Source organism: Adiantum capillus-veneris, chromosome 10, assembly GCF_014529385.1.
Source record: "Adiantum capillus-veneris isolate H3 chromosome 10, ASM1452938v2, whole genome shotgun sequence".
NCBI lineage: Eukaryota > Viridiplantae > Streptophyta > Polypodiopsida > Polypodiales > Pteridaceae > Adiantum > Adiantum capillus-veneris.
The window spans coordinates 149,363,692-149,435,780 of record NC_140940.1 but is presented as its reverse complement, the minus strand read 5'-3'; the positions used below and the strand labels follow the sequence as shown (position 1 = coordinate 149,435,780).

Here is a 72,089-nt window from a genome sequence, read left to right as displayed (position 1 = left end):
TTTGTGCGGCAAAATGAAAAAAAAAGAAGAGAAATAGACCTTTTGGCCTTCCCAAATCGTAAAAGAAAAAGGGGGGGGGGGGGGGGGGGGCAAGTGGATGATGGGGACACACTCTCCCGTCCCACCCCACCCCACCCCACCCCACCCCATCCTTTATTTTTTTCTCTATGATTTGGAAAGAGCCAATGGACAGCAGACTATGATGACACACAATGGCAGATGACACGACAACATACCCAACGATGATGGACGACGGCAAGGCGACGCAAGGAGTGAAGAAAGAGAGGGAGAGAAGAAGACATAGATGTGTGTGTCTGATAAAGAGTTGATCCTCCCAAAATAGTAGCTCCTCTACACTTCATGTTGTTATAAAGCTAAAACCCTAAATTCACACTATGAATGACCAAAAAATAATTGTTTGACCTACAAAAAACTATACAATATATAATATATAATATATACTTCAACGATATATATTATATATAATACTACAATATATACTACGCTATATAGTATGTACTTAAATACTATATATATATATATATATATATATATATATATATGCATATATATATTATCACAAAGTTAATATATTATATCTACTTTAAATTGTATATATAATACATTATCATATATTAAGAATATAAATGATACTAACTACATAACTTAATTATATAACATAATATTATGTATAATCTACTATAGCTTAACATATTAAATAATATTTTACTATAATATAAAATATATGCATATACATATATAAATATGGATTAGCTACTTCTATAGTATAGTTCATTCAGAACATAAAATATTTAACATTCATAGTAATGTATATTATATACGTTGTATATTACATTGTAATATATATACACATAGAAATATACAACGTTCTATATTATCTTGAAATATGTTATAAATAATCTAATAAAATACATGTATATAATTTTTTTTTGAAGAGATTGTAATTCGATTATAACTTCCTTATTATGACTTTACATATCCTAAAGAATGAATATAGAATATCCATTTAGTATAGTTTTCAATGAATGCATTAACTCCTTGGGGCTATATTCTTTTGCACTTCCTTTGTGTCTTATAGACACTCTATGTCATCTCTTTTTGCCACTCTCTCTCCCTCAACCTTTCCCCCTCCATCTCTGTTTCGAACATGAAAACTATAGCCATACTTTCATGGGTGATAAATGGTGCTCCTATAGAATATAGTGTTTTATTGCTTCTCTTTAGTGAATATTTTTTCAAAGCTTGTTACCTCCTTATGTAAAATTTGAAGGGTTACAAGCAATCGTTCAGGCAGGGAGCTATGTGTCCAAGATTAATGTGTTGCCAAGATGGGACTACGAAGATCAAAAGCATTAACTCCTTGATCGTATTTTGTCCTCTGCTTACCACATTCTACATTTGAATGACTTTGTTTATGTGTCTATAGCTTAGAAACAATGTAAGATGTTGGTGATGATTCTATATATGCTACTCCATCTAGCAAAAGTTCAACTCCATTAAATTTGGGAGGGGTATCACGGAAAAAAATTCCAGATCTAAAATCTACAAGGAGAAAAATGATTTTCAAAATAGTGTTGTTGTGCACACACAATTTTTAGGGCACCTTCACCTATACACTATCTTCCACACTCTCTTTTGAGCTTCCACAAGAGCATACATCACTCTTAATTGATCTCACAAGCGGCCACTGTGTTCTCACAAAGCTTCCAAGATTTCTTGATCTCTCCACCACCGACAACAAGCAAGCTATCACATCGGACCTCTCAACGCTGCCATGCTCCTCACCATTGTCGTGTAGTTGAAGGGTGAACGAATGTGGTGAATGTGCAGAGAGGGAGAAGGGGAGTGAGAGAACATAGGATGTGAGTGGAGCAACTCACCACAATAATCTATGAGAGATCCCCTTATTCTTATATCTAGTAAAGAATAAGGTGTGTACAAATGATGGGGTGGTCGAATGCCTCTGGCGCATTTGGTTGAGGTAAGAGAGACACCGCCTTTATCCCAACACAGCAGCTATCATATGTCTTGATCTTCATTATTGACTTGAGTCCAGATGCATTATTGGCTCTTCATGAGTGTTATGTGCATTATTGACTCAAGTGGTGCCAATTTCCATGTTACCCCCCATAGGGAATGGTTCTCTAGGTATGCTCCTATGCATGGTTCGGTTAAGCTAGGTGATTCGTATCAACTTGACATTTGTGGCATTGGAGATGTGAAGCTATGTGTGCATAAAGGTACTGAGTTTATGCTTTGAGGTGTTAGACATGGGCCAAAGTTGACTAAGAGCTTAGTGTCAGCCAAGATTAGTTTCATGATTTGGGCTATACTATAGCTTTTGGCAATGGTTCTTCATTATTTTGAAGGTCCAAAATTTTGGCTCATTGTACTCTTTGTATGTCTCCTCTGTGAAAGAGAATTCCATTTATGTTGTTTAGATGCCTTCAACTAAGGTGTGGCATATCAGACTTGGTCATATGAGTAAGAAAGGAATGAAACAACTTCAGTGTTTGGGCTACTTACCTATCTTAAGCTATTCTAATTTTAGCTCGTGTAAGCATTGCATTTATGAAAAACGGACTAGGATTACCTCTTCTTCATTGAATAGAGACTTCAAGAATCCTCTAGGCTTAGTGCATAGTGATGTATGTGGACCTATGCCACATAATTCTCTAGGGGGGGCATTATATTTTCTAACATTCATAAATGACTTTACTAGGAAGGTGTGGGCCTACCTTTTGAAAGGGAAAGACAAACTTTTAATTGAGCCAACGTCAATGAACAAAATTTGCTAAAGTCCCAAGCCTTATGAATGCACATCAAAGATGTATACAAAGAAGCAGTAAAGATCCGAGTTACACATTTTTCACATTTTCCCAAAATGGCCATGTATTGTAAATTCACGATTTATTTCAAGCCATTGTAATATTTGTAATGTGTTACGGGATTAATGAGAGTTCCAAGTTGTAAATAATAGGTGAGCTAGTGTGCCTAGATTGCAGATTCAGTAAGTGTGGACCCCTAAAGACCTTGGGCACCGGGACAATGCATATTTTTACCCTAGGTATATAAGGTAGTGTGTAATGGAATCAGGGTTCCTAGCCTCATTTGTTGAGACCACTCTTAGTGAGAGATCATGACGTGTGTGTTTATGGAGTCCTTGAGCTTCTCCTTACTCATGTGACTTGATTAACATTGATCAATGATTAATTCTCTTTCAACATGCTTCTTTCATTCTCTCTTTTGATTGTTAATGATGCTTGATTAGCTTGATCTTAACTGATTAGTGGTTAATCCCACTCTTATCTTGTGTGGTTGCCCTCTATTCTTTGTGTGTACATGTAGGTTTTATTGTAGTACGGATGCTCAATAGATATATGTGTCTGCACTTGTAATTAGTGTGTTGCATGATGAGATGAGAACTAGTCAAACACGAAGCTAAAGGCTTTGCGCACTAACAAACGGGGGAGAGTACATCTCCACTGAGTTCAAGAATTTTTGTAGCAAAAGAGGTCTAAGATGATGGTTTACTATGCCATACACACCTGCAGAGAATGGCATTGTTGAGCATGTGAACATGACAATTCAAAGAGAGTCACAACCATGTTGTCTATGGTGAATTTACCTCTAAATTTTTGGGGAGAGGTTGTTATGATAGTAGTTTACATCATCAATCAATGGCATAGTACGCCATTGAACTATAAGATCCCCAGGAGATGTAGATTGGAAAGAAGCCAAATTACAACAAATTGCATATATTTGGGTGTGAGGCATTTTCACATGTCCCTAAAGATCTACGCAAGAAGCTAGACCCCCAAATCACACAAACTCATCTTCATAGGATATGGTGTAGATGAAGAGATGGGCTATCATATCTGGCACTCGGGTTCTAGAAAAGTCATTCCTAGGTCAGAAGCTATCTTCAATGAGTCAAAGATACACAAACAATTTGTCAAAGAGGTTATAACAAGGTCAGATTCGAGGATGTAGCCTCAAGTGAGATCAAACAAACATCTCAGTCTACTAGTGACGTTCCTACCATTAGTAGTGCTCCAAAGATAGCAGAGTCTAGTAGTCAATATGAGGAGGTCTACGTGAGTCTTTTGCACCCCATAGTATTTTTAGCTAGGGTCAGACTATTTATTGATCATTGATTGTGGAGAACCTACCTGCTACCAAGAGGCTGTTCAGATGGAAGGTAACGTGAAGTGGAAGCAAGCAATGTAATTAGAGTATAACTCGATGATTGCAAATGAGACTTGGGAGATGATAGAGTTGCCGGAGGACAAACAAGGTTGCTAAGGGATTTAAGCAAAAGAAGGGCATGTACTTTGATGTTATTCTCTCTTGAGTAGTCAAGATGACTACATTGCATCTTGTGCTTGGACTAGTAGACATTGAGGACATGGAACTCATTCAGATGGATGTGAAGACACATTTCTTCACATGGATCAAGAAGAAATCTACATGAAACAACCAGAGGGTTTTGAAGTTAAACCTGAGAAGCCCACGAGGATAGAGTTGGTGTGTAGACTATGTAAGGGATAGTATGGCTTAAAGCAAGGCTCAAGGCAGTGGTACCAGAAATTTGACAAGTACCCATGTAGTCCCAACGTTATGTATGGAGCCAAGAAGATCACTGCTTGTATACCCAAAAGTTAAATGATGGTTCACTTATCATCTTGATGCTTTATGCCGATGATATGCTCATTGGTGTTGGGAAGTATAAAGACAAGATTTTCATCTTGAAGAAGTCACTTAACACTCAATTTTTTATGAAGGATTTGGGAGATGCAAGTCAATTTCTTGGTATGTGTATCAAGAGGAATAGAAAACATGGAATATTGGAGTTATCCCACAAAACCTATATCCATAAGGTCTTGCAACATTTTAATATGTAGGGGGGGACATTGAGTACCCCATGCTCCCAAATCTGATGTTGAGAAACCAAAAATGGACAAGGTACCATATTCTTTAGCAGTAGACAGTCTTATGTACGCCACCGTAGCCACCAGACTAGATATTGCATTTGCAGTGGGAGTGGTTAGCAAATTAATGGAAAATCCCAAAAGGAAGCACCGAGAATCAATGAAGCACATTCTAAAATGCCTTAAGGGTACAACAAGTAGGTGCTTATGCTTTGAGAATAGTGGTGCATCCATAGTGGGTTACATGGATGCGTACTATGCAAGTTGTATGGATAGTCATTTGAGATCCACATATAGCTATGTATTCCTATGTGTTGGAGCAGCCGTTTCATGGAGATCATGAAACGGCTGGAGCTATGTATTCCTATGTGTTGAAGCAGCCGTTTCATGGAGATCATGTCTCCACAATTGCACTTTGTCTTTTGCCACATAGGCAGAGTACATTGCAATTTTTAATGCTAGCAAGGAATCTATATGGTTAGATCATCTAGTGGGACACCTTGGCATTTATCAGACTCTACTGTTGCATTGTGATAGTCAGAGTGCTATTGCATTAGCAAAGAACCCCGTGTTTCACTCCAAGTCAAAACACATAGAGGTCATGTAATGATGTGATACGAGACATATTGGGTCAAGGCTCATATGGATGACAATCTTGCAGATGCTCTCATGAAGAGTCTAGATTCAAAGCGATTTATACGTTTCATTTAAGATGATGGGTCTCAAGTGAAGCCTATGGAATGCTTCGTGGTTGTACAGGTTGTACATACATAGGCCACTTGGGCCACGTTGGCTTTCAAGTGGGATATTGTTGGGGTTTAGGCCAAGTGGCCGGACGCCCGTGACTAACCCATCATTACTAACTCACTTAATCTTTACTTGATATAGAATAAGAAGTGTGAGAGGATAACACACTCTCTGTGCTTTACCCACTCCGTGCTCTCCATCCTCACACAACATTGCACTCACGCATTCATACACGTGCCATGAGTGCCATGAGGTTTACTTCATGTCACCCTTGGGATAGCTACATGACAAGTACACGAAGCATGCATTAGAGGTTTTCCATCACAAAGATGCCTCATTCTCATTCTTCATAGATAGAGCTCCCTCACTTATGCTGGGTGCTTCCTATGGAAAGCGAATAGATCCTTGAATTAACAAGTTGAGTTGTTAGTCCAATGTGTGTGGTTCCATTATTCTACAATCAATAACACACATAGATCTATCAATCTCTGTTGCTTCTTTTGGCTATGAAACTTTGCTATGAAAGGATATAGTTGGGAGGTCATGACATCCTTTGTTACTTTGTTCTTTAGATATAATGGGCTAATTGGGAACTATGCGCGCGCGCACGCGCGCGCACGCACACACACACACACCACTTGCCTTCTATAACATATCAAAAACCTCAACACCAAATATGATTGACAACACAACAAGCATGTTGAAGCTTTTTTCACCTTTTGATTAAAAGATTTTGGGATTTGAACATGGATTTAATAGACTCGAAAATATTATGTCAACATCTGTAGAGCATCATGACTCTATCAAATGGCTTTTATAAAGACTATGTTCACCAAGTTGTAAATTCCATAGAGCATCATGACTCTATCAAATGGCATTTATAAAGACTATGTTCACCAAGTTGTAAATTCCATAGAGCATCATGACTCTATCAAATGGCTTTTATAGAGACTATGTTCACCAAGTTGTAAATTTCATAGAGAAAATTGACTCCAAGTTTTGAAACCAAGTCTAGTCTATGAGGGGTTGTCACTCAATTTGTTCATATGCATGTCACGTATTATGAAGGAATGTTGAATGATTATATTTTGGTAGTGATGCTTATAAACACACTGAGTGCCACTAGGAACTTTTTTCCCTCACGAAGAAACCCCCCCCCCCCCAAAAAACCAAAACACTCTGTATATATGCCCATGATACTAAGACAAGCTTTTTGTTTGTACTTGCATGCAAAGTTATACCAAAATCTTGTTGTCTTCCCTTGAGCTCCTCCTTCCTCACAACCTTTCTGTGTGCATTCTTGCAATCCTAAATCCAACATTCGGTAATAGAGTAGGTTTTTCCTTCTTCATTGGTGTGGACAAGATGCTTTGATTATATATTTGAGATATAGGTAATCTTTTGTGCGTGCTTGGACATTGGCATACTTTGTTTATATGTAGAGTGTAGTGTCATCAAAATTTTCAATTCAAGCTCAGTTCAACCTTCTTTTCCACTATAGGTAGCACTGTGTATGAGATTTTTTCCTTTTGTGTAAGACTTTGGATAAAGGAGATGTATTCAAAAAACATGCATCTTATAATCATTAGTGGGCTACATTATGTAGCATGGGTTGCATTGGTCTTGTAAAATTTCTTCTATATGTGAGCAACACATACATTGCAAAATTGTTGCATAGATTTGGGCTTAAGGACTGTAGGCCTATTAATCCTCAGATGAAGATAGGATTGAAGCTTATACTTCTCGATGTTGGAGACTACTTTCATATCACTTTCTACCAACATGCCATTGGCTGCCTAGTTTATGTATGCATTATTAGGCTATACATACATTATGTAGTAATAAGTGTTACAAGTGAGCACATTTTAGTAAATTATTTTAGGCAATGGAGGATCATAAACGATAAAGGCCATAGCTAATGAGAGAGAGAGAGAGAGAGAGAGAGAGAGAGTAGAAAGAGAAAAGCTACAAGCTAAGAAAGGGCAAAACAAACACACCTTTTTACGTATGCGTGCATGCACTCTTGGGCCTTCAATGTCCTAGTGAAGGGACTATGCTTTTCGAGAGCATGTAAGTTAAAAATTGTAAGATTAAGACTCCAGTATTATCAAAACATAGCCTTAATCAACATTTGATTGATTGAACATTTAGGATAATACAAGGTCCAACGTGAAGAAAATGCCCATGCTGGGACTCTCAAAAACCAAAGAAGACAACATTAGTCTCTAACTCGTCTTAGATAAGTGTGTGAAAGCATAAGAACATTTGTTATCCACGAGTGAGACTAACTCCGCCTCCGACGAGTGGCCGCCTGTGGTGGCAGAAAGAAATCAAAGATAAGATATGGAGCTAATCCCTCATCGAGCATTGCATAATCACACATGCTTGAATAATCAAAAGCACATTAGAGCAACATGATAACTTTGTAAGAAACGTACCAAAGAAAATGAAATGAAATGAAATGTTATATTAAACATCTTCAAAAGGCTAAAATGACCTATGAGACCAAACTGATACAATCTTGGTGAATTTAGTACACTGTCTTGGTACAAAATAAAATGAAGTAAAGTAAAAACTAAAACGATGATGATGATGATCATCATCAATGTTTGAGGATGCCCGATATCGGGCGCTGTCCGAGAATGTATTGCATCGATCAAGAGCATCCTCAATGTACGGCTCTATAAATAATCATACTGGACGTCTTCCATGTCGTGCTAGAATAGTCCCGTTCCTTTGATGGAGCCTCCGTCGATGTTGTGGTCGCCCTCTTAGACGCCAAAGCTCAATGGCTCTCTCAGTTGATATACCTCTGGTATAGGTGGGTTTGCTGCGAAGCTTGCTCATTTGATTGGCGAGTCTGCTCTAACGAAGTCACTGATCTCCCTTTGTGGATGTCTCTCATTGTTCAAGTGACTCTCCCTTGTGTCTGCGCAGCTCTAGCCAAAACACCCCGAGGCATCTCTGATCCTCATCTCTCATGACTCTAGCAAATCGTCTAAAGCCACCTCTGAATCGATAGGGAAAGTGGCCTCGTATCTCAAAACGAGAGAGAGAGAGAGAGAGAGAGAGAGAGAGAGAGAGAGAGAGAGAGAGAAATAATTTTAAACGTTACCGAGAAAAATCAAAGAGATCTATGTGCCATTGTGTGTGTGTGTGTGTGTGTGTGTGTGTGTGTATGTGTGTGTGTGTGTGTGTGTGTGTGTGTGTGTGTGTGTGTGTGTGTGTGTGTGTGTGTGTGTGTGTGTGAGAGAGAGAGAGAGAGAGAGAGAGAGAGAGAGAGAGAGAGAGAAATAATTTTAAACGTTACCGAGAAAAATCAAAGAGATCTATGTGCCGTTGTGTGTGTGTGTGTGTTCGCGTGCGTGCGTGTGTGTGTGTGTGTGTATGTATGTGTGTGTGTATGTATGTATGTGTGTGTGTGTATGTATGTGTGTGTGTGTGAGAGAGAGAGAGAGAGAGGGAGAGAGAGAGAGAGAGAATAAGAAATGAAATGAAATGTTACATTATACGTCTTCAAAAGGCCAAAATGACCTATGAGGCAAACTCATACAATCTTCTTATACAATGTCTGGGTACAAAATAAAATGCACTGAAATAAAAGATGGAATGCCTGACGTCGGGCGCTGTCAGAGAGAATATCAGCTCGTCTTTACAACAGCTCGCCTTCTTCCTCTCCGGCTCAGACCCATTATGCTAGCTGGTCGTATCCTCCTTGGTCTCGATTGGTGCACGTACTCTCGGTGTCGTGCTCCAACCTGCCTTAATGTTCATCCCTATAGCACCACCCCTGGAGCTCCAGCACGCAGCAAGGCCGCAGATACCAGCTTGCTCATTTTGTCTAGCTCTGCACCTTGGTCGCTTCTCTTCCATAAAAGGGCCTTGCAGTGTCAAGCCGCTTCTCTGCCACAATAGGGACAAGGATCGAAGCTGGACGATATTGGCACTGCTGGCGAGCTTAGCACGCACGCGAGAGAGAGAGAGAGAGAGAGAGAGAGAGAGAGAGAGAGAGAGAGAGAGAGAATTTTGGACAGCTTACCATATAGTAATACTGCCAACATTTGATATATTTTCTAGATGCAAATGGCAAGTCTTGTCTTTGAGCGCAATCAAACTAGCAAATATGGTGGCCTTTTAGCTTAATTGCTAGATGGAAGTAGCAATGTTAACTCCCAAGCAATTGCTATATAGCAATTTTGTGTACTTGCCCAATAGAACTAGCTAAATCATACTTGCTTTGGAATTCCTATGTAGCAATTAGATGTTGTTGCTAATTAGAACTAGGAATATTGTTGTTCCTACTATGTGGTATTCATACCCTTAGTTATTCATATGAAGCCATTTTCCTATGTTGTACAAATATCTAATAAGTTCTAACGTTATTGCCACCTTCACTTACGGGTCCTATTTGATAAATTGTTTATGTGTGAAATAATTATATATTATGATAGCTTAAAAAAAATTTAAATGTATTACTTATTTTGAACTCTTGTCAAAAAAATTCATGCATTTTCACTAGCTCAAGGTGGCTATGGGCTGAGGCCGGAGGTGGTTATACAATAGTGTTAGCGAGAGGAGGTTTAGTGTTGGGGTGTAGGCCAGGTGGCCGTGGGAAACCATCCTTGTACACTTGATTTCTCCTAATCAATATAGGGAGAATAAAGAGAAGGGTCAAAACTCTCTCTTTGTTGTTGGGGTGTAGGCCAGGTGGCTGTGGGAAACCACCCTTGTACACTTGATTTCTCCTAATCAATATAGGGAGAAAAAGAGAGAGAGTTGACCCTTCTCTTTCTTCTCCACTAACCCAAACACAAACCCAAACACAGGCTGTCTGTGCATCATCCCCTTCCCCATTTTCTTCTTCCCCTCTCTTGCACACACTCCGTACACGCGTCCCACGCACAACATTTACTTCCAAAGCTTAGAAGCGGTGAGTGGAGATCGTACAATAGAAGATGATAGGGATAGATGGTGGGCATTAAGTGGATGAAGTGGGTGTTGCATGGGGTGTGGGGATTAGGTTGACGATGGTCACGACGTGCATGAGGTGACTTTGAACTTAGGGGGGCACAAAGCAAGGGGTAGAGTTGAGCCAAGGAGTACAAGCAACTCTGCCATGCTTAAGCAAGTCGAGAAGCGGGGAGAGATTGACAGCTTGGGTGCCAAAGCAATGCTAGAGTTTGAGCTCTAAGCTATGGCAAGCTGTCAACATATAGGAAATGCAAGGGAGAAAGAGGGTTTTGGTAAAAGGTGACTGGATGAAGTGGAGACTTAGTGGTAGGTGGAATGAGAAGGATTAAATTTCTAGAATATAGTCAATACGTTGGGATATTCCCATTCCCATCCACCCCCTTGTATCTTGCACAGTGGGAAGTTTGCCTCCTCGCTTCCCCCTCCTCTCACTCCCCCACTCATCCCACACAGGCCCCCTCCTCCACTTGCTTCTCCCACTCCTATAGTGGTTCCTTACCCAAGTTCATGTTGCCCTGCATATGGAGAGAATGTTTTCACTCACCAATGAGCCTATTGTCGGGCTCAGAGAGCTTGGCATGCAGTGATTATCTGAAGAACTCATTGCTACCATGGGATGCCATGTTTCTACAGTCCTCACCCGTTTTCACTACTTACGTGAAGACTAGATGCACCTTCCTCGTGCACTTGGAGGCTATGTCCTTGTGCTGCATTGTGGACATGCCTAGACAAGGGAGGTAGTACGGTTGCACACATTTCTTTTGCATGGGAATATAAGAAGATGCTAGTGAGAGGTTTAAGTAAAATGTAATGCAAATGAAAGGAAAAAGGGGAGGGGGGGGGGGGGGATGCACATGGCCAAAGGAGCATGATGGAATGCCACGTGTGATGGCCACACAAGAACGCAAGCAGAGAGTTGACGGGTGTAGCTTGCACGGGCAGCATGGACTTGCATTGACTTGCACATTCTACAACTAATTGCTCGCAACTTCGGGGCTTATGACAGATGACTCTATTTGACTAAAGACGTCATGAGCTCGACTAGCCACTAGGCTTTCCAGATTTTGGGCTTTAAAAGAAAGCCACCTTGACGAGGTGGAATCTCTATAGATTCCACCTAATGAACATGAAAGCTTGATCGTTGTGCTGTGATTACTTTGTGAAAGTGAATTTCTTTGTTTAGTGTACTGGAATCCACGGGTATGAACTCAGAGTGGAGCAAATCTCTTCAATAACAAGTCTTGAGTTCAACTCTCCTCATTGGATATTTTTTTAATGTCTCTTGGGATATTTTCCTATGACGTTGAACTTCTCTTCTTCTTCTTCTTCTTCTTCCTCTTCTTCCTCTCTCTCTCTCTCTCTCTCTCTCTCTCACACACACACACACACACACACACACACACTGTACGTGTGTGTGTGTGTGTGTCGCCTTATTGCACTGCTAGCAAGTAGTGTGACGTCTCTTTCTTGGAAGAAAAACCAGCAGGATAGGGATCAAGAGGGTGGTGTGACGTCTCTTTGCTGGCAACAAAACCAACGTTGCTAGAGATCGACAGGGTGGAGACACATGGACACAGAGAGGCGCCCATGGGGGCCGGGGGGGGGGGGGGGGGGGGGACTATCAACAAAAGAGCGTTGCAGCTCTCTGTGTGGTGGGTGAGAAGGACGCGATTAACAAGGTAAAAGAATGCGTATCTAAGCATTTGTGACACAGAGAGAAACACACACACACTCACACAGAGAGGAAAGAGGCAGGGGAGTGGGAGGGCATGAAGAAGAGAGGAGAAGGAGCTTTTGCGCAAGAGTGGGAAAATTTTTGTTAAGCATTTGTAATGAAGAGACAAGAGGAGAGGGTGATGATGAAGGTGAGAAGAAGCAGGTGTTAAGGGAGTTTCTATTCGTCATCAGGAGGCTATGCCTCTCTCTCTATTGTGCCCATTAAAGGAGCGCTCATTCGCAAGGCCGCCATCATGCAAAGAACAACAAGAAGGGGGAGGGCTCATCACGATCATGGCATGAATCTATAATTGTTTGGTAGGATCAATGTAATCTACTCACGATTGTGAGTTTTGCAAAACCTCAAATCTCACCCCAATCACTCCATTTGATTGCTTAAAGATTGTTCAAGGAGGGAGCTTATATTCCATGAGAGACCCCATGAATGCGAGGGATTCTTGTACAAGACCCACCAACCTTATACTATAGCCCTCGAATTGTAGCCCCAGCCTTAAATTTTAGACTTCTACATTCCCTACGGTCCATGATTGCAACGATTACGGAGCGATCTTTGCAACCTCAAACACATCTTGCCTGAGAGAGAGAGAGAGAAAGAGAGAGAGAGAGAGAAGATGACGAAGGGAATTTTTAACATCATAGGAAAAACTATCCCAAGAGACCTTAAAGATCTATTCGACGAGGAGAGTTGAACTCAAGACTTGTTGAGTGAGTGAGAGAGAGAGAGAGAGAGAGAGAGGAAAATTTCCATGCTTTTTTTCGGGGAATTTTGAAAATGTGGAGGACTCAGGCATAAGTGAGTGCAGTTCAAATTTCTAGAGCTAAACAGGAAAGGCCAAGAAAGAAAATCTTCAATCTGAGCCTCCCGCCACCTAAAAAGAGAGAGAGAGTGCTTAGCATCACCTGCACGAAGATTGCACGCGAGAGAGAGAGAGAGAGAGAGAGAGCGCAATATCATTGCTTGCTGTTGTTGGCCTAAGATTGTCGCTGATCTGAGCTACAGCTTCGGATTCGCACTCTGCAGGAGATCGTGGTCGTCCTGTCCTGCGCTGCCAGCTGTTGCACGCGTCGGCTGTATTCGTCGTCCTCCTGTCTTGCGCTGCCAGCTGTTGCACGCGTCGGCTGCTGCCCGATTGCGCCTCTGCCTCAGGACCTCAAGTCAATCTTTTAATCCCTTTAAAAAGGTCAATCTTTTAATCCTTCTTTAAAAGCTTTACCACCACCACCACCACCCCCGCCCCCGCCCCCCCCCAACCCACAGGGCGCCCGGAGAAAACAAAACAAAACAAAACCTTCTTTAATCATTCTTTAAAAGCTCCAAAGTGTTCGGCAAAAATGTGTCTTAGCTTAATATTATGCCGTTTTCTGCATGAGGGCAAAAGGAGTGTCAAAACCCCAAAAGTAAACCTAATGTCTTAAAATTTTCTCTTGGCAAATTCAAGGAAAGGAATTTTGTATGCTTGAAAAAATAATTTTTCACGAACACTGCTTAGCTTTGTGTTAAAGATGCTAAACTAGATTGGCTTTTGGTTTTTACACTAAATTTTGTTGGCCTCGAGTCCGTGGTCTTATTTTTTTAATCATCCTTTAAAAGCTGATCCTATAACCGACCCCCTCCTCCAAAAAAAAAAACTTCCATTTTTATAGCTTGGCAATGACAATATCAGCGTTCGGCAAAAATGTGTCTTTGCAAAACCTAGGTATAAGAACATTAGAGGTAAGTCTCAAAATTTGTAAGTGGGATTACACTAAACGGATTTTTTTGATTATGATTGACTTTGAAGGTTTCTACACTAAATTTTGTTAGCATAGATAAAAATCATTCTTATTCAAGAAGGAACTTACGCATCTTGTAGTCATGGACTCATTGTGGATTGATGTTATGAAGAGATAATGGTTTATGAACGTATGTATGATAAACTTTGTGTGTGTGTGTGTGTGTGTGTGTGAGAGAGAGAGAGAGAGAGAGAGAGAGAGAGAGAGAGAGAGACTTTGGTCCCCATAAACGAACATTTCCTTCCCCATGTTGGGACATATCAAATCTGCAGACTTGGTTACGTTGCGGTGATTGTTTGCCATGTGTTAAAGATGCTAATATTTTGATTGTTAAAGATGCTAATATTCTAAATCTGTACTATTCTTTTGATTATTCTTTGGTTGCTAGTTCCAAATGTCTCTTCAAAATCACTTGTCCATTGGGCTTCAAGAAGATGGAGAACGAGATTTCTTTTTACGAACATTTTCTCGTGAGCTGCGAGAAGATCTAGCATCACAATATTGCCAAGATCTTCTGCAACGCTTGGAGATAAAACTGTTATGGCTAGGAGTAAGATATAACTTATTTTCTAAGGGGAAAAATTTTTGAAATATACAAAAGATTTTCTTGACGATTTGGTTGATTGGGATGGAAATTTAAACTTAGTGTTGGCAAAAGAAAAGTTAGGCCTAATCAAATATCACAAAGTGACCCACTATGGAGGTGGAAACATTCCTTTATCATTGATGCACTATAGAATGTGTATGATAATCCGTCTCATTCCGGCAAAACGACTTTGTACTTATAAAAAGCCCTGGTAGATTCAAAATAAGTTAGATAGAAGAATGCTTTTATGAGATCATTTACTTCTTGTGAAGTTAAAGTAATTTATGTATTTTCATGTTTGTTTATTTCTCAGAGCATTGAAGTGCGTAACTTTGTAATGGAGAGAGAATTTGTGTTTGATGAATGGGCTAGTACCTCTTGGAAAGCCCTAGTTTATTTCTCTTAGACCATGTTGTGTCGTAGCTTAATGATAGTACAAACATGGCTAGTTATTTTTCTTTGACAGTTATGAAGAGAACACAGTTTTGGAAGTGTGATTGCAATTATCTTTGCAAGCATTCCAACAATGGTTGGTGCCTTGTAACCAAGCGTACCTTTTATCACCAAAAACAACAAGATGTTCTAGGAAATCTCCATCCTTCCATTAGCAAAAAACAAAAAATGGATTCAGAACAAAGACTAGATGTTGCCAATGACCTGAGTGATAGTAGAGAAATTAACCATCTAGCCAAACAAATTGATGGACCCGATAATGCAACACCTACCAGAGCCATGGGACAAAGCAAGAAGCCCAACAATTCTCAAAGAAATACATGGTGCACATGTAACATGTATTGTGCAGCAGGTGGTAGACAAGTTCATGCATCAACCTATCATCGCCATCAAGCTTTGGCACATAACTTTGAAAGCTTCAAAAATAGTTTTGGTTTATCTTCTCCACTAGATTCAAAAGGAAATATGGAAGAGAATGATGAACATCAGGCTCAAGTCTCTGAGGTTGATGGTGATGGCAATGACATCATTGATGAGCCAATGTCTATTAGTGAGAATGAGAAAATCAATCTTCTCCTCTATACTTGCAGCTAGTTGAGAGGATACTAGAGCTCCAAAATTTATGGGATGAACATAAACTACCAATAGGTGTGCAAGATAGAATGCTTTGCATCCTATTTGGAGATTTGGGGGGGGCTAGAGTGATTAAAAATGCTTCCAAGAGAAGCATGGCTAGGCTATTAATTCAACTTCCTCCTACATGGGAAGGTGACCTTGGAGGGATTCAAATTCTGGCTTGTTGGGATCAATTGCAAACCATGCTTAAAGCTCTTGGCATGGTTTCTTCCTTGCGCTATCGCATCTGCACAGGTAGTGATGTAGCCAAGCATCTACCCAAGCTTCTTCAACCAAGCAATGAGGACAACTTTACAGGAGAGGTTCTTAAGTGCACATGTGAAGGTGGATCATTGTCATCAAGGCTTAAATGTGATTGCTTGGAATGATGCGAGAAGTGTCCAGTTTGTGCCAAAGCAAGAAAATCAATGCTTTCCTTTGACTACATTCCCATTGGGCCTCAACTAAAGCTACTGACAAAGAGTAGCACTTATTGCCACAAGCTACTATGTTTATGGAGACACAAAGAGAAATGGCTCAAGGGAGATGCAATTAGCAACCAAAGAAGCATTGTTGATTTTTGGGATGGACAAAAATTCAAAGGAGTCAAGGACTTTTGGGATCCATCAGCATCTTATGAGCTACCGATTGTCTGCTCTAATCCTCTTTGCAAGAAGTCTTACACTACTTTCCTACCAGTAGACGTTATAAATCTCTTCAAAATGTCGTGAGAGAAGAGTACAACTTTGTCTGCATTGAGTGTAAAGAGGACATAGTGTGTAAAAAGAGCCTACAAAAGGTACATAGAACCATCACATTGTTGTTCTTTTTGAAAGATCTCATGATTTCAAACCAAACTTATTTTTTGGGTGGCCATGTGAATAGGGTGATCCTCGAAATGTAGCATTGCTGCTACATTGGGATGGATTTCAGACATCACAGACAACCCAAAAGAGTTGTGGGGTAGTAGAGGTCATGGTGTTGAATCCAAGAATCAAGTCTTCCATTGATATCTTGCCAGTTTTGTTTATCCCTCAAAGTTGCAAGAAAATTATGAAGGTTTCTGATGAAGTTTTTGGGGCATTTTTGGAACCTTTGCTAGATGAGCTGGAAAGCCTATACCTGAATGGTGTGGAGGTGTTGTATGACTATCCCATAGAGAAGATCTTTGGTGCCAATCAACAAGGTCTTTCAAAGCTATGTACGATACACACTATGGTCATGATGGTTATAGGAGACCATCCGACACAGTGAAAAATAGGTCTCTTCAAGAATGGAGGACAAGAGTTTTGTAGGCGTGAAAAACCTCAAGCAACTCTAGTACGACCTGGTATAGGATCAAAAGAGGGGCGATACATCTATAATGAAAATCGCCGACAAGCTAGATATCCACCTTCAAGAGGACCATTGAGGAGATGACAAAAGCTCTTGATGAAGCTAAACGGTGTTGCATAGACAAAGAAAAGGAAGCATCATGGAAAGAAGCTGGTCTCTCAGGAGAATCCATATTCTGGAGATTGTATGATCTATATGGATTTGACTCTCTAGATTTAGTCTACGACCCAATGTAAATCTTATCATTGAATGTATTCAAGAAAGATATCTCACATTTATTTGAAAGTGTTGAGGCTCGTCTAAAGAAAGAAATCGATGCTGGTGTGTGTGTTGTTAAAAAGGCATCACCTTCCTCCAGTCGATATGGACGTTGGCCTAACTCTCCAAGCATCTACTTTGCAAGCTTCAAGGCAAAGGAGAACCAAAAGTTCATCCAATGGTGTCTACCATATGTTTTGAGAGTTGTTAGTGGCATTCCTCCTGAAATGCATGTTTTGGGATTTTTGCTGATTGACATTGCACACAGCTTCTACAACCATAGTAGAGATCATGGATGGTCTGTGAAAGACATAAAAGTTGTGAAGGCATTGCTACAATCATGGAGATTTCGAAATGAAGAAATATTTGGTGCGAACTCATCACCTCTAGAACATGTATGTATATCTTGATTAGTTAACAATAAGTTTGATATATTTATTTAGGAGAGTAATCTCTTGATAACTTGTTTATAGGTAATCGTGAGATGCTTGATGATGTCTTGCACCATGGGTTGCATGACCGCTTTTGGTGTTACATATTTGAACGTCTTGTAAAGGCATACAGCTCCATCAAAACAAATAACATGGAGGCTGAAGCTTCTTTTGCAAAGTTCTATTTGAGAAGGTTCTTCATAAGAGCTTTTCAGGCTATCCGTGGTGATAGTGACAATCTCTTACCTTCTGAAAGGTTTTGGAAGGACCTACATTGTGCACTGATTCTTTCTCAAAGTAGCTCGCTATTAGCAGATGCTCCATCATGTGATTGCTCTCCGCCGTGACATATGGATGGGCTATTGGTTGTGTCTTCAATTGAAAAGGCTAAATCTATGTGGAGTGATCTATTAAAATATGGAAGTAATGCACCATGCACTAGAAATCTTCTTCTTAAGGGGATTGCAATATCAAAGAAGAGATGCACTTATAGAGATCCTACTAGTGAATACAAAACTTATCTAAAGAAGTTTTGGAACATTTTAGAGCAGTACTTCCAATGTCTGGAAGTAAAGACATACCAAAAGTTCCTCTTTAAAGGGGATATATTTAATGTGGGCACCAATGTCATAGTGAAGGTGGATACCGATGATGCAATGGTGGAACACAGAGGTCACTAGAAGGCTTGTATAACATCCTTGTTCTCAACACAGTTTGATGGAAAGTGTATGCTTATCTTTGGTGGACGGTATTACAAGCAATGCATTGTGGGAAACGGGGACTCAAAACAATTGTTGATGGATCCAATTACTCAAATGAGTGTGCGTGAGAGGGCCCCTTTGCCTTTCACATGGGATTGTGTTGGGCCCATCTACTCTATACTTCACAAATTTATTCCATTGTCAATACCAAGGAGGCAGAGGCTCATTGCTTATGAGGTGAAGGATTTGAGGCAGAGTGATAGCTTGTTAATGGGAGGAGGTTGTGGAAATGTTCCATTATGGGTGGAGGTCCATGATATAGTTCAAGTGTGCTTGAATAGCGAGAATGCAATATAGGTTCAACATGCTGTTGTTAGAGAGACTGATTACGAAAGGAAAAGGGCAAAGCTTGCTTTATTGGAGCGTGATGCATATTAACAAAACACTTATAAAGTTTGCAGAGAGGAGCATCAATGGAGAAGTTGGGATACATGTTCCACTCAAATTAAAGATTGGATGGTCACAAAACAAAAAAAGGTTATAAAGCCTGGACAACTGGCTAGATGGATACCTATTGTTTGGCATTCTCCATAGACATATAATTGTGGTAGCCCCTTTTATTCAGTCACTACTAGTAATCTTGTGGAAATATTTTAGAAAGACTATTGCTTCATGGATGACAATTGTTGTATTCATTGTTATGGTGTTCTTTACATATCTTTTGTATAACTTCACTCATATGGTATGCAAGCATGGCTAGTACATTTGTGGAAGTAGTTTAGAATGCTAGTATACTTGTGGAAGTAGCTTAGAATGACTATTACTTCATGGATGACAATTTTTGTATTCATTGTTATGCAAGTAGTATACCTCTCGAAGTAGTTTAGAATGACTATTGCTTTATGGATGACAATTGCTAGCTTCATTGTTGCGATGTTCTTTGCATATCTTTCTTAGAACCTCATCATAGAGTATGCTAGAACTTCTAGGAGACCTACTTTATGGATGGAAATTATTGTACTTATTGTTATGGCATTATTTATATATCTTTTGTATAACTACACTCATAGAGTATGCAAGCATGGCTAGTATACTTGTGGAAGTAGTTTAAAATGCATATTATTTTATACATGACAATTGTTGTATTCATTGTCACGATTTTCTTACATGTCTTTCTAAAACATTACTCATAAACTAATGACAAGTGTGTGTATAATTTTTGAGATAAACTTTGTTACTTAAATGTCTTGCTGCTCATGTGTGTGTTCAATGCTTTGTTTTTTCAAATATGAGTTATCCACAGTCCTTTGTGGAGCAACTACTATCTTTCTCTAATGAAGAGGCCCTCAATTTTTTGATTCTTGGAGGGCCAATCATCTTGGAAATAAGAGAGTTGTTTCTTCTCCATCTAGCATCTCTATAGGTGTTGACATTACTAGCAAACGAGAAATATGACCCAACCATATATGAACAGGTGTTTAGGCCTCCACCTCCTAAGCTTAGAGAACCCAATAAACTCTATGGTAGGGATTTCCTCTTAGAAGAGGGTAATAACCAACATAGAGTTCTTTATTCAAACTATGGGTTTGTTGAAGGATGGTTTGACAAACACAAGCCATTTGGAGACCTTAGAAATAATATGGAGAGAAAGAATACCGTGTTGGATGTAATAAGAAGAAATAAAGGTGAGCTTAAGCTTGTAAGAGTAGCTGGACAAAATTATCATTGGAAAGAAGAGGACGTTTATACATGGGCCATCAAGTCTCTTGCGGCAAAACAAAAATGGAGAAAAATAAAACCAAACAACGAATTATCTTCTAGCACCCCAATGGTACGTGTCATCTTGTAGGATTTTCTCTAAGTAATGAACTTCTATTATGGCAAAGTATAATCTAAACGTTTTCATGAAATTAGATAGAAAAAGAAAAAAATGATGATGATGATAACCAAGAATTTCATGAGAATGATGGAGGAGAAAGTGAACTACAAGGAGAAAGTGAGCTAGGAGAATATGGTTCACTCACAAAACTTGTGAGTAATCCTCTAGGTATTGGAAATTTATATGAAAACTAATGATGAAGAAAGTAATGCTTTTGTTGTTATTGAATAGCTAAAGGATGCTTGTGCACAAGAAACCACTTGTATATCTATCGAAGAAGAAGAAGAGCAACCACAAGCTACTCATGTAAGCACTTCCAGCTCAAAATGACAATAATGTATGACCTATGATGATAAAATTTGTTATTATGTGTTTAGAGAGAGACGGAAGCATACGTTCCTAAGATGCCATAGGAAAATCATGATTTACAAAGTGATGCTTATGAGGTATGTGTGGTTTACTCCTCTCTCTCTCTCTCTCTCTCTCTCTCTCTCTCTCTCTCTCTCACTCACACACACACACACACACACACACACACACACACACACACACACACAAGCGCGCACGCGCACGCGCACACACACACACAAAGATAGCAATTGAAATAATTGATGTAAATTCAACTAGTTTTGTGTGCGTGTGTGTATGTGTGTGTGAGATATCCGAAGTCAATTGCTTAATGCGCATGCATATAGAAACTACATGTAAGATGAAGAGTTTTTCCAATGCTATCAAGAAAAGGATATGGAAGTAAACAATGAATTAGATGAGTGTGAAGACCATATCACAAAAATGGTACAATTCTAATTCATGTATTTTTTTCACTCTAAAACTTTTTGTGTTGTGTCAATTAATATTGCACTCTTTTCTTGAATAATTTTTGAAGGAAAAAATCAATGGAAGGACAAAAATTATAAGTGGTGCAAACCAAGAACAAAAAAGAAAAAGCACACGAAAGTGCAAGGTACTATTCAAAGATGCTTCACATGGAATATTTATTTAATGAAATACTTACCTTCTTAATTCTAATGTTATAAAAAAGCCATGTTTTCCCACTTCTATAGGCTACTTCTAAGATTGAAGAGCTACTAAAGGAGAAAGATCAAGCTTCAAAGTTTTTGAAGCTTAAAAAGAAAAATGTATTTTTCTTCAAAATAATAAGATTCTTTAAATATTTTTGCATGTGGCTAGAAAATAAAAGAGTGGACTTTAATTGTTTTAGGATCACAAATTTGATGGGGGATGTTCAATGAATCAAAATTAATGTGTGTTGGAATCTCAGGTTTGCAATAAAAGCTAAAAACATTGCCTTACTTATGTTCACATAAATAATACGTCACTTTTAAACCATGTTATTTTGTTATGACAATTATGTAGGCACGAAATTTGTCTTGGGATGACAAAGAAACTTTATTAATGAAGTGGCTAAATCTCAAGAAAGTACAAGACTTGTACCACTTGATCAAGCCAACGTATTTTGCTATGCAGAAATCGAATAGTTTCCTCAAGAAGAGAGCAAATGAGGATACTAATACTTCCACTATGTGTGAAGATTTAGTTACATGGCTTTTGTTAGAAGGCCTGATAAATTTTGATTTTGAAAAAGTTGGGTCTTTATCCATGAAGGATATCATTGTAACAAATGACAAGTAGTTTTATAATCCAACCACATGTTTAAGAACTGTAGCATGTAACACACGTTATGTAAGCTTTGATTTGTTTTACTCATAGCTATCTTTATGAATTAAGCCTACTTTAGTCTCCTATTGTTGAAGTAATCTCTCCTAAATTGTTTGCTCATGGAAAAATTTCTAGATGAATTACTAGTTTGTGTCTACATGTTCCTTAATGAATTATTAGGTGAACTACTAGGTTGTTTATAGAAAAATTGCTAGATGAACTACTAGTTTGCAAGCAACCGTCCTTATATATTACTAGATGACTTGCTAGGTCGTAAACAAAAATTGCTAGTTGAATTACTAGTTTGAAAACACTGATTTGTAAGGTCAAACTAGTAATTGAGTCAACTCCTACATTGAACTAGTAATTTTTTTAAACCATATTGAGACTTGAATTGCCATATGGCTATTCAAATTTCCATATAGTAACAAAATTACTATATGTAGCATGTAGGAGTTGTCTCTTTTTTACTAGTTTGCACTCTTACTAGATGTGTGTATTGAAACTAGTGAATCATCTAGCAATCATATATTTTTAACTATATGGTAAGCTGTCCAAAGCCCCTTGTGTGTGTGTGTGTGTGTGTGTGTGTGTGTGTGTGTGGCTGTTTAAGTCTTAACTAATAAGACATAATTGAATTTTTACATTCAAAAGACAGCTGGCCAAGGAAAAATGAAATGATATGTACAAAAATAACTCAGTATTAGAATTATTTAGGTACAATGATTGTAAGAAAGAGATCCTCTTTCAGTAAGACTAGAAGTAGAAGAACTTCCCCGTTCCTCAGTGAGTAATTCATTACAGAAAGGTTGCTTGCCAATGAAAAGAAAGCCATCCAAGATAAGATAGAGTCCTTACCTGCATCCATCTAAACAAGACAACAATTCTGTTAGCCTTGGATGTGTTTTAAAGGTATCAATGGACTATATCAGTTGTTATCCATGTCCATCTTATAGGTTTTAATTACTTTAAACAAGCTAGTTTATTCATTTGGTATGTTAGCAGTTTTTTATTACTTTATAGACTATGGTGAAGTCCATCAAAATTAAATCCAAGAGCCACCGCTCAGTGGCTATGCATAAAGAAGAAACCATATACTTACCTTTACAATCAGTAGAACCCATGGTACCAAAGGTACTTTTTTAGATAAAAAAATGTGAAATCCGACATCTTTTTGTCAACCAGAGGTTTATGGATGATGGTGGTGATTACCTCGTTTTTTTGACCAATAAGACAACAATGTAATTATTTAAGAGAGTAGCAAGATTCCCCCCCCTTTTTTTTGAAAACTCATCATTTTTTTGCCAAAAGTTTGGAAGCTATACCCAAGCCAAAACATCCTCGGCTATATACTTACCTTCTTATCAAAAAGTCATTGTCGATTATCAAGAACAGTAGTGTCCGGCCATACCAACCATAGCCTTATTTCCAAAGCCAAAAGAATGAGCTGATATATACTTACCTTCACAAAAATGCCAGGTTATCACAATATATAGTGTTCGGCCTAATATGAGCTCCCAATTATGATAAGCAACCAGTTAATCACATAAAAAGAACCCACTATTTTTCGAAACCTGTCAGATAATTAGATACCTTTATCTTTTTAGAAAAAACCAGTAACCACAGTGCTGTGAACCAGCTGTTTTATTTTTGCCAGAGTCAGAGCCAGGTGGCCCATTGGCCATCTCCCCTTGTAGCCACTATTTATGCAATCGGTGACACAGTAACAGCCCATGTTTTAATTCATGTCCAGCTGAAGCCTGAACGGCCATCAAGCCGCCCATTATACTCACCACCATATACCCTCATACATATACTGCCATACATACAAAACGGTTTATGTGGAGGTGAAGTACTGCAGCGGTCAGCCCTTTACATCGTACTTAGGCCACCCTTATTTTTTATGCAGACAATCATGGATGATCATTTTTTATGCATAAGAGACCCATGGCCAGCCTTAATGTCTATGCTTTCAGCAGAAAAAAAACCAGTCAAGCTTATAACTTTCTCAACCTGCAGCCATTTACAAGACTTGACAGAGCCTACAGTACTCCACAGAAGTGACCTAACCAATCCGAGGTCCGGGGCAGTTTTTATATAAGGCAGGGATGCTCCATTCCTAGTTTAACCATGTCAAGTCCTTTGAAAAAAATACCATTTGCACAAATTTTGCAAGAATACCATAGCCAAAAAACCTACATAGCATGTGTGCTTTTATCAAGCAAAAGGTAGGACTACCTTCTTTAAAACCTTTAGTATGAGCAAAAATGGAGTAGTAAAACAGTAAACTCAGCTGAGGTACGATTGAACACCTGAGTCACCTCCGAGGAGAGCTCCATTCTCCTTGGTAGTAGAAAGCAGACAGGAGGTTTTTTCACAAAAGTAACTCAACACACCCACAATAGCTAAGTGAGGGGCAGAGATGTGCCCTCACATGTTTTTATAGCAGGAGGAGGCAAGTCTTGCCTGTGCGCAGTGTCACGGTATCGAGAGAAGAAGGCCATGCTCCACCATGAGTGTGAGATACAGCATCGAACAGCACGCCCATGGCTTTCAATGGGGATCGACAGTCAGGAGGGAGGAAGGAAGGCCGCTTGCACTACTCCTTGAGAGCAGTAGACATTGATCACACTCGACAGATCATCATCATTCAATAGAGGGCTTGGCCCCCAGTAGTAGTGGTCAAATAAAAAATCAATTTATTAAGCTTTAGACCTAGTATGGTCCAGGCAGAAAGAGCCCCTAAAAAAAGGGGGGGGGGTTTGTTTTGTTTTCCTTTTTGGAAGTTTCTTTGAATAGATATCACTAATGAACAGTATACAAGTGTGTGTGTGTGTGTGTGTGAGAGAGAGAGAGAGAGAGAGAGAGAGAGCGAGAGAGAGAGAGAGAGAGAGAGAGAGAGAGAGAGAGAGAGAGAGAGAGAGAGAGAGAGAGAGAGAGACCCCGTAGATGCGTAGTTGATTTGGTCGGCAACCCTAGCTACCTTCTGCAACGCTATCTCCTTCAACTCATGAGCCACCAACTTTCCCAAGTTGAGCTTCATCTTGTCCTCCATTTGCTTTGCATTCCTCACACTTGTCGATGTTGCTGTTCTAGTGGCAGTTGATAGCATCCTCCAAAGCTGCCACGATGCCCTGTGCAAGTGCTTCCACGCAAAAAGCAGGTTGACCACATTGCCAGGTTGTAGTCAAAGGAGAGAAGGAAGACGCAATCAATTTGTCACACAATAATCCATAGTCCACATCATCATCGTCAAAGCAAAGGATGATGTAGCGAGAGTACATTTGGGCAATGTGCCCCATCAACATCAGAAGGAGATCTTATCATATTGGGCTCAGCTTCATGAATCTTGCCATTTGAGTCCAGTGGCATGGTAAAGGATGGGTTGCATCCGAGCTGGAGAGCGTGGGCAACTGCTGAAACGGATGCACGATGAGCAAGAAAAGCAAGAGTCGCTTCCTTGAGCTACATAGTTCTTAATATTGATCTACTCTTGGCCTCAGTGCAGCTTGCCCTCGAGCTGCAGGCAACTCTCTCTCTCAGTCAACCTTGAGCTAATGCCTAATCTGCTCTCGGCTTGAGTGCAGGCCCTCGAGCTACGGGCATCTCTCTCTCTCTCTCTCTCTCTCTCTCTCTCTCTCTCTCTCTCTCTCTCTCTCTCTCTCTCTCTCTCTCTCTCTCTCTCCGTGGGATGATGGGATTGGCTCAGCCAGCTAGAGCTATGGGAAAAGACAACTCTAGCTCCTCTTGGTTCGCGGCTCCATCGTGCATGGAGATAAAGGCCTCTTGCGTGGCAAGGAGAAGGGGAAGCCGAGGAGCCAAGCCGGAGCATATCCACACCTCCACGTGAGCTGAGTGCACTGCTAGCTTTGCGCACACTTGGAACTCTCTCTCTCTCTCTCTCTCTCTCTCTCATCTACGTGGCATAGACTAAAAGCAAAAGCAATGCCTTAACTCTTGTGGCTGCATGCATTTGCAGCCACATGGAGGATAGGGTCGTCTTTTTAATATAGATATAAGATGTCCCTTTTACAAACATGCAAATAGGGAGAGGTGATTATTTAGGGTTCCATGCTTCTAGCAGACATATTATGGGGCAATGAGGTGCTCACAGAGTGTTGCTACGTCTAGGGTCATGCACTTCACCTTAATACAAAACTATGTGACTTTTTCAATCTCCCATGTTTTTGTTGGGGGGGGGGGGGGGGGGGGGGGGGGGTGGTAACACAACAAGAGAGGGGCGAGGAAATGGAAATAACCTGCACATGCATGAGAGGTTTTCCATTTCAAAGACACCTCTTTCTCAGTTCATATAGATAGAGATCTCTACTTTATGTGAGGTGCCTCCATTCCCTATCCAAAAGGCATAGATCCTTGGATTAACAACTTTGATTGTTAGTCTCATGTGTGTGCTTCCATGCTATGATCAAATTACATACATATGCCCATCAGTCTTTGGTGCTTCGTTTTGGCTATCAAACTCTATTATACAAGCATACATCTAGGAGGTAATGCCAAGCATCCTTACTTTGTTCTTTAAATACAATGTGCATAAATGGGAACCATGCACACACACTAATTGCCTTCTATAGCTTTGGGGTCCCAGTGCAATATAGAGAAGTCAAGGCTGATCTCCCTGTCGGAAAATGACTCATTTGACCCTTCCGACTGGTCGAGGGAGATTGTTACAAAAGGGAATATTTTCAGACATCTAGGGGCCCCCTTGGGGGTGGACGTAACCCACAAACAAAGATGTCAGTGGGTCCTGGAAAAAATCAGAACAAAAATGAGTAGGTGGTAGTATGTTCTTCTCCCATTCCCAAGCCGGATGAAAGTGATTAATGCCTTTATGGTCCCGTATATTGCCTTCACTAGCCCGCTTCTCTAGATGGCTAAACGTCACTGGAAAGAGTTCTTAAAACCGGTAAAAAGGTTTTTATGGAAAAATAACACAAAATCCTCCAAGCCATGGCAATGGGCCACTGGGAGTCAGTCGCTCGGCCAGTGAATCAAGGAGGCCTCGGAATTCTCAACCCTGTGGCCCATGCAGAAGCTTGCTGTACCAAATTTGTAGTCTCCTTGGCTAAACAAGACCAGGCTTGGGCTATCATGATCAGAGATATGCTAGAAGCAGCTAAACTTGGTTCCAAAGGAGGAAAGTGGAGAGGGGTAGAGTTTTATGACAAACTTTTAGCCTCGGCGTGGGCTACACTAAGTCTGGGGGCTGGCTCAGGGGAATTGGTAAGGAAATGCAACAGAGCAGTGGAAGTCTTAAAGTGGGGGGAAGAAACTAGATACTTCAAGAACTCCATTTTGCATTGGTCCCCCTGGCTTTCCAAAGTTGTAGATCTGCCACAAAATCCCTATTGGATAGAAGCAGCCAGGAAACTGAATAATAAGGGTCTGAACCGACTGGGGCACTTCTGGGACAATAATAGCAAGAGCTGGAAAACCACTGAACTTCTGGTAACCCAATCCCAACTTAATAGCTTGGAGGTTTTGCTAGTCAACAAAGTGATGAAAGAGCTTGAGAGTGCAGTGATGTCAATCTGTGACTCGGAGTTTGACTGGAATGCCTGGAAATGGCCCGGAAGCAGCCTCTTATGGAAACCCTATTCTAAAGACATTTACCATACAATGATACTAAAAAAGAATTGGTCTAGCCCCCTTAACAAGATATGGAAAAAACAATGGTCGGAGGAAAGGTGGGAGCAAGTAATGGAGAACATCTGGGCGCCAAAGGTTCCGCATCACATGAAGGTATTTCTATGGAAAGTAATTAGGGGTGCTCTTTCGACGGGGGTGAAGATTCAGGAGAGAGGGATAGGGACAGAGCGATGCCTGGTGTGCAGGATGGCTAGGGAAGATCTGACCCACCTTTTTATGGAATGCCCAACTATCACAGGCCTTACATGAAAAAATTTCAAGTGGGTCCAAAGAACATGGAAAATTGATTTTTTCAAGACCGATTTACTCCTTGGAGGTAAGAACTGGGTAGCCCTGCCATCTTCATCTGCACTCAAATTATCAGGTTTTGCTTTTTACATAATGTATGGCAAACAAGGAACCGCCGTGTGTTTGAAGGAGTTCCTGAGGTGGCAAGCTTCATAGAAATTATACAAGAAAGTAGAGTGCTAATATGGACGCTTGGGTGCAAGCAAAACTCGGATGATTGGTCTAGGGTTACTTGTGCCTTGTTGTCAGTGGAATGCTTAGGTAAGGGGAAAATCATGAAACCAGAAGATTAGTGAAGAACATGTTAATGAACCTAGTGTATCAAGGGCATGGGGGCAGGTCATTAGGGGTGGCTCCCCAGATAGCTGATGTAAGTTTGGTCTCTGGATGGTGTCATGGCTCGGCACGAGCATAACAAGTTCTTGTAATTTGTTGAGATGGTCAATATAACTCACTCACAATTGTGAGTTTAAAAAAAAAAAAAAAACCAAAATCGTCAATAGAGAATATGGCTGACAAAGCAATAAGCATTTTAAAGCTGATTTTCCTCTTTTGATTCAAACCTTTGAGGATTTGAGCATGAACTTCATAGATTGGGAAACATTATGGGCACTGGTAAAACGCCGCCGCCTTCAGCAGCGGCATGGCCCCTCCTACCCTCAAGCCTTCCACCTTATCTAATCCTTCTTAGTCGATTACTTCTTTCACAACTTTTGATGATTACATGATAGATTCAAGGGCTCCTTTTGATGATTACATGACAGATTCAATGGCTCCTTCAAAAGCAAAAGAAAAGAGAGCAAGGTGCAAGCCCATCAATGATTATGGTTATTCGGATTTTTTGGTCCATTTGTGTTCTTGTTGAGCAATGCAAATTGTGCAAACATAATCTATATCACGCGACCCGTCGAATGGTGGGTCTCGTTCACTCTTATCAATAGTTTCAAATGACAATCTTATACAATTTCTCAAGCTCAATCATGTGTACACACACTGAAACACTAACACTATATCTCTCTTGTTTCTCTATCGCTCTGAAATGTCTCTATGTATGCATGTAACTATGTGTGTGTGTGTGTGTGTGCGCGCGCGTGCCTAAGAGCCCATGGGAAATGTGAGGGTGTACCTGCTGCTTTAGATTTTAACCTTCAAGTTGTAGCTTGCAACACGTGTGAAGGGATCCTCTTTGCCATAATATAGATATATAGAAGTAGACAGGGAGGGGGGATGGGGGGGATTTTTTTTTTTTTTGGGGGGGGAGAGAGAGAGAGAGAGAGAGAGAGAGAGAGACGTTTCCAACCAAAGGGGAAATGAATGTGACCCCTGGAACTTGTGCGTACACACCTTGCTAAGAATTTTAATTGTGAGTAGACCATACAACAAACGAATGCAAGCTCTTGCATGCACAAAAAACATATTGACCTTCACAACCTACAAAGGCCACTTATGTCTTATTGGGATTATAATTGTGACCTTCAATATGATCTTATCAATATGGTATATACATAAATTTTTTGAGCATGGTGAGGATCCATTACAAATTGATGCACAAAACCAGTGGCATGTATGTATACATACACAGGAAAACAACACCGAAAGAGAGAAACCTTGGAAACATTGAGAAGAAGAGGAAGGAGTTAGCATTATATCTTCTCGTAAGTCTGTAGCCCACATTAGGGGATTAAACAACATGCACAATAGTCATTTACATAATGAATGTGCATAATGAACCCAAAATTGAGTGAATAAGGTATTAAGCATCCAAAAGACTTGCAATCCATTCTTGTTATAAGCATGCTTCATTCGACATAATTGAGAGCTACCCTTCTTTCATCAACTATTGACTCCTTCACGCGGTTGGGCCCAGAATCAAGGGCTTGCTTAGCATGCTCCCCAAAAGCATCCAAAATGACTTTCCATAGCTCAGTTTGCAAGGTACGATCTTGGCTAGCATATCACCTTCATTCACTCATTATTTTTTCCATCTCAAAAATCAAGGAAAATTCTCATGGCGAAGAGTTATCAATAGTCCTAAAAGGTCACCCCAACTCTTGGTACACTACAAAGACTATCCACAAAGGTTATGCCAAAATATAATAGTTTATAGTGCACAATAATAATAAAAAGGTGAAAGGGTCACAATGGCTTTTTAAAAACAATAAGAAAGTGATAAAATCATTAAATTGAGTTCAACTGAAATCAATGTTCAGGAAGGGATTGCCTCAGCTTATCCTTGAGCCTGTTGAAAATCGAGACTAACCGGTTGCAAACCATGGTAAAGGGAAGAAAAACTGATGAAATATGTGAGAAAATAGTTCAAAAATCCTACAAATTTCAAAATTATTGTTAGTATTTTCGGTTTGCTTCTCCACGAGGAAAAAGCTCAACTAGCGGCCGCTTAATTAAAAAGACTTTCTTGAACAATGACTGGAATTAAGCTATAGAATACAAGAAAAGTCAGCCATGTGAGACTATGAAACAAAAGGTGAAATAAAAAGAATATATATATATCTATATATTTATTTATTGATTTATATATATGTGTGTGTGTAAAATTTACTAGAATTATGCAAGGTGAGCTTCACTTTAGCATTCTCAAACAATAGAATGCAATAAAAGCCAACACATGCCAGGATGTGAAATGAGAGGTGAAATTAAAATATCCATTAAATATTTTAAGTTTGAAATAACATTTAAAATAAGTCTCAATCATTACTGAAAACATTGAAAGTATGCCTAACTCAACTCTCCTCTAAGGCTTCTTTTAGAAAGCCAAAAACTAACTACAAAGAGAAAGCTTCACTTCACTATCGTATTTCAAAAGAAACCAACATGAGTCTTTCATGGTCTTCACTTCACTATCGTATTTCAAAAGAAACCAACATGAGTCTTTCATGGTCTGTTATATTGTACATAGAGCTTCAAAACAAATGTACATCTATGTGTGTGTGTCACGGCTATTAATGAGCAAGGTAAACAATGAGGTTCCCCATAAATAGTGTTGGGTGTATTGTAAAACATCATCATAAAGAAAGCGAGATTAATTCTGCAGCGGACCCAATGCCAAAAATTTAAATAATACAACCAAAGTGGTACGCTGCTCTCAATAGCCAAAGTTGCAGACAAAGAAGGGTTTGCACTCTCTTATACATAGGACCTGCCAGCCATGATAGTGTCAATTCTTCTCTCTCTCTCTCTCTCTCTCTCACACACACACACACACACACACACACACACACACACACACACACACACACACACACACATGCACACACTCACTAATACCTTTCGACATTTTGCATCTCATCTTGTCACTGCCACGGATGAGGGCTAATTAAGCCTCCTTAGCACTACAAGCTACAGCTTGTAGTGTTCCATGAGAGGCACGCTATAGGCGAAAGTCCTTGAAGATGGTGTAGGTGATGACCCAAAGTCAGAGCTAAGTGACCTGACTTTTGAGGATAGCGAGGTTGATGAAGCAGGCTTAGAGAGCTAGCAAATGAAGCTTTTGAGGTCGGGAGCTCCATTAACAACAGCTTGTGCAAAAGAAATCATGCTTCATGTAGGCGAGAGAGAGAGAGAGAGAGAGAGAGAGAGAGAGAGAGAGAGAGAGAGAGAGAGAGAGAGAGAGAGAGAGAGAGAGAGAGAGAGAGAGAGAGAGAGAGAGAGAGAATAATGCATTTTTGGGGGGCGGCAAGAATGCAATGAGAAAGCGATGGATCAACTGGACAACCTGGACGGCCTCTCTTGGAGGTGCTAGCGCCTGGCATGAGGATCTACCTTTGTCGTAGCTGAGGACTCGCTGAGCCTCCTCTCTATTGAGAGTTGCATATTATAGTGTCCCATGAGTTGGTTGATGCTACAGGCAAAGGTGAGGGTGGTGCATGCGGTAGGTTGATGATGAGTATGCAAAGAGTACAGAGCGAGATGGGCAGATGAAGAGCGGAGGTGAAGGTTGTGAGCAGGTGAGCAACCATGGCTAGGGAAAGGTAATTATAGCATAGGAGCTGGCCTCAACTTCTAAGACTTGAGAGGAATGTTCAAGAATCACATGTGCATCGCATTAGAGTTCGTGGGTCTAGAGGTAGTTGATGCGTCAGTAGGCGTTATGTTTTGGTGCTCCTACCTAGGAAATTGGGGGAAGAGTTCCTACGTGGCACTGGCACTGGCACTCTATCTTTGTCTCAACTATGGGCTCATTCTAAATTGGATTTTTGCTTGCACTTTGCAGTTTGCGCCATGTGTAAAGGGGAGTTTCTCTCTTGTCGGCTTGAGGTTCAGAGGACAATGGCCGGACTCCTCAGAGGATGACATGTGGCGGAGGGGGGGGGGATCCCTTCCCCCTTTATACATAGTATAGACTCATGAAGTTTTTGGACTTGAACAAATGGCTTTTGTAGATACCATGTTTGCCAAGGCACGACAAGCACCGCAAGCTTGGGTAGGGTTCACACCTCAAGGTTTGCCCCAACTTGCTTATGGTCCTAGGTCTAAGGAATTTTTAACATAACCTTTGGAGTTCTTTAATGAAGCTAACCTTAAGGTCTTTAAGCTCCATTAGGTAGCATTGCTCTTTGACATACAATCTCTCATTTGGACCCTTTTACCTTGGCCTCGTATTGAGATAGATCCATAAGCACATGTCTATATCCTAACCCTTGTTTTCGTTTATTCTCCCACATTAAATAATCAGTTTAACATGAGAAAATCATTTAGGTTGGTTAGATATTAGACTTTATGACATATACAATTTATTTTTATTTTTCTTTGGGTGTTGGGGGACGGGGGGTGTTCTAGCGAGATAAAAAAGTGCCTCCATGGAAAGAAGTATGTTCTCAAACATCATACCAAAATATGTAGCATTCAATATTCCTTGAGAATACATGGCATGAGTGACCAACCCATCGTAGGAAAACCTGATTGGATTTGAAAGTCAATTTGCTATGTGGAATCAGAGAGAGAGAGAGAGAGAGAGAGAGAGAGAGAGAGAGAGAGGGGGGGGGGGGGGGGGAGGGGGGGAGGCTGATTTGGGCATCCATATAATCTCCCCCACACACACACACTCTCTCTCTCTCTCATTGTGTGAAGTGCAAAGTGCAAAAGCTCCATCTCCTTCTCCAAGCTTGTTGAGAGCCTACACCAACACTCTTGGCTATGGAATGCAAATCCAACCAAGACCCATGCTTCAATGCTTAAGCTTGCCATATTTTGCATCATCATTATTATGCTATGCTAAGAAAGAAGAGTGATGATAAGTGAGGAACTATCTCTTTCTCGTATGTTACTTCTTCTTCCTCTTCCCTACCCTCATTCCCCGCCGCTAGCTCTCTCCACCTTTGAAGGTGTTTGAGGCCTTGGGATTGAGGCCGGGGATGGTTAATGCTTTTACAAAGTTTATGTTATGCTCGTGATGCATGAAGCTTTCCATCTTCATTGCATCACCTAGGTCACAAGGAGCACAAATATTGTATTGTACCAAGTCTCTCTTGATGGGAGAATCTATAATACAAAAGCCTATTGGAGGGGAGACCGGGCTCCACATAAATCCGTTCCTCAACTATTGTCAAGTTCTCTAAACTCTCTCTCTTGCAAAAGTATTGTTCATGCCAAGTTAATTAAGTATTATGGTTATGTTGCTACCGCTAATTAAATTCACCCATGTTCTCCAAGTAGTCTCACAAAAATGCTGACTCTAATTCTCTTAATTTTGCTATTCTCAAAGTTCATAGGCCATTTTCATTACATTGGTATCAGAGCTATTGGTTTCTCTTTTCTTACTTAAGAAGAGAGGTCCTTGAGTTTTCCATGAAAGGTTGGACCTGTTCATTGCAATAGGGTAAGTGGGACATGGATCTATTATCTTGGTTGAGAAGGACTTAGTTTGAGGTACACCATTGGGAACTATAGTCTTAATAATGGATTCTCTTGGGGTTTGCATTTGGCTTAACCATTATTGCGCTACGAGCAAGCTCAACAGGAACCATAATCAACCAAGCAATGTTAGACCCTCTCCACTAGTCTTTGAAATCAACTATGTAATGGAAATGGCCTATGAACTTTGCGAATAGCGAAATTAAGAGAATTAGAGCGAGCATTTTTGTGAGATTAATTTGAGAACGTAGAGGGTGAACTTAATTGATGGTAGCAACATGAACATAGTACTTAATTAACTTGGCATGAACAATACTTTTGCAAGAGAGAGAGTATTAGAGAAAATGACAATAGTTGAGGACCGGATTTACTTGGAGCCGGTCCCCCCTCCAAAGGCGTTTGTATTATAGATTCTCCCATCAAGAGAGACTTGATACAATACAATCTTTGCGTTCCTTGTGACCTTGGTGATGCTATGAAGATCAAAAGCTTTGTGCATCACGACCATAACATAAACTTTGCAAAAAGCATTAACTATCCCAAGCTTCAGTCCCAAGGCCTCAAACACCTTCGAAGGTGGAGAGAGCTAGCGGGGAATGAGGGTAGGAAAGAGGAGGAAGAATCATTCATAGGAGAAAGAAATAGTTCCTCACTTATCATCACTCTTCTTGCTTAGCATAACATAATAGCATAGTAATGAAGATGAAGAAAATGGCAAGCTTAGGCATTGAAGCATGGCTCTTGGTTGGATTTTCATTCCATAGCCAAGAGTGTTGGTGTAGGCTCTCCACTTCTCAAAAAGCTTGAAGAAGGAGATTGAGCTCTTGCACTTTGCACTCCACACAATGAGAGAATGTGTGTGTGTGTGTGTGTGTGTGTGAGAGAGAGAGAGAGAGAGACATTATACCCCCCCTCTCATGCTTGGTCCACACCTCTCTCTCTCTCTCTCTCTCTCTCTCTCTCTCTCTCTCTCTAGTAATATTTAATTATATCATTTGGGACATGTGTCCTCTTTTTCCTCTTTGAAAAAAAGAACTTATTTATTTATTTTTATGCATCTAAATTCTCTTGGACCCCTTTAAAGCCTATCCAGTAGGATTCAAGCATATCATGAGGGCCACATGTGGAGAATTTTTCCATGTGTCTTATGCTTCTTAAGTCAATTGGTTTCAATTGAACACTTCAAGCACTTAGTCAATCAAGCATGGAAACCCTTTATGCCTCTTGATGAGAGTTTATCTTTGAATTGAACACTTCAAGAACCTTAGTCATTTTAAGCATAAAAATCACCTCGAGCTTTGGACAAGGTTCCCACAAACACTTTAAGCACTTTAGTTAGCAAGTCGACAATCACCTCATGGGTGGGTAGGGTTCCCACCTCAAGGTCAGCCCTAGCTTGCCTAAGGTCAAAGAACATTTTAACACTAACTTTTGGAGGTCTTTAATGAAGCTAACCCTAAGGTCTTTTAAGCTCCATTAGATGCACGTTGTTCTTTGATAGACTACCTCCTTTTGGGCCCCTATTAAGATGTAACCATCTCTCCTCTTGGTCCCTTGCTGAGGTAAATCTAGAAGCACTTATTGCACATTTCTCTTTAGTAGACCATCTCCTTTTGGACCCCTATTGAGATGCAACCATTTCTCCTTTTGGTCCCCTGTTAAGATAGGTCTAGAAGCACATATCTATATCCTAACTCTTGTTCTCCATTTATCTTCCCATATTAAATGACCAATTTAATATGAGAAAATCATTTGGTAAAGTTAGATATTATATTTTATGACATTATCTCTCTCTTGAAATCATAGTCGTCCTTGACTATGAGGTAGAGAAGATAAAGCCTAGTCATTAGTCTATGTTTTGTAGCGGGTAGAGGATCCCTTTTTACCCTACGACATCATTCCAGAATGGATCACTAATCCATTTGGTGCTCGGGAGACTTAGCTAACGCAAGCATGTATGCTCTTTAATCCATATCATACTTCTAAAGTAGAGTGACAAGTTCTACTTGGTGTTTGGGTGACGTCGTGCACAAACATGATCCTAAGCATGCATACCTCTTTAATTTTGTGCACAATAAAAGAAAGAGAATGAGTCTTATAAGACAAAAACATTGTTCATTTAAAATGCATTTTCATTTGCTTACTGTAGTGTAGCATTGTAAGCATTGACAAGGTTCATATTATCCTTAAGCTAGGTTCCTTGCATCCATCTAGCATCTTAAAAAGGATAACTCTTAAACTTAACAAGATATCATTGGATAATGTTGCCGTTTCTTAGTACCTTGTCTTCATGTCGAAGAATTGATTTAAGCTGCAACAGCTCCTCTTAATTTTTGATCTCTCGTGGGTCCTCCATTATTGGTTCTTTTGGTGGCTCTCCTTTGTTAGGCTTGACAGGCTCACATGGTTAGCATTGTGAATGAGCCAATGGTTGGGAAACTTTAACTAATAAGCCATCTCATTGATTGGCTTAAGAATTTTAAAAGAAAGGACCATAGTATCTTTTTGCTAGTTTAGCATAATACTCTTGGTGGCTCGTAAGGTTCTTGCCCGTAGTATGCCTTAGATGAGCCTTGAGAAACTTTAGCAAGACCCAATCATTTTTCTTAAAGGGTAAGGCTCTTTTGTGCTTATTAGCAGCATCCCTTTTTGCATTTACTGTGAGATGGATATAACCTTTTTAATCTTTGGAAAAGATTCTTGTAAGTCTCGGCTATATTCATCAGCAAAACGAAGATCTTCCCATATACCTCAAGTAGTAAGGGACTTTTGGATCTTCCCTCTTTAACCTCGAAAGGTGCTTTCCCCATAAAAGTATGTACAATGTCATTGTATGCATACTCTATAAGAGGTAGTACTTCTCTCATTAAGAACGTTCATCTACTTCCATGACATAGGCTTTTAGTAGATTTAAGAATCGTTAGATTAGTTATTTCACTTTGGTCATCCGTTTATGGATGATAGGTCAAAAGAGAAATTTAATCTACTTTCTTGATTCTCAAAGAGACCCTTCTAGAAATTACTATTCATTCTTGGATATTTGTTCGACACTATGGATGTTGCAAGCCATGATACTTGAAAATTTGAGATCTAAAGAGGGTTGTCGTTTGATGTGTCTTAATTATAGTCTTTTTGACAGGCATAGACTGTGTTTTCTTGCTAATCCTGTCAACTGAAACAATCCAAGTTTCTTCCCTTGAAATATTTTCAATTTTTGGTATACCACGCATTTTGAAACATACTCTTGTATGTTTACTTTTCATGTTAGACCAACAGAAATGCATTTCTACTCCTCGAAGGGTAGATCATGGAATCCCTCTTTGCTCCGCATAAGGAGAAGCATGAGATTCATACATGACTTTCTTATTGTAAGGGTGAGTAACACATAGCCTATTGCCGTTTGGAAGATAACCATCCTCAAAGGTGAATGGTTCTTTTTTTTTTCTTTCCTAATGCAAATGTTGTAGTTACATACTTAAAGTCTCAGTCACTAGCATACTCATCTATCATAAAAGATAGATCATTGTGAGTTGCTATAGACACCACATTTACCCTTGGTCATTGTGAAAGTGCATCAACCACTTGATTGTGCTTGCCACCAATGTGAGCAATATGAAATTTAAATTGCGTAAGAAAATTTGCCTACCTCCTTTGGTTGTTGGAGAGCTTGGTTTGAATCATGAATTTCTTCAGGCTTTGTGATCCATTCATAGGATGATTGGAGCTCCCAAGAGATAGTGCTTACATGTATCTATGGCATGTAGAACAACTAAAAGCTCTTTTTCGTATATGCCCAAGACCCGTCCATCGGCATTGAGCCTTCGGCTCTCATATGCTATGGCATGCCCTTCTTGAAGTAAAACTGCTCCAAGGCAATCACCACAAGCATCACATTGGACCTCAAATGGCTTTGAGAGATCCGGAAGCATAAGGACTGGTTAGGAGGTAAGCTTCTCTTTGAGCTTGTCAAAAGCATTTTGTTCTTTAGCAGTCCATGAGTACTTAACGTTCTTCCTTGTTAAGTCATACAATGGTCCTATTGTTTGAGAGAATTTTTCTATGAAGCATCTATAGTATGCACACATACCAATAAAGCTTCTTAGCTCATGTAGATTCCTTGGATTAGGCCATCCTTTTATTACCTCCAACTTTGATGGATTCATACATATACCATCTTGAGAGATAACATGACCTAAATGTTGAATCTCTTGTAGGAAAAATTCACTTTTCTTTTGATTAATGAAAAGCTTATTCTCTCTCACAAGTTGAAAGATTACCTAGAGGTGTAACTTGTACTCAAGAGAATTTGAGTGGCCTGAAGATTTTTTTCCATAGTGAGTTTGAATGCAGTTGGAGCATTTGTTGGACGGATACGCCGCGACGGACGTCAACATAGCGAGAACTCACTTAACATATAATGTCAACTCACGACGGAGCTCGACCCGCAAGCGCGTGGAAGCAAGCAAAGGGTGTCAACCTCTACTCGATCGACTAATGACTACTTCCTACAGAGATATCAAATCTACATGCCGTTGGTTCTGTGAATGTGAGAATCTCCTATGATGCTACCGCAAGCCAAAATCCCATTAGACGTTCTCAAAACGTTACGAAACTTGAGGGATATCCTATCAACACCAACATGCCACTCTCCCTAAGGTCCGTGACCAAAAAAACCTACCCAATACCCTCCGTGCAGAAAATGCGTAGGATGTCTGGCCGGTTTTTGCAGGTTGACATTTTCGAAAACTAAAGTTCCTAATGTGTAGCTCTACTCTCTCTGATCACGTGGATATGCTAAAATACAAAAACGGACAACAGTTACTCACCGAAACTCCAAAAGTAGCTCGCCGGTGAATCTGTCAAAACACAGACGAACGCGCATGATGTAAGCATCAACGCGTAGCTCTCCTCGTGGGCAACACACTGTTGCTCTCCGTTTGCGATTCTGACCACTGTAGCTCCTGTAGCACACATACACACTCTGTCACTCTCTCGCAGTCTCCCAACGACACAGAAGATCAGATTATTAGAAGTCCTTTTACAAAGCTTTAGGTTTTGGCTTATATACTAAGCCTTAGAAAACGTAATGTCCGACCAAAATGACCTTATTTGTGCCTAAGCTTCTATAGAGCTTAATTACAACACCGTGAGCTGGCTTTTCTCATCCAACAAGCATTTGTGGCCAAAATACAATTGCCGACTTAAAATATGAAGTTCCCGTAAACATTACAAAAGTGGCCAAATGGCTCAAAATAATAATAACGGGATATTCGATGATGTCCATGAGCTTGTATCTTCACATTACAACATCCATCGTCGTCTTCATCACTTCATCAGCATCTTTATTAGGAATCTTTAGAGAATCTTTGAGGAGTCTTCATGGAATCTTTGTGGAAGCGTTGTTGAAAGGTTGACCTGTCAACACTCTCCCCCTCCGAAGTCTTGTCGTCCCCGCCAAGACCCTATGTCTGCAGTGGCCTTGACGAGTGCTTCATGTTTTGGTGTTGGTTGAAGCTTTTGTTGTTGTAGTTGCTTCTACTCGATGCTTTGTATGTTGTAGAGTTACCTTTTTCTTGTACATATAGTGTAGTTGAAGCCATAGCTCTCCCCCTCCGATTGGTTGTTGTAGCGTGAATAGGTTGAGTGAGGTTTGTTGTTGCAGCAAGTCATTATCTTGGCAGCTCTGTATTGTTTGTTCTTTGGGTGTCATCCTGCATGTGTACCTGTAATCTTGAAGCCTTTTTGAATTTTTTCTGGGCCGTTCCCCTTTGATCTTCTAGTTGATGAGCATGTAGTTGTTTGGGGATGTCGTTGGTCTGCTTTTCTGTGTTTTAATAAGAAAAATAAAATACTAAAAATAAAATGTGGCGTATATTACAAAATGAAGGTCTTGGATACCTAGATAGGACTAAAGGGAAAAACCCAGTGGGAAAAAAAATGCCTTTAGTCACAATTAAATGTGAGGCTATATGTACTTATGTTTTGATGTAACCGAGTTTTGTTGAGTTGAAGTACTTATGGCTGTATGGCTACTATTATTGACTGGATATACATTGGATAAGTGTTAGTAGCTTGAAGTCAAAGTCGTTGTTGTTGAGCAAATGCTTATGAAACCTGTTACCGCTTCGTCATCATCATTTTGTTGTGTAAGTGCATGGGTGGAACACAAATCGTGTCAAATGCAAACGTCCAATGATGGGACATTATATATGCTTGCACAGATAGGTGCATGGGAAACAATATGCGGTGCGAGAGGAGTTTGAATGGGTGCTTCCAGGAGTGAACGTAGCTAGAGAAGCAAAAATATATTTGACTTCAAGAGCTGCCGTTACTCACAAGAAGGGTTTTTGTCGACGAGGTTTTTTTTCACTCTCCTCACTGTGTTCATGTGCGTGAGTGTTTTTTGGACTACTCTACCACTCCACTATTTAAAATTGTTAGACTTTGACTCTTCTGCTCACCTGTCCAGCATGAGCGACTCCATTTTACAATATGCTCAACTCTTCTAGCTTGAGCTATAATCTAAATAGCTAGACTCATAGACCTCAAAAAATATTAAGACATGAAGCTTGGGTCTGACGCTTGCTCATTTAGTGGCTCAGCTGCCTGACTCTTGACTCTTATGCCATGATTTTTATGGCGACTTGACTTACTCTTGGGAGCTTTCGGCCAAGAATAGGTTTTGAAATTCAAAACTCCCATCCTCGAAGAGAGGATTTGTAAAGGACCATACAGGCAATATTGGTTTCTTTTGCCATACCTGGGTGACCTTGGTTGTCAAAATTTCTTTTTGTTGTTGTTGGTCCCTTGGTTGAGAAGATTGGCTCGCTCCATTCTTCGTAACACGTTGTTCATCATGTCTTGATATTTCTTGAGATCTAGAGATGACTTCAATCTTCTTCGGTATGTGTTGTTCTTTTGGCACCCCATTTGTATCTGCATCGTGTGATTAGCGTGTCTTTGCAGATATCCTTTGCCTGGACTGTGACATTGTCCTTGATTTTGCCTTCCGTGAAATTGCGATCATCTTCAAGCTGAAGTCGTGTGATTGAAGAATGTTTACCTGGCATCTTTGGTAGCCAGATTCTCCGATTTTTTTGATAGTAACCTTGTGCTTGAAGAATTGTAGATGGCACTTCCCATGATGTTTTTGATGTCGTATTGAGATGTACAAGAGTGCCATTTTTGGGATTATTTACCGATGAAGTCCTATGTTGGTATGAAGGCCAGCTAGATTTGAAATTTCCTGCGTACCTTTGGCGAGCCTTGTTGATTGGTCTCCTTTGGCGATATAAATATGAGCTTTGTTGCTTTTGGGGATGCTTTTTGAAACCTTTATCCACCGCATAAGCCGAAGTCTGTGGTTTTGGTAACCAAAGATTCTTTTGACCTTCATAATAGCCTTGCTTTGCTAAGTTGTAGTGGGAGGCCATCCATCCCATGTGTTTACCTTTCGTCAATTGGCTAGGATCATTTACCCATATTAGGTCCTTGACTTTAATTTCTTCAGCTTTAATGTAGACCGTTGAAACCCTTTGGCGGCGGTGATCTCGCAGTGTAGGGTATTTCGGTTGAAAGGTTTTCTTTGGAGTTTGCCTTTCATGTGGAAGCATGTGGTCAGTTGATATAGAAGCTCTATCTTGAACTTTTTTTGGTTGGATCGAAGACTCTGATTTAAGAGGATGCGTGTGTTGGTAGGACATTTGTGTGCTAACTTTAACTTTTCCTTTGTCAGCAGCAGCCGATAATCTTGGAGCGGTCGTAGGATGACCATCATTGAAGATTCAAGTTCTTCTGCCTATGTTTTTGCCCAATTCTGGGACAAAATCAAATGTGTACTCATTTTGGAGGAATCCACCACTAGGAATTTGTCTTTGATTACCTTTGACCGTAGTTTAAGGGTAGCTTTTGCAATCCCTAAACTTGTGACGACTATTCCATGTGATATAGGAACCTGTACCTGAATTTCATACAGTTCTGGCTTATCTAGAAGTAACCACAGCCCATAAGACATGACATTAGTCGTGGCAATGAAATCTATCTCTGCTGTAAAATTGAATTTTAGTTTCTCATGCACATCCAACGAGAATTTTATCTTCTTGTTGGCTGCCAAGTAACTGATGTCCTCTTTGCTTTTGGTACTTGTCTTGGACTTTTGTGCCTTGGAAGCTTTGTCATCCTCTTGTATGTTGAACTTCTTTGTCATTTGACTGGTTGTAGCATGTTCCAAGTGCTTACTATCTTCTGTTGTAGCTGCTTGTTGGTGTTCATTGCTAGTTTTTGACTATGACGCCTTGATTCTTGATTTCAGAAGCTCTTTGTCACTATTTACTTCTTCTAGCACTTGAAGGTCATTCAATGGTGACTTTTCTTCTTGGAAATGTTTTGAAGCTTGTGTAGCAAGATGTTGAGGTCGACTCTCTTCTTGTGATGCAATGGTCGCCGTGGCCTTTGGTTTCCATTGTTCCATGGGTTTTTGTAGAGTCTCTTCTCGAAAATATTCATTCATATCCTGTATTGCTTGTCCTTGGTAGTCAATCTTGGACTCAGTCATTTCCTGTTCTTCTGTGCATTCCATGTCTTCAGTTACATCTTCTGTTAGCTTCTCATACTCTTTGATTTGTTCAATCACCAATGAAGAGTCCACAATAGAGAATTTATTTGGTAGACTTTCAGCTTCATCCATTGATTCTATTTGCATGTCTTCCACTCGGGACGTGGCACTAAGATTTTTTGTTACCTCTGCCACCTCTGCTTGTGTTGGCTCACTATCGTCAGAATCTTGGCTTCTTTTGCTCTCGAACCTTGAACTGTGAGCTTCATCTTCATCACCTTGTGGATGCTTTGACTTGTCCTCACTGAGGTTCCTTAAACGATCTTGAATCATCTGATTCAATTGATTTTTTTTGAAAGCCTGATTCTCTATGATAATGTCGTTGACACCCTTGACTTCAAGAAACTGTGTCTTGAGCCTATCTTTTGTGCTCTGCGACAAGATCTGCTTCTTTTCCGGAGATCTTGTTGGGGATTCTTTCTTCCGTTCCCTTGTTGTTACTGTCTGAACTTTGCTTTTGGCTTGTTGCTTCTTCTTTTCCATGTGGAGCTTTGCTGGGCAGTCCTTCACTAAATGACCAATGGCACATTGGTCGCATATGTTGTTATCTCAACATGTGCACCCTTTGGATGAGGCAGCTCTCCATAATACTGCTGATAATGGTTTCCTGTGGTTTCTAGATACAGATATGACCTTTTCTTTGCATGCATGAACCTGTAGATTACGACTAACTTAGGTGTATCCACTGGATTCGTCTCTTTATCCCTCATCGTCTTGTCCTTGAGAAGCTGAAAATAGCTTCCATTATTGCTTGCATACAAGATCAAATCCCTATCCATGCTTTCTAGCAGTTGTAATGCTAATTCTTCCATCAGTATATGGTCTTTGACGTGGGGCTTCTCCATAGCCTTATGGCTATGTTTCCGAGTTGATTTTGGCGAGTTCTGCACCGAGGGTGAAGATCGAACCGAATCTCTGTTTTCCGTTCCCCTTGATGGTGCTTTTGGACGGGGTCCAAGTATGTGACTTACAGGTTGCCCACAATTGCTAAACTCATCCATGTTTTTCACAGCGGCTATTTTATAGTGCCTATCGTATTTGTCGACCACAATGACATCTTGACCTCACCTTCTACATTGGGCATTGTGAATTTCCAGTGGTCTCTCCTCCGGCTCAACATCTTCCAATGCTTCTTGAAATTCCACTTGGGCTCCTGAAAAGGACATTGCTTCTTGTAAAGTTGGACTTCTTAATCCCACTCTTGAAGATATAGGGCCTCTTTGTTGAGTTTGAACTCCCCCCATCCGAGAGGGTTCCATATCTGATGTTGGCATCTGTTCAATGCCTGATGATATGAATTCTTGTGCTTTGTTAAGTAGCTCTTGAGACCGAGCTAGTTCTTTTTGAAGTTGTGCTACCTTCATAGCTGGTACTTCTTGTGCTGGTGTGGTGCACGAGACTTGTGTTGTGTCTTTCCATGTTGTGTCTTGTGTTGTGCCTTGTTGTGTGTCATGTGGTGTGTCACTCATTTCTGCATTGATAGCTGTAGGTGTCAATTCTTCCAGGTGCGTAGTTAGAGGTAAACCCATGACGAGATGGTATACATTACCACCTTTAGACATGTAGTCTTCCCCTCTGAGCCAAACGCTTCTGCTGCAAAATAATGATTGTTTTCTACAGGAACTTCATGACTTGTGACAGCCCTATAGTATCGACCGCCTTCGTCTCCATAGAGGGTACCAATTTTCCGTTTTCCATCTTGTGCTTTGTACATAAAACTACTTGGAGGATATGTGTAGATATCTGTAAGTTGATCTTTGTACAACATTTCTATCTCATTGTCGATGTATTTTCCGTGCTTCATGTAAATTGATCCCAGAAAGTCTTCCGTGAAATCTGGATGTGGGTGTAGTACATTCTTCGCTGTTTCAACTTCCACATATTGAGATGTCCGAGTTTCCTCTTTATCTTTCTTTGTCTTGATGTACAAATTCCGATTGTCATCCTCATAGCATGGCAGTCCTTTGTAGTATCCAATCAGATAGATCCAAATTTGCTCTCTTGTAATTTTTGTGGATGTACTTGAAGCTTCTTCCTGACTGGTCTGATTCCTTTGAGACGCCATTGCTTTCGTCTTGACTCCCTTGTTGTATCCGTTCGGTGATAGCTCTAATTGCTTGCCTCAATGCTAATAAAAATTATTAGCACCCTTGTGTCGGTCTTTTTCGCTTGAGGTCCTTCGGCTTTTGTGGATGCCTTAATCTTTGAGTTTTATGAATTGGGCTTTTCTTGAACTTCTTAGCTCCCTTGCTTGCCAAGGCTAATACTGACTTGTCTGGCTTCTTGCTTTGCCTAGAGCTTTTTAGCAGACCTCGATCTAGTGGAAGCACTGTGATAAGTTATGCAACTTACCACTATACTACAACGACTGCTCCCTTTGTAGCGATTCTTGAGTCGAGCTAACCTGTGTTCACTTTAGCACACAATCTACAAAATTCTATTTAGCTGGCAAAGTTTTTCACAATGAATGCAAAAATTCTTGATGTACCTTTGACGGCCACACTTGTTCCTTGAGCTCGGAAGTGACTTTCAAGTTCGCTTTTAGCTGAACTAAACTTAAGCTAGCACAAGAGAATTATGCACAAGTCGCAGTGATTTGCTAGCAAAAATCTTGTGTTAAAGTTCTCCAAAACTTGCGAGTGTTGTTGCAAAATCAAGAGTCCTTGTGTATGGTCTTACTGCTACCAGATTTGTGTATGGACGTACACTAGGCCGTAGTTAACTTTTACACCTTTCCGCGGGTGACCAATGGTTTTCCCAAAAGATAATTTCAATCTGCTAACTTAGCAGTCTTCAAAAACCGTGTCCGTTTTCTCACAATTCTTTCGAACTGTCGGTTTTAGACACTTCTAACTTCCAGATGCATTTTGAGGCCTTAAACGATGTTTTTTTCAAACTTGAACTAAGCGGTTTTGCTCTAAGATCTCTAGTGTCTCTCTCAAGCTACGTTTTGAATTAAAAACTTTTCCAATCCGATACCGTTTGTGAAAGTTATTGCCAAAACAGTGAATTGCAGTTTAGAATGGCCAAAATGAGTCCAAATTCAATTTTGAAAGAAGATTTGGGATCTCTGTGACACTGTGAACACTCTTGTATGGTCAAAATTACAGTTGGACCCTAAAACTGGCCTGGAGACATCCTACGCGTAGGATGTCTATATGCTCAGAATTTAACAAAATTTGGTCTAGAGACTCCCCTTAAGTCCAACAACACAATGGTATGATCAGAATTTCATTTGGACCTAAAAATGGCCTTGAGACATCCTACGTGTAGGATGTCTTTTTGCTCAGAATGACTTGAAATTTTCACCCCAGCTTCTCCTTGATGTGCTGATCACAGTGGTGTGCTCATAGGTTGGTTAGGAGTCCTAAATCAAGCTGGAGACATACTATGCGTAGGATGTCTAAGTGCTCAAATTTTGTCCAAACTTGATCCCAAGATTCTCCTAGGGCTCAGCAACCCAATGGTATGCTTAGATTTGAATTTGGATGCCAATAGGTCAAGATTTGGGCTGTATAAGCTTCTAGTGTACTCCAAGAGTAGGATGTCTGAGAATTCCTGTCTTTGCTTGGTAAATAGGCCAAACAAGGTCCAAATTCACTTTTGAAAAAAGTTCTGGAATCCTTGAGACACTTAGAACCTCCCTATATGGCTACATTAGAATTTTGACCACTTTATGACCCTGGAGACATCCTACGCGTAGGATGTCTTTTTGCTTTGTTTCAGCTCAAACTTGCACTGTAGCTTCCCCTTGATGTGCTAAACTCACATCTATTTTTACTTTTGATTCTGACACCTATAGGTTGGTCAAATGATCAAGAATCTGTTCCAAAAGCCTGATGTCTGTTTTGATGAATTCCCAAGTCAAATCAACTCCAAATTGGACCAAATTTGCCTAGGAGGCTTATCTGAGGCTATATGACAACATGGTATGGTCACAGTAGAATTTTGGTTTCAGAATTATGTAGTAGACATCCTACGCGTAGGATGTCTTTTTGCTCAGAATGAACCCAAACTTGGACCAAAGATTCCCCTAGTCTTCAGCAACCCACCGGTATGCTTAGATTTGAGTTTGGATGTCAAAAGACCCCAAAACTAGCTATTCTTGCCTTTTTCAGTCAAAAATGCTAAAGTCTGTTCAATCTTCCTTTCACTGACTCAAATGAGATGAAATTTATCACATGCACTCAATACAACATTTAGAACATGCCTTTGGAGTCATCCTATGGTTTGGTCTCAAAATTAGGCCTTGGACACAATTTGGGTAGGATGTCTGGCAATTCTCGTCTTTTGGCTTTGATCTGTCAAAATTTGGTCAAATTTTCACTTTCCATGTGAAAATAGGGTAGAACCTACCTTCTAAACACACTGGTAACCTCAGATTTTCCAAAAAGTGCCCAGATCACCCTCTAGACATCCGACGCGTATGATGTCTACTGCTTATTTTTTCAGACTGAAGTGTCCCTGATGCTTCCTTATGCTCTCAGCAAGTGCAAGTATGCTTCACAATTGCAAAAACATGCAAAAATCACTCAATTTAAGCCTTTTCTGAAATTTTACGTTTTCTGACTCCGCCTTTTGGCTTTTGGTCTACAAAAATAGGGAAAAACACTCAAGTCAATATATTACTGGGGTAAAACCTACCCTTTGAACCCACTGGTAACCTTAGTTTTCCCAAATTCCCTGCCAAAAGTTCCCTAGAGACATCCTACACGTAGGATGTCTACTGTCTTAAAATGCAATTTTTTTCTGGCAGTAGTATTCCCTATGCTCTGTAGAGCTCTCAGCAATAATCACAGAAACTTTTGGACTTCAAATCAGCTTCCAAACACAATTTACCGTCTTTCCTACTTAGCATTTTCCACTTCTCTGATGAGCCTAACAACAAATAAGACATGCATAAAGTACTCTAGATCAACAATCAAGATATCCTACTTACCCTACTCCTACTCATCATGTGAGATGGTGATTTTGATGTCTTGGTTGCTTCCTGGTCTCACACGGAGTCTCAAGTCAACCTACCACCACATCTACCACTCGAACTCCTACTCTCTACACCACAACCTACTACTACCTAATACTACCTAAGACGAAGGATCTAGGCCAGACACACGCTCCCTAGACTCCCCATAAGACCAAAAGAGTCCACCACTCTCCGATCCTATCTAAAAGAATGAATATACTCTGGCAAGCCAGAGGGACCTCTATCCTCAAGGACTAGTCTTGGTCACCTACTTAGGGCCATCGTCCCCGGCAACGGCGCCAATGTTGGACGGATACACCGTGACGGACGTTAGCATAGCGAGAACTCACCTAACATATAATGTGAACTGAGGACGGAGCTCGACCCGCAGGCGCGTGGAAGCAAGCAAAGGGTGTCAACCTCTACTCTACCGACTAATGACTACTTCCTACAGAGATATCAAATCTACATGCCATCGGTTCTGTGAATGTGAGAGTCTCCTATGATGCTACCGCAAGCCAAAAGCCCATTAGACATTCTCAAAACGTTACGAAACTTGAGGGATATCCTATCAACACCAATAGGCCACTCTCCCTAAGGTTCGACCAAAAAAACCTACCCAATACCCTCCGTGCAGAAAACGCGTAGGATGTCTGGCCGGTTTTTGCAGGTCGACGTTTTCAAAAACTAAAGTGCCTAATGTGTAGCTCTACTCGCTCTGATCGCATGGATATGCTGAAATGCAAAAACGGACAACAGTTACTCACCGAAACTCCAAAAGTAGCTCGCGGGTGAATCTGCCAAAACACAGACGAACGCGCGTGATGTAAGCATCAACACGTAGCTCTCCTCGTGGGCAACACACTTCTGCTCCCTCTTTGCAATTCCGACCACCGTAGCTCTTGTAGCACACACACACACACACACACACTCTCACTCTCTCGCAGTCTCCCAACGACATAGAAGATCAGATTATTAGAAGTCCTTTTACAAAGCTTTAGGTTTTGGCTTATATACTAAGCCTTAGAAAACCTAATGTCCGACCAAAATGACCTTATTTGTCCCTAGGCTTCTATAGAGCTTAATTAAAACACCGTGAGCTGGCTTTTCTTATCCAACAAGCATCTGTGGCCAAAATACAATTGCCAACTTAAAATATGAAGTTCCCGTAAACATTACAAAAGTGGCCAAATGGCTCAAAATAATAATAACAGGATATTTGATGATGTCCATGAGCTTGTATCTTCACATTACAACATCCATCTTCATCACTTCATCAGCATCTTTATTGGGAATCTTCATCTTCATCACTTCATCAACATCTTTATTGGGAATCTTTAGAGAATCTTTGAGGAGTCTTCATGGAATCTTTGTGGAAGCGTTGTTGAAAGGTTGACCTGTCAACAGCATTTGTCAGGCCAAAACTTGTTACTTATCAAATAGATCTTCTACATGCGGCATGGAAAATCCTTTTTTTTTAATAGTGATCCTATTTAGTGCTCTATAGTTGACACACATGTGATATGTGCCATCTTTCTTTTGCACTAAAAGTGCTAGTGAACAGAATGGAGAGGAGCTAGGCCTCACCATCCCTTTTTCCACTAATTCATGCATTTGCCTCATGATCCTCTTGTTGAGCTTGTGAAACTCATTGAGGAGGTTTATTAGGCAGTGAGCTTCCTAGTAGAATCTCTATTGCATGGTCATCATCTCCTCATTCTGAAGGTAGCTCACTAGGGATGTCATCAATGAAAACATCTTGGAATCCATTTAGGAAACTAGACAACTCTAATTCCTCTTGATTCTCTTTATTGCTACTTGTGAAAACATTAGAATCATTTACAAATTCTCTAACAAAAATAGAGCTTTTCATTGACTTATCAAAAGCAAACGTATTTACCAGGGATATGGTGTTCACCGACTCATTAGCATCTATGTACATGCTCTTTTCTTTGTATGAGAAGTAGATTCTCCTTTCACGGAACTTCATGTTGACAGCCATGCGGTTGAACCATGGTGCCCCTAGGATAACATCCTCATGTTGGAGAGGAGAGATAAAAAAGTCTTCTATGTCGACATAGCTTTGGACATGAAGTCTCAACTTCCCAATCAAGGGAGTAACGGAGGCTTGCTGTCCCTTGAAAGCTGTGTCAGCAATTACAGTATCTCCCATCTCAAAAGTTTGAATGCCCAACTAGGTGGCCAACTCTATTGATATGAGGTTGTGAGTAGAGCCAGGGTCAAACAAGATGAAGGCATCATGTTCCCTTACCTTTCTCCAAGCATAGGAGAGAAATGAGCCTTTGCAATGAGTATTCTCTTTTGGAGCTTCAACCATGGAGGCTCTAGGAGTGTCATTGCGTACATTTCTTTTGGGGCAAAAACGATAACCATGTCCTTGCTCCCAAAACTTAAAGCATTTATGGTCTTTACAAAAGATCTATAATTCTTCGAGAGAGAGCTTATTTTTACCTTTGTAAGCTCCTTTCTCCTTGGCCTTGTTGTTGTTGGTGTTGGTGTTGCCTTGGGAAGAGTTTTGAGCATTGCTCTTCCCTTTAGCTTCATTTAGATCCTTGTTTTCCATGGGCTTGAAATTTCTTCTTGCCCCTTGTTGGAATTTGATCCTTGAGGCAACCATAGTGTGGTGGATGTCTTCGTTGATAGTGCTAGGCCATTGTGAGTTGACATATTTGGCCATTTCTTCAAGTAATACCGCACAAAGTTGTTGCTTTTGTTCTGCAAAGTCTATCCTTTGAAAGGCTGTTGCTTTGAGATGTAAATCCCAAAACTTGTCTCCATATTTGTGGATAGACTGGTTGAAGAGTAGCTTCAAGCTCCACCATTCGGTAAGCACTTTGTCCTTTGCATCGCTTGCAAGGAATTGCTTCAATATGGAAACTTGTAGAGTTTTCCATGTCTTTGGGGCTTTGCCGTTGCCATAAAGGCTAGCCCACCATTGACGGGTAGATTTCTAAAAGTGCATAGCTACATGGTGTAGCTTTGAGGACTCCGTGAAGCCCTCGTCTCCAAACACCACATAAAATTGTTGGATGAAGGCCAATAATTTATCGGTGGCACCAAAGGTGCCATTATAGGTGAGAAAAGAGATACTCTTTCATCCCTCTTTGAATTTCTTGAGCTTTTGGGACCTTCACCAGACGGGGTAAGTTTTGCGATGTCCTCTCCTCTTGTATTCGCTAAAAGAATAACTATTGCTTTCGTCGGAAGAGAAGGAAGGTGAAGAAGAAGGAGAAGAGGGTGACCTCTTTCTTGCCTTTTTCTTCCTTTGTTTCCTCTTTTCCCTTTTGGAATGACGAGGACAAGGAATATGGGTTGACCGTTTCCTCTTGGGAGGAGTTAGCGACAGTCTAGACCGTCGTCTTCGTGGAGCCACATCTTCAGAGGAACTTAGGGATTTGCTTCTTTCTTGTTCTTTGGATTCCTTCTCTCTTATGGGAGAGAGTCTTCTCATGAAGAGGCCTCCTAAACTCTCTCCCCTCTTGGAGAGGAAGGGAAATCCATAAGCACGAAGTTGTTGAGTAACTTTGTCTTGCAAAGTAGGGTTTCCCATAGCTTGATGCAACCTAGTAACAAGATAATTGATCAACATGGGGGCATCGTCATTAGCACCTTCATGTGCAAAATCAAAGTTATCAATGTTCATTCTTCTCTTTTGGTTAATGTCAGCCATGATAATTATACTTATGTGTTTACTTAGTGTATCCTTTGGCAATTCAAAACCTTAGCTGCTGCTCCTCTTAGCCTTTGAAAATGAGCACTTAAGTATCTACACCCACTGCTCAAATTGGTTAATTATAGAGAGTAGTGCGGTGGGTCAAACCTAGCAGAATTGCCAAGAGATAGCTCCTTTCGGACTTCCTATGGACCAATAATGGTAAAGCCATAGGAAAGTCTAGAAAGACCCCATTATTAAGACCAAAGCTCTTGAGGTGTGCACCATATCTCACATATTGGGCTCAACAAAATCGATAATAGATCCCAGTCCCACTTACCATAATATAATTAACAAAATCAACCATTAATATGCTACTTAAGGACCTCTCTTATTAAGCAAGAAAAGAGAAACCAAATGCTCTGATACCAATGTAATGGAAATGGCCTATAAACTTTGAGAATAGTGGAAATAAGAGAATTAGAGTGAGCATTTTTGTGAGATTACTTTGAGAACATAGAGGGTGAACTTAATTGATATTAGCAACATGAACATAGTACTTAATTAACTTGGCATGAACAATACTTTTTCAAGAGAGAGAGTATTAAAGAAAATGACAATAGTTGAGGACCGGATTTACTTGGCGGTCCCCCTTCCAAAAGGCGTTTGTATTATAGATTCTCCCATAAAGAAAGACTTAATACAATAAAATGTTTGTGTTCCTTGTGACCTTGGTGATGCTATGAAGATGGAAAGATTCATGCATCACCAACATAACATAAACTTTGCAAAAAGCATTTACTATCCCAAGCCTCAGTCCCAAGACACCTTCGAAGGTGGAGAGCTAGCGGGGAATGAGGGTAGGGAGGAGGAAGAATAATCATTTGTAGGAGAAGGAAATAGTTCCTCACTTATCATCACTCTTCTTGCTTAGCATAGCATAATAGCATAGAAATAAAGATGAAGAAGATGGCAAGCTTAATTATTGAAGCATGGCTTTTGGTTGGAATTGCATTCCATAGACAAGAGTGTTGATGTAGACTCTCCACTTCTCAACAATCTTGGAGAAGAAGATGGAGCTCTTGCACTTTGCACTCCACACAATGAGATAATGTAACATTTAATGGCCTAGTAACTTGTGTGTAGCGGAAAATAGCATGAACATAGTGAGCATTTCATTAGAATAGATTCCTAATAAGAATAACAAGAGTGCTTGGGTGGAGAGAGCAACAAAAAGCATAACACCTAGTTAGATAGCATGAGCAATACTTCAAAAGAGAGAGAAATTAAGCAATTGACAATAGTTGAGGACCGGATTTGCATGGAGCCGGTCCCCCCTCCAAAAGGCTTTGTATTATGGTTTCTCCCATCAAGAGAGACATTTTACAATACAATTCTTTGTGTTCCTTCAATACTAGCTAGTGCAATGAAGATGGAAACTTCAAGCACTAAGCAAAACACTTATCAAACACAACATCAATTCCCTCACGAGCTCAGACCCAAGACCTCACACACCTCGAAGATGGTGAGAGCTAGCGTGGTATGAGAGTAGATTGAGAGGAAGAAGGAGTATTCTTATGAGAAAGATGTACATCTTCTCACATAATCACTCATATTAGCATAGATTAGCTTAGTAATTAGCATGGTAGAGGAGATGAGCATGAATTGAAGCTTGGCTCTTGGTTGGATTTTCATCACAAAGCCAAGAGTTTGGTGTGGGCCTCCCTTCTCACAAGCTTGGAGTAGGTGATAAGCTTTCCATTAAAGCTTGAGAAGAGAGAGAGAGAGTCTTCTTGCTTCACACATAGACTAGTGTGAGTGTGTAATGCAATAATTCCTTGAGAAAATCAGCCCCCTCTCTCTCTTGGTCGACCCCTCTTGTTATTTGCTCATGCTGCAACCCTATTGGCCTTTTCCAGGCTTAGCAAATGAGTATTAAGATGCATAAGTGCTTCTAACATGTGTCCCCCTTTCCCCTTTTGTGAGAGCTTTAGGTAATTAATAAATGCAATTAAACTCTCATTGGACCCCTTTGCCTCCTGGCCAATAGGAATCAGGCAAGCCATTGGGCTGTTGAATGCTCATTGGACCCCTTGGGAGACTGTCCAATAGTCTTCTAAAGAGCTTAATTATTATTGGTTCTTTTATTAAGTGTTTTTAAATTAATTAAACTAGATTTAATCTAGCCTAATTCTCATTGGTCCACCTCCATGGCCATCCAATAGGATTTGAGTACACCTTGTGGGCATCTGGGCTAGGGAGTTGGCATGTGTCCCTCATTCCCTTTGTGTAAAGGGAGCTTGTGTCTCTCTCTCTCTCTCTCTCTCTCTCTCTCTCTCTCTCTCTCTCTCTCTACTTGCAAGGCTCTCCCCCTCTTATGTAGGGATTATGAAGACTTTTTGGGACACACACAAAGCATCCAATTTCCCTAATGTTTGACCTTTGGACACATCCTTTGAATTTTGGAACCTTAGCATTTTGGAAGTCTTAATGGGCTGAACCTTAGGGTCTTTTAAGCCCATTGTTGTACATTGCTCTTTTGCAGATGGAACCCCCTTTGGATCCCTATTTTCCCTCCTTTGGATCCCTATTGTGGCTGGTCTGCCAGCTTAACCAATATTCTAGCTTTTTCTCCCCTGGGACTTCCCCATATTAAATGATCATTTTAACATGAGAAAATCATTTAGGAGAATTAGATATTAGTTATTATCACAAAGAATGTGTGTGTGTGTGTGTGTGTGTGTGTGTGTGTGTGTGTGAGAGAGAGAGAGAGAGAGAGAGAGAGAGAGAGAGAGAGAGAGTATACCCCCCTCTCATGCTTGGTCCACATCTCTCTCTCTCTCTCTCTCTCTCTCTCTAGTAATACATAATTATATCATTTGGGACATGTACCTCTTTTTCCTCTTTGAAAGAAAGAACTTAATTATTTATTTTTATGCATTTAAATTCTCATTGGACCCCTTTAAAGCCTATCCAATAGGATTCAAGCAAATCATGAGGGCCACATGTGGAGAATTTTGCCATGTGTCTTTTATGCTTCTTAAGTCATTTGGTTTGAATTGAACACTTCAAGCACTTAGTCAATCAAGCATGAAACAGTTTATGCCTCTTGAGAGTTTATCTTTGAATTGAACACTTCAAGAACCTTAGTCATTTCAAGCATAAAAATCACCTCAAGCTTTGGGCAAGGTTCCCATAAACATTTAAGCACTTTAGTTAGCAAGCCGACAAGCACCTCGTGCTTGGTTAGGGTTCCGCATCTCAAGGTCACAACCCTAGCCATCCTAAGGTCAAAGGATGTTTTAACACTAACTTTTGGAGGTCTTTAATGAAGCTAACCCTAAGGTCTTTTAAACTCCATTAGATGCACGTTGCTCTTTGATAGACTATCTCCTTTTGGGCCCCTATTGAGATGTAACCATCTCTCCACTTGGTCCCTTGCTAAGGTAAATCTAGAAGCACTTATTGCACATTGCTCTTTGGTAGACCGTCTCCTTTTGGACCCCTATTGAAATGCAACCATTTCTCCTTTTGGTCCCCTATTGAGATATATCTAGAAGCACATATCTCTATCCTAACTCTTGTTTTCCTTTTATCTTCCCATATTGAATGATCAGTTTAATATGAGAAAATCATTTGGTAAAGTTAGATATTATATTTTATGACAAACAATGTCTAAACCACGGGTGTGGCTTCTTGAGAACTAATTTTCAAAGGTAAAGAAGAGTAACGATTATGGTTTTTGAGGGTATCACAGCACAAAGTAATCTATACATAAGTTTAACTAGCATGGTTGACAATAACCTAGAGACTAGAATGAACATTGATAACTTTGATTTTGCACATGAAGATGCTATTGATGATGCCCCCATGTTTGTTAATTACCTTGTTACTAGGTTGCAACAAGCAATGGACAACCCTGCTTTTTGCAAGCCAAAGTTACTCAACAACTTTGTGCTTATGGGATTTTCCTTCTTCTTCAAGAGGAGAGAGATCTTAGGAGGTCTCTTATGAGACTCCCAAAATAAGATTCTCTCCCATGAGAGAGGAGGAATCCAAAGAATGAGAAAGAAGTGAATCCCTAAGTTCCTTTGAAGATGTGGCTCCACGAAGACGGCGGTCTAGACGGTCGCCAACTCCTCCCATGAGAAAACAGTCAATCCATAGTCCTTCTCCTCGTTACTCCAAAAGTGAAGAGAGGAAACAAAGGAAGAAAAAGACAAGAAAGAGGTCACCCTCTTCTCCTTCTTCTTCACCTTCCTCCTCTTTTGATGAAAGCAACAACTATTCTCCTAGAGAATACAAGAGGATAGGACATTGCAAAACTTACCTTGCCTGTGAAGGTCCCAAAAGCTCAAGAAATTCAAAGAGGGAGGAAAGAGTATCTCATTTATTACCTATGGATGACACCAAAGAAAGACAAACTTCATCGAGAAAAAGCAACAATTCTATGTGGGATTACCTAAAGAGATGGCCGAGTATGTAACTCGCAACGGCCTGGTTCTATCATCGAAGTAATCTACCACACTATGGTTGCTTCACACATCAATTTCCAACAAGGGGCTAGAAGGAATGTCAAGCCCATGGAAAGCAAAGACAAAAGTGATGCAAAAACGAAAAACAATGCCCAAAATTTTTCACAAGGCAATTTCAACAACAACAACAACAATTGGTCCAAGGAGAAGGGAGTTTACAAAGGTAAAAATAAACTCGTTGTTGAAGAGCTAGAAGCTTTTCGTAAGGACCACAAATGCTTCAAGTGTGGGGAGCAAAGGCATGGCTACCATCCTTGCCCCAAAAGAAATGCCCGCAATGAGACTCCTAGAGCTTCAACCGTCAATGCTCCAAAAGTGGATGCTCATTGCAAAGGATCGGCTCTCTCCTATGCTTGGGGAAAAGTAAGATAGCATGATGCCTTCATCTTGTTTGACCTTGGCTCTACTCATAACTTTATATCAACGGAGTTGGCCACTAAGTTGGGCATTCAAGCTTTTGAGATGGGAGATACTATAACTGCCAATGGAGCTTTCAAGGGACAGCAAGCCTCCATTTATTGGGAAGTTGAGACTTCAAAGAAGACTTTTTCATCTCTCCTATCCAACATGAGGATGTTATCCTAGGGGCACCATGGTTCAACCGCATGGCTGCCAACATGAAGTTCCCTGAATGGAGAATCTACTTCACCTATAGGGAAAAGAGCATGTATATAGATGCTAGTGAATCCGGTCATACTATACCACTTGTAAATTTGCCTACTTTTGATAAGTCAATGAAAATGGTAGGAATCAAGAAGAGTTAGACTTGTCTACTTTTCTAAATGGATTTCAAGATGTTTTTATCAATGATATCCCTATGGAATTACCTACAAAACAAGGGGATGATGACCATCAAATTGAGCTCCTACCAGGAAGCTCACCGCCTAACAAGCCTCCTTATAGAGTTTCTCAAGTTCACCACCTAACAAGCCTCCTTATAGAGTTTCTCAAGCTCAACAAGAGGAGATTATGAGGCAAGTGCATGAACTGGTAGAAAAAGGGACGGTGAGGTCTAGCTCCTCTCCTTTTTGTTCTTCAGTTCTTTTAGTGCAAAAGAAAGATGGTACATACCACATGTATGTGGACTATCGAGCGCTAAACCATCTCACTATCAAAAATAGATTTTCTGTACCGCAGGTCAAAGATCTGTTTGATAAGCTACAATGTTCAACCTACTTCACTAGGATTGACCTAAAAAGTGGCGATCATCAAATAAGGATAGTGAATGAAGATATCATAAAGACTGCGTTCGGTATCACCTTTGGTCTTGTCATAAATATAATATCTAACTTTATCAAATGATTTTCTCATATTAAACTGATCATTTAATATTTGAAGATAAAAGGGGAACAACAATTAGGATATAGACATGTGCTTCTAGACCCCTATCTCAACAGGGGACCAAAAGGAGAAATGGTTTCATCTCAATAGGGGTCCAAAAGGAGACTGTCCACCAAAGAGCAATGTGCAGTAAGTGCTTCTAAATTTACCTCAGCAAGGGACCAAGAGGAGAGATGGTACATCTCAATAGGGGTCCAAAAGGAGGTAGTCTATCAAAGAGAAACGTGCATCTAATGGAGCTTAAAAGACCTTAGGGTTAGCTTCATTAAAGACCTCCAAAAGTTAGTGTTAAAAAGTCCTTTGACCTTAGGCAAGCTAGGGCTGACCTTGAGGTGGGAATCCTACCCAAGCATGAGGTGCTTGTCGGCTTGTTAAGTAAAGTGCTTAAAGTGTTTGTGGGAACCTTACCCAATCTTGAGGTGATTCTCATGCTTAAATGATCAAGGTTCTTGAAGTGTTCAATTCAAAGATAAACTCTCAAGAGGCATAAACGGTTTCCATGCTTAATTGAATAAGTGCTTGAAGTGTTCAGTTCAAACCAAATGATTTAAGGAGCATAAAAGACACATATCAAAATCTTCCACATGTGGCCCTCATGATCTGCTTGAATACTATTGGATAGGCTTAAAAATGGTAAGGTTGAGACTCCATAGGGAAAGAGTATTTTTATTACTTATTAAAAAGAGAGGACTTAGATCCACATGGCTTCAAATTATTCTAGCGACTATGTATGGTGCTCCTCTCACTACCCTCTTTTGGCGCTTTCTTACGTGGTGTGGTAAGGTTTCCATTGTGAATCCCCCGGGATGTTTGGCTACCGGGTGCTCATGCACATCAATGGATCTTGACAAGAAGCTAATATCAACATTTGTGCAACCTTTGCTTCAACTACGCAAGCGCTCTAGAGATGAGGTCACCACATCTTAGGATGTGCAAGAGGATGTTGATATGGACATGGGGTTGAATCCCTCTCATGACTAATGAGACTCGCACTCTTCTTTTTGGCATAGGGTTCTTCTTCACGACTATGCGCTTTTTGATTTCATAGACATTTCACATGTATTTGATATAAGTTGCACTTTGGACTAAGTGTAGGCCATGTTGACAAAAACATTTGATTTTGACATGCATATTTGTTGAAGTGTGTTGTTAGTTTACATTGAAGCAGCTGCAAGGTCGATGGCGTCAAACCCTCTATATGATTACAATGTGATCAAGGACGACGACGTAATCGTTGCAATCTTATTTTTTAGGGTAACGTGACTCTTAATGGTATTGCTCTATCAGTTAGATGGTATGGCCCATTGTGTGGTTGGACTCATCTTGGCAGAACTTGTTAAAAGATGGATGGTTGGTAAGTACCATGGTGTGGGGTATCATTGCTTAAACAATTGGGTGTTCCTCATTACCTATAACTAATTGAGCCCATTATGGTGGCTATGTCTGAAATTATATGGGTAATGGTGTTGAGGTTTAAACATGCTTTGGCTATGTGTGACATTATATGGCTAATGGTGTTGAGGTTTAAACATGCTTGGGGCATGGCTTGTATCTTACTACTGGTTTTTTTGGTTGCACTTTGTAAACTATTCATTGGCTTAAAACATTGCGCTACTGTTCATTGGCTTGAAACATTGGGCTACTAATCACCTTCTAAAAAGTTATTCTAATGCTCTGGTTCATGGGTTTTTTTTGGTAAATTTACTAAATTTGGCATTTGTTGGTCATAAAGAAGGTGGACAACATTGATTTTTGCGCAATAATATGAGGGAGTATGATATGGTTTCTACCTCTTAGCTTGGCATGGGAGTAATAAGGTGTCAAAAGCTTTGGGATGGATTATATAAACCTAGAGGGTCTTACACTTGTTACTGATGCTATATCGTCTTTTACTGAATTTGGTAATACCTACCGAGTAGGTTGGCTTACTGAACTATGTCGTGGTATATATTTTTTTGCCCATTATCAAGGTAAGTATCCTATCATTTAGTTATACTAATAAACCCTACAATATGGGTTGGTTTGCTAATCTTTGTGGTGATTTCCTTGCCCACTGAGAAGGTAAGTATCCCGTCTATGCATAATGGAGCTTTGGATGGAACCACTATATGGGGTGGCATAACATGCCGCTTAAGCTGGTAAGAACCAATGTTTGGTTGGATTTGCTTAAATGCAGGCACTACTGTGGATTGTTGTTCCTTGTCGCTTAAAACCGGGTAAGACCCATCATGAGGGCTTGGTATTATCGAATGTATGTGGCAAACACTGATTGAATCAACACTCTTATGGGCTTAAGTTACAATACAACAACTACTATTGCGTTGTATATAATTAAACACGGGTGAGTTTGAGGTAATTAGGGTTGCACTAAAAGGATTTACTACCGATCGACTTATCAATGCTTGTTGATTTTGGAAAATGGTACTGGTTGTTAACCTGATACATTGGCCATATAAAAATAAGGTGCCCGAGTGCCTACTGTCTATTTTGATAATAGCGGATCGGGGATGGGTTTTTTTGGGGGATCCCCTAGCTGCATACCTTGGTGGATTACCAATTGATTTTTAATGGGTGATGCTATAAATTTTTATCTTTCACATGATCATGACTTAGTTGAAAAGAGGCCCATAATGGCATCTATTTCTCTTACTTCATGAATGAGCATTCTTTCTAGCTAGAAACTGCATCTACACTAAGGGATCTCTGCCACTTGGTTTACTCAGGTGATGTATAATGAAGCTAAGTGATATACTTACTTTGAAAGAGGGGTTCCTTAAACCATAATTGAAGGGTATACGTCATCTATCTTAATTAAAACAAAAAACTAGTTTGATATTCTTAAATCTACTAAAAAAAATATCTTCCTTATGCTCTTGGTAAGTGGAAATAGAGTTTTTTTTAAGAAAGGGGGAACTATTCACTTGCATTAGAAGGAGTTATGGCCTCCTATACAAGATAATTTTTTAAACCTTGGTAAAATAAAACATTTTTATGAATACTTTGGACTAAGCTTAAAGGGTTGTAATTTTTTTTTAAAAGATGGACATGGATAACAATTTCTATAGTCCATTAATACCTGTAAAACACATCCACGGCTAACATATCTGTTGTCTTGTTTAAATGGATGCAGATAATGACTCTATCTTATCTTGGAAGGTTTTTTTGGCTTTTAGCAGTTGTTTAATACAGGATTACACATACACCTATTGCAAGGGAAGTAATTTGATATCTATATACTGGAATGAGGCTTCATTCATACAAGCATTGTACAAAGATAGTTCTAAGATTGAGTTGTTTTTGTACTTATCATTTCCCGTTATCTGGAGCCCAGTTGTCTTTTGAATGTAAGAGTTCAATTATGTCTTATTATTTATGATAAAATAACTACACACAAGTCCTAAACATAAGGTTTTTCCATTCTTATGGTGAAACCACGACACTGGCTTTGGAAACTAATTTTGAAACCTTAGTTCTAAGATGGACCCACAATCTGTAATCCCTTGTTTGGTTGACTGGTGTTAGGTGGTCCTTCATAGACTATTTTTCTTGTCCCCTGCTCACGACTATTATAGTCTTTGACTTTGTCGGTTTAAGGTTTGCAGGCCCAATCTATAGTAACTAATCCTATTTATGTTTATATATTTCCTTTCAGGACCACAAACACTTTAGAATAATAGCCTGTATGAGTGTAAAACATAACCCTGAGAATCATACAAAGATTCTAGAGCAGATTAAGATGTACCTTAAAGACCATAACCCAAAAAATACCTTGGTAGTTAGAACCCGACCTTTCCAGGCTAGGAAGGTCAAATATTGTATTACTTACTATAGAAAGTAGGCATAACCTCACTAACTTTTTTGGTATATTTCAGACCCTTGCTCTCTCGCAAGGATTGGAATTGACTTCTGAACCCCTCTCTGTGGCTACATCTCTTGTCCTCAGATGTATTAGCAGCTTGGATGCATCTCAATTAATCTATGACTCAGCTCTTACCTCAGACAGAAATATGTCTATCTTACACGCTTATCTTTTAATGATTGGGTCAAAGTTTTGGCTACCTTAGAGACAAGGATTCCAAGGAGGGTGTGAATTTGATTTTCCAGTACATAGCCCAGCTTCCCATACTCTCTATACAATACCAACATGAGCTTTCCCTATTCTCTTCTTCTGGGGCTGATTTGTCTAGCTTTTTGAAGAAACTCTGCGGCCTCAATCCATCTTTTATTAGTACCCCGGCTACCCCTACTATCCCTCAAACTAGTGGTATCTTTTGTAGGGATAGTGTGACTCTAAAGCCGTCAAAGAATTTGAGAGTAATCTTTGCTCCCTCAATGCAAAATGGTACCAAAAATCTCTAAACTATTTCCTTTCCTACCTTTTAGGCAGATTGAAATCGAATCTTTTGGGGTAGACCATCAGCTTTGGGTCTTACCTAACAAAGCTTTTTTAGCACCAATTCTAAGTGAAACCTGGGTTTACCTTGCTAATCTCTCTGCGTCTATTGTCAAAGATTGAAGACTCAAGATCCTAAAAGGTGGACAATTCCTTGACAAAGGGGAACTCATAAAAGCCCCCTTCAACCTCAATCTCATAGACCATTCCAAATGCCCTTCCAATACTAGCCTCTGCATCCGTAAAAAGGGTAGCATGGAATTTTCCAAAAGCAACCCAGATTTGTACACATAATCCATTTGGAATGTGTTTCGGCCCTATGTTAAACGTGCCTGCAAATTTCTTGACCCTAAAGCCTTTTGTGAATCCAGCATCATGTGGTTTGATCATGCCATTTGGTATATTCTCAACCATCTTGACCTACTCTTCCCTAAAAAACCCATGGACTTTCACCTCTCTCTTATTTGCTCTTGGTTGGGCGGCCAAGTGAAACAAATAGTAATTGCTTAGATTGCCTTTAACATCTTTTGTGGACTAATGCTAGATATCTTGAAGGAAATAAAATCTGATGAACTCGGGATCTATTTAACCACTTATGCTAATTACAAAGGAGTAAAGATCATCACTAGCTTACTCAAGCCATGTATTGATGAGGATGATTACCTTTCTCTAAAAAGACCCAATTCTCTTGCTACTCCCAACTCTTTCACTTCTTTTTTGACATCTAGCTCTTCCTCTAATTGAGGGAAGTCTCGTAGCTACAATAGGGGAAGAGGCAGAAACTCCCGAATCAGGAATTTCTTGAAATGTAATCTTTGATGAACATGCAGGTTGCTGCGAGCCCTTGTGGAAGGAGGTTTCTCAACAAAAAAGCTCCAAGCCAAGACTTTATTTACGTACACTATCTGTTCCATAATGTACTTCTCGACTGGATACAACCTAAAACATTTTTTTGTGAGTGCTTTGACCTACTTTTTGGCAGTCATAAATTACTAGATAATGTACTTATTGGCTGGATGCATCAATAACCCATTAAAAACTTGGCCTACAGTAATGATTTTTTTTGGCATGAATCTATTCCCAAATGTACGTGCAATCAGTTTATCACATTTTGCAAGACTTTGATACATATGGTATGCATGTTTGTATTTGCGATCTTAGCATCATTGAAAATATCAAAATACGAATAATCCTGGCCAATGGGCTCAATCACATACCTAACTTTCCCAAAAACCCATATCTCGCTCTATCAGCTTTACTTAGCTCCTTAACTGATCTTGTCATTTCTCTCCAACTAGAGAAGACAATCCTACTGGACTTAACAAAAGTGGCGGAAGAATGTTTTTTTCAAAAAATATCACAATTACCTAGAAAATGGTTATCTATTGATAACTCCTGGTTAACACCATAACTTGCTCATGATTTTCAAAAATTAGCTAAGAATTGGTTCATAGTTAGGCTAGATAAAATCTCTAATTGTCCCACTCTTATATGAAAAAACCTAGCTTGGAGAGTTGCTCATTTTTGGGTATCTGGGAAAGAATTTACTAGAATTAGCACATCCCTACAAATAGTTACCAATAACATCTCGAGACACTTAGAAAATTAAGGTTATGTTCTACAGGACACTAAACTAGCAGTAATTTTTCCCACCTATAAAATTCATAAACATAAATTTAGATGGATATCAGATGCTTCTAATATGGCATCTTTACAGATATCACCAAGGATATCACTCTATGTCTTGACCTGATATTAGCTGAGTTTGAACTTATCTGTGCCTCTAAACAAAAGATCTACCACAACTTTCTACAAATACAATACAACCCCTTTTGGATAACAAAAACTCTACTGTGGTTTCTCTTAACCTCCCTAAACAAATCTTCCATCTTTCTACAACAGATATTACTCAATGTTATGAGAATATTCCCTTAGAAGGTGACCTTGGCCTTAAAAATGTACTAGCAAAGGTTATCAAAATAGCTTTTATTAATGCTAGAAAGAAGAGTCTTTTCTACATATCCCTTTCCAAAAAACCTAAAAAAGACATACTCATTACATCCCTAACACTTCAATGAAGAGAAGCTATGTCTTTACATATCATGGTTACTTGATAATTGTACTATCCTCTCTGGAGGACAATGTTTTAACCAAAGCCTAGGCATCCCCATAAGGTTCTCTTGCTCTCCATTTATGTGTAATATATACCTTGCCTTCTTCAAATACAAATGGTTTCTCAGAGCCATGGAAAGTAAAAATAACAAAATTTTACTATTTGGACACACTTACAGATATATGGATGACTTACTAAGCATCAACAATAAGGCCTTCTTAGATGAGATCTTCCATATATACCCTAACTGCCTAAGAATTGAACCATATTCTTTACAAGAGTTCGTAACACCTGATGGAGTTTTCTGCACTTCAATACAATTCTTTAACTTTTCTATTTCTCTTCATATACTCTGTGTAGCAGAATATGACCAGAAATTTGTATGGAAAAGAGCCTTCTTAAACTGCACCTTTTGAGTTCATTAAGAGGAATAGTAATAGGCCCCACAAAGAGGCTCTTAACACTTGTATCAGTCTGCTTTACTTGATTCTCTACTCTTCCTCCACTTATCTCCTTGCTTGGGAGGATATTAAGGTACTAATAAAAAAGTATTGCCTTAATAGCTTTAGTAGAAACAACATAATTAATAAAATTCTACAATCTCTTACCCAACATAACTGGCTTGGGTTACACTTTAACCATAAGATTCTCATCTCTCTAATAAGGTAGTAGGCCCATTCACAATGGGCCTACTATCGACTCATTGTGTTTGGTGCCTGGGACAGGGCGGGTACACACACACACACACACACACACACACACACACACACACACACACACACTATATTACTTACCTATAGGATTCTTTAGGATAATTGACATTCTGGATTCTATTAAACACACTTCCTAGTTTCACTTTATAGGGCATCCACCGTGGGATAATGCCCTTATAATCATGAGTGGTAGAAAAACCCCTTTGAAAAAATATGTGGTATACTGCCTTCTCTAAACCTTGCTGTGAAGGCGTTATGGTGGTTTCTTCCTTGGCAAACCACATCATAGGTGGCCTCACATTCTCAGATCCCCAGGAGGGCCTCGCTCTGCTCAATACTCTCTTCACGCTACACACACTCAGTGATGGCGGACTTCCTCCTTCTTCTATTTAAGAGGTGAGGGCGCACTCTGTCCCTCACTTTACCTTATGTGAGTTTTGCTTGGGTAAATTGTAAGAAATGGTTATCTATTCTCTATTGCACCGAAAAATGGAGGTTGAGCACAAACAACACAGGTTGGCTACTTTGGTTGGTATCATGAGTTTTGTTGCAATCTTATTTTTTAGGGTAATGTAATTGTTAATGGTATTTCTCTATCAGTTAGATGGTATGGCCCATTGTGTGGTTTGACTCAGCTTGGCAAAACTTGTTAAAAGATGGATGGTTGGTAAGTACCACGGTGTGGGGTAGCATTGCTTAACAGTTGGGTGTTCCTCATTACCTATAACTGGTTGAGCCCATTATGCTTGCTATGCGTGACATTATATGGTTAATGGTGTTGAGGTTTAAACATGCTTGGGGCATGGCTTGTATCTTACTATTGGTTTTGTTGGTTGCATTGTGTAAACTATTCATTGGCTTAAAGCATTGGGCTACTAGTAGTTCATTGGGTTGAAACATTGAGCTATTGATCACCTTCTAAAAAGTTATTCTAATGCTCTAGGTCACGGGTTTATTTTGCTAAAATTACTGGATTTGGCATTTGTTGGTCATAAACAAGGTGGAATGCATTGATTTTTGCGCAATAATATGAGTATGATATGGTTTCTGCCTCTTGGCTTGGCATGGGAGTAATAAGGTGCCGGAAGCTTTGGGATGGATTATATAAACCTAGAGGGTCTTACACTTGTTACCGACGCTATATCGTCTTTTACTGAATTTGATAATATGTACCGAGTAGGTTGGCTTACTGAATTATGTTGTGGTATATATTTTTTTGCCCATTATGAAGGTAAGTATCCCATCATTTACTTATACTAATAAACCCTACAACATGGGTTGGCTTGCTAAACTTTGTGGTGATTTCCTTGCCCACTGAGAAGGTAAGTATCCCGTATATGCATAATGGAGCTTTGGATGGAACCACTGTATGGGGTGGCATAAAATGCCGCTTAACCTGGTAAGAACCAGTGTTTGGTTGGCTTTGCTTAAATGGAAGCACTACTATGGATTGTTGCTCCTTGTCACTTAAATTCGGGTAAGGCCCATCATGAGGGTTTGATATTATTGATTGTATGTGGCAAACAATGATTGAATCAACACTCTTATGGGCTTAAGTTACACTCCAACCACTACTGTTGTGTTGTATATAATTAAACACGGGTGAGTTTGAGGTAATTAGGGTTGCACTATAAGGATTTACTGCCGATTGTCTTATCAATGCTTGTTGATTTTGGAAAATGGTACTGGTTGTTAACCTGATACATTGGCCATATAAAAATAAGGGGCCTGACTACCTACTGTCTGTTCGGATCAGGGATTTTTTAGGGGATCCCCCGACTGCGTACCTTGGTGGATTACCAATTGCTTTTTAATGGGTGATGCTATAAATTTTTAGCTTTCACATGATCATGACTTAGTTGAAAAGAGGCCCATAGTGGCATCTATTTCTCTTACTTCATGGATGAGCATTCAGTCTAGCTAGAAATTGCGTCTACACTAAGGGATCTCTACCACTTGGTTTACTTAGGTGATGTATAATGAAGCTAAGTGAAATAATAACTTTGAAAGAAGGGTTCCTTAAACCATAATTGAAGGGTATACTTCATCTATCTTAATTAAAACAAAAAACTAGTTTGATATTTTTAAATCTACTAAGTAAGAAATCTTCCTTAGGCTCGTGGTAAGTGGAAATGGAGTTTTTTTGAAAAAAAGGGGGAACTGTTCACTTGCATAAGAGGGAGTTATGGCCTCCTATACAAGATAATATTTTAAACCTTGGTTTTAACTTTTTTTTAAAAGATGGACATGGATAACAGCTGCTATAGTCCATTAATACCTGTAAAACACATACAAGGCTAACATATCTGTTGTCTTGTTTAAATGGATGCAGGTAAGGACTCTATCTTATCTTGGAAGGTTTTTTTGGCTTTTAGCAGTTATCCAATACAGGATTACACGCACATCTATTGCAAGGGAAGTACTTTTGATATCCGTACATTGGAATGAGGCTTCATTCATACAAGCATTGTACAAAGATAATTCTAAGACTTGAGTTGTTTTTGTACTTATCATTTCCCTTTATTTTGGAGCCAGCTCTCTTTTGATGAATGTATACGTTCAATTATGTCTTATTATTTATGATAAAACAGCTACACACACATGTGTCGACTCTTATCTCTCTCTCTCTCTCTCTCTCTCTCTCTCTCTCTCTCTCTCTCTCTCTCACTCACACACACACACACACATCCACACGTGTCGACTCTCTCTCTCTCTCTCTCTCTCTCTCTCTCTCAAACACACACATAGACACGTCTCTATGCATATGTTATAAAGATGTATGTCGGAAGACTTAATGGGTCTACTCTCTCTATTTCTCTTTTTCACTCACTCACTAACTCACTCACACACACACACACACACACACACACACACACACACATATCTCCATGTGTGTGATCAAGCTGTTTATTGGAAGATTCAATGGGTACCGTACTCTCTCTCTCTCTCTCTCTCTCTCTCTCTCTCTCTCTCTCTCTCTCTCTCTCTCTCTCTCTCTTTGGATGCTCGAAAATGTTTGCTTACCTTTCGGTAAGACTCCTTTGGCAACAAGATCTCTTTAGTGATATGCAAATCCAGTGAGATGCAAAGATTAATTGTCAGTCTTGCTTACTTACTCTACTCCTAAAACAATGGAAACAAACCAAAAATGGATTTAAAGTGCTTAATCTACACTCCCTAACTAAACTTTGTTTTTTTTTCTTGCATTTTTCTCACCTAGTGCAAGCTTTACCACTATACCCGGTGATAAATCCTCGCACTAATCTCCAACCATATCTAAAACACTGATTTAACTTGTCTTACACTTTTGTAGCAAGAAACTCACCACGATCATCCATTAAAAAATGACCACAAAAACCTTGGTCTCCTTCTCTAGGCTATCTGACATAAGATTTTACCTAAGATCACTCTGTTGGACTCAGTTGTGTTCACTCTAGTCTCATTCCTTGTTCCTTGAAAACAACGGCACCAATGTTTGGGGTCCATATAGGTCAACATCTATCACATCTCTGAAAGAGATGGAACCAATACAAAATGTCAATCTTGGGAAGAAAATGACTTGACTAGGTCATGTAGGCATGCCAAGAGGTTGTCAGGCTCTTGTCTAAACACAATTCATTCCACTAGGACACTCAAAGTGTACTCAATCCACTAAAATCTTTGATCCTCTTCTCCAAAACTCTTACATATCTACATGCAAATCCTTGAACAATTCATCTCCAATTAACTCCAAACTTCATAGGTAACATACTAGGACTATGTGGATCAAGACTAGGTGACCCATGCAAAAATTGTTTTTATTTTGGCAGCATGATGCAGATTAGTATTTCAAAATTTTGATGTGCCTACTAGGTTCTCCTAAGTGCCGAGAATCACGTGCAATTGATGGAGTCTCAATATGACACTCGGATAGAGAGAAATATCACTTGGAAAGTCATAGATGAAGTTGTTGTGATGCTTGCAATGTAGTTATCTGTGCAAAGATCTTGACAAGGCAAAAACAATGATGCCTTCAAAATTACAATGCTACAACTGTGCAGTGTGGTGTGAGAAATTCAAAAACACAATGAAAGAGAGAACACACGATGTACATAGAAAAACCTTATCTCCTCATTCATAAAAATCATCGTCCCAAAAACATTACAAGATTGCCTTTTATACCCTGGCTCAGGGTTTCACATGCTACAAAAGCAAGATTCCTATTATCTCATCAAAAATTACATTCTTGGCTTCACATTACATTATTGTGGAAGAAGTCAACATCACTTGAGATTACACTTACAGTTACATGGGAGATAGAATAAACGGAATCTTGCAACAAGGACCATAGACTTTACTAAACCAGTCTTGAGGTACATAATAGAATCGGTTCCTACTACTTGTCTTCTTCTAGACCCTAAATATGACCTTTTTATGAAAGCCATATCTTTGGTTGAGCATGGTGTTTTCTTGCCAGGAATTATTTCATGGCTTGATACTTCCAAAGGTGAGCATAAATTAAGGTAAAGAACATATCCTTGTACTTTGATATTGCCCTCCTAAAGCTTTTCCTTGACCCAAATCTATGGGTCGATCATGTCCCTAACAAGAACTTAGGTTTAGTATTCAAGTTGTGCATTGACATACAATTCCCATGAGTGATAATCTCTAGTCCCTTTTGAAGGTTGAACCACTTCAACTCCTGAACAAATATTCAATCGGACAACATAATTGAAAAGATATTTCTTGCAAAGTCACTTGGGAGTTCATCTAGACGATCAAGGAAATCGATCTAAAACAAGACATGGAGAGAGAAGACTTAGTAGACATGAATATTTAAATTGAGTCTGTGCTCTTTATTCATCAAAATTTGAATTTTATGCTTTCTTACAATATTACGGGAGTTTTGGAGCTAACTCTCTAAATACTCTCTTAACTCTCATTACTGGAATTCTCTTATACTTCTCATACAACAATGTGGTCTATAGTTATCCTCTAGTCTTTCTTTTCCTATAATGCCTAAGCGTTTCTAACTTCTTGACAATAACAATTCTAAGCATGTGTGAACGCATTGCCAAGTAATAGTACATATCCCCTAGACCTAGCCACATCCTAAGTTGGAGTACCTTGAGGTTGGCCATTATGTGAAATATGGACTCACAAAGAGGCCCTTTAAGCAGTTTGACTTTACCTCTCTCTACCAAAACGGATGCATGGATAAATTTTTGCAAACAAACTCCAACGTTGGCGGAGGTTTGACAGTTAGAATGTCCCGTTCAAGCTCTATCTACTGATATATAGCACGCCATGAGATTCCTCATATTTTAGAAGATTATTTTTTTGATGGGTGAATAAAAAAAGAATCTTCTAAAATATGAGGAATCTCATGGCGTGCTATATATCAGTAGATAGAGCTTGAAGAGGACATTCTAACTGTCGAACGTTCCTCCACCAACTTTGGAGTTTTTTTGCAAAAATTTATCCATGCGCCCGTTTTGGTAGAGAGAGGTAAAATCAAACTTTTATGGGTCCAAATTTCACCTAGTGAAACCAATTCCTTGGGTTATCATCAATGTAGATAAAGAATTGGTAGAAGGGTTCTTGGTTGTGAGTAAGGTAACTACAATCAACACTCTTCCAATAATTCATAGTCCCTAGCGTTGTGAAGACTTTGGTCCCGATATTAAGATAAGAGAGTTCCCTTGCATCCCTTGACAATCGCGTCTCCATATTGTTGAACACTCTGGCTAAACCTTGTTTCCTTTTCTAAAGCATTCAGACGTCATCTTAGGAGCCATTGTTAACTACAAAACAAACATTCAAAAAAATTCTTAATACACTTGTATGACACTCCAATCAATTCATTGTAACTCAATACCACACAAATCCACATCAAACATGTGTCACCAACCAATGTCACTCATAGATACATCGTGAATACAGACAATATCCTTCAAATAGCATGCATGAATGCATGAATGATGCATGATTAACCTGACTAGTATCAAACTTTAAGCTATCCCTATGACGTTAGGCTCTAATACCAGGTGAGAGATACCCCTCCCCAAGGGTCTATGCAAAAAATATACAATTTACATTTTTATACAATTTCAATATACATTAGAGTTAACAAAAAACATTTGCATAGGGGAAGAGTTCTCAACGCACGACCTAGCATGGAGTTAGGCCATGTGTCAAACTGCATCCAAAGGTACCTAGCAACTAGTGCTACCTCTAAATGGGTGATAAGAATGAAACTATACTCGAGAAGATGGTGAAAGCATTTTTAGTTGGTACCAAAAAGGAATGTCTTGGACACCCCTTTGAAAGAAGAGAGAGAGGGGTGTGGATTGTTTAATTTCAAATGTTATAAGTAAAAATATAAAGCCCTTTTGGCAGAGAGGGAGGGAATAAGGTGGGCAAGCTTGGAATTTTTAATTGTATACAAAACTGACTTGGACCATTAAACTTTATTGAACATTCTCTTGCTGTCACTACTTTTGGACTCTGCAACTCTTGCTCAACAAGTCCCTCCCTCCCTAGAACTGTTTATGTGCCATCTCTCTCTCTCTCTCTCTCTCTCTCTCTCTCTCTCTCTCTCTCTCTCTCTCCATTGCCTCTTCTTTCGGGCTCCTTAGTTGTGCGTGTCTTTTGTTTTAGGGCTCACAGTGAACTCCATATTTGTCCTTCATAGCCTCTACAACTGCTTCGAGGTGTGCCGTGTTCAATAGCTGCTAGCTTTCTCATTGTTGGCCGCTACAATATCTCAACAACATAGCATCTTTGTGTTCTCTCTCTCTCTCTCTCTCTCTCTCTCTCTCTCTCTCTCTCTCTCTCTCTCTCTCTCTTTTCTTTTGGGATCCTTAGTTGTGCTTGTCTTCTGTTTTAGGGCTCAAAGTGAACTCCGTCTTTGTCCTTCAAAACCTCTATAGCTGCTAGCTTTCTCATTGTTGGCCACTACAATATCTCATCAACAAAGCATCTTAGTGTCCTCTCTCTCTCTCTCTCTCTCTCTCTCTCTCTCTCTCTCTCTCTCCATGAGTACTATGGCTATGTTTTGATGGTCTTCTTTGTTGTACCATTAGCCTCGTTACTCGTTCCACATGTAATCACATGATGTTGACAATGGAAGTACAAACACCCTAGACCTTCCTCCATTGTCTATTACACAACACACTCCAAGGGAACTTCTACCGGGTCTACAAAACTATTGGGCTACAAAGAAGAGGAAACAAAGAAGCATTCACAAGAGGATGGCACGGGCCCATGAGGATGGTGACATTGATGAGCAAGAGGCAAAGAAGATCTATAGGGCAGTTGCTAAGTGTTGGTGTAATCAAACAAATATGCTTTTTGAGGGTCTTCAAAAGAAGATTGTACACCAACTCCTCCTTCATCCAACATCCTCAGTGTTGCAACCCACATTGGAAACAGTCAAGAGAGTCATTTTCTCTAAAATTTGTCATACATTATTTGAGGTGAAGACACCTCATTCAAATAACCAATTGTTTTTTAAATGGGCTACTGTCATGGCATGCCTCAATGGAGCAAGTGGGAGTAACAATCAAATAAGTAGTAGAGATGTTGCTAAGGCTTTAGGACTTAGCCAAAGAAATGTCATTGCTACCAACTTTCGGCCGCAACATGATGTGCAGGAGGGGGCCACTTCCCTTATATGCTTGTCATCGTCAAGTGCACAGAGGAAGCATCTTAACGATCGAAATCAAAGAAATTGTGTTTCAATTGTGGTCAATAGAAACCCGCATCTCACCAAACAAGAAAGATGTTGTTCAAAAGAGAATAGACAAGAGTACGCATGTC

General features: G+C 39.8%; 1 long non-coding RNA gene and 1 pseudogene across 1 annotated transcript; both read left to right on the top strand.

The window, feature by feature from the left end:
- The first annotated feature begins 15,684 nt into the window (after positions 1–15,684).
- On the top strand, positions 15,685–16,223 carry LOC147449849 (uncharacterized; annotated as a pseudogene).
- A 14,862-nt stretch (positions 16,224–31,085) lies between these two features.
- Positions 31,086–66,834, top strand: LOC147449848 (uncharacterized). The gene is made up of 3 exons (XR_015189562.1): positions 31,086–31,165; positions 32,305–32,533; positions 66,622–66,834. It is a non-coding gene; the product is annotated as an uncharacterized LOC147449848 (long non-coding RNA).
- The last annotated feature ends 5,255 nt before the right edge of the window (positions 66,835–72,089 follow it).